General features: G+C 49.3%; 4 protein-coding genes across 8 annotated transcripts; 2 read left to right on the forward strand and 2 right to left on the reverse strand.

Moving 5' to 3' along the window:
• Positions 1–200: 200 nt before the first annotated feature.
• DENND11 (DENN domain containing 11) lies at positions 201–10,127 on the forward strand. Its single transcript, XM_078863835.1, has 9 exons — positions 201–665; positions 1,371–1,470; positions 1,982–2,140; positions 2,664–2,826; positions 3,528–3,663; positions 6,719–6,847; positions 7,573–7,723; positions 8,081–8,140; positions 9,197–10,127. The coding sequence occupies exons 1-9, from the start codon at positions 491–493 to the stop codon at positions 9,390–9,392; spliced, it is 1,269 nt and encodes a 422-aa protein (XP_078719961.1). The 5' UTR covers positions 201–490; the 3' UTR covers positions 9,393–10,127.
• Positions 10,128–10,133: 6 nt separating this feature from the next.
• Positions 10,134–15,109, reverse strand: PTPMT1 (protein tyrosine phosphatase mitochondrial 1). Its single transcript, XM_078863836.1, has 4 exons — positions 14,855–15,109; positions 13,181–13,261; positions 12,774–12,965; positions 10,134–12,302 (listed from the first exon to the last, which is right to left on the reverse strand). The coding sequence occupies exons 1-4, from the start codon at positions 15,038–15,040 to the stop codon at positions 12,144–12,146; spliced, it is 618 nt and encodes a 205-aa protein (XP_078719962.1). The 5' UTR covers positions 15,041–15,109; the 3' UTR covers positions 10,134–12,143.
• Positions 15,110–20,930: 5,821 nt separating this feature from the next.
• On the reverse strand, positions 20,931–30,709 carry TRAF6 (TNF receptor associated factor 6). 2 transcript variants are annotated; one of them, XM_078863837.1, is made up of 7 exons: positions 30,562–30,709; positions 28,110–28,433; positions 26,199–26,349; positions 25,680–25,838; positions 24,979–25,050; positions 24,357–24,434; positions 20,931–23,221 (listed from the first exon to the last, which is right to left on the reverse strand). In XM_078863837.1, the coding sequence occupies exons 1-7, from the start codon at positions 30,699–30,701 to the stop codon at positions 22,178–22,180; spliced, it is 1,968 nt and encodes a 655-aa protein (XP_078719963.1). In that variant the 5' UTR covers positions 30,702–30,709; the 3' UTR covers positions 20,931–22,177. The 2 variants fall into 2 exon arrangements, with proteins under 2 accessions (XP_078719963.1, XP_078719964.1); XM_078863838.1 differs by having other exon boundaries at positions 30,347–30,686.
• Positions 30,710–31,949: 1,240 nt separating this feature from the next.
• Positions 31,950–59,105, forward strand: LOC144936609 (tetratricopeptide repeat protein 17-like). 4 transcript variants are annotated; one of them, XM_078863839.1, is made up of 26 exons: positions 31,950–32,153; positions 33,172–33,261; positions 33,969–34,138; positions 34,306–34,417; positions 35,308–35,442; positions 36,087–36,196; positions 36,636–36,783; positions 37,762–37,901; positions 38,150–38,310; positions 38,933–39,045; positions 39,726–39,872; positions 40,462–40,568; positions 40,994–41,213; positions 42,854–42,919; positions 43,386–43,610; positions 44,132–44,318; positions 44,884–44,985; positions 45,516–46,033; positions 49,941–50,121; positions 50,441–50,512; positions 51,012–51,132; positions 51,958–52,117; positions 52,957–53,040; positions 54,055–54,174; positions 55,731–55,874; positions 58,394–59,105. In XM_078863839.1, exons 1-26 carry the CDS (start codon positions 31,974–31,976, stop codon positions 58,514–58,516), a joined length of 3,936 nt encoding a protein of 1,311 aa, XP_078719965.1. In that variant the 5' UTR covers positions 31,950–31,973; the 3' UTR covers positions 58,517–59,105. The 4 variants fall into 4 exon arrangements, 3 of the variants coding, with proteins under 3 accessions (XP_078719965.1, XP_078719966.1, XP_078719967.1); XR_013637437.1 differs by lacking the exons at positions 55,731–55,874; positions 58,394–59,105 and having other exon boundaries at positions 51,958–52,089; positions 54,055–54,171; XM_078863840.1 differs by lacking the exons at positions 40,462–40,568; positions 40,994–41,213.
• Positions 59,106–70,314: the final 11,209 nt, after the last annotated feature.

Here is a 70,314-nt window from a genome sequence, read left to right on the forward strand (position 1 = left end):
ACTGCGAGAAGGGCTGCGTGCAGAACGAGAGAGAGCGAGAGAGAGAGAGAGCGAGAGAGTGAGCGAGAGGTGGGGGTTTACATAAAGCAAAGTTTAAAAATAAAAAAAATGTTTACGAAATGATGAACGAAGCAAAGTGCCGACTACACCGAGCATCTTCTTGTTTCCACTGATCGTAAAAAAAAGGAGCGAAGGGAAGAAGTGAAGGAGTGATGGGAAGGAGTGAAGGGAGAGAGTGAAGGGAATGAATGAAGGGAAGGAGTGAAGGAGTCCCGTGAAGGCGATTAGCGGAGTCGCCCGGAGTGAGCGAGGTGACTCGGGGCCCCGTGCCGAGTGAACGAATTCGATTTCTGGGCGCGGCACTTCCCCGGGGCTCGCTCCGTGAAGAGGTTTCGCCTCTGTTCTGGCAACGCGACTCGGCGCGACGCCCACATCCCAGGGAGTTCCTTACCCTCCCTTCCCCTTCCTTCCCGGAGCCGTGATCACGAAGATGGACGTGGGCACAGAGAGCGAGGGCGCCTTGCTCCTTGCGGAGGAGGAGGAGGGGGACGAGGGGGAGGGGGAGGCGGTAAGGCGGGCGGGCGAGGAGACGCTGCCTGGCCCGGGCGAGGTGGAGGCGGCGCTCGTCACCGCCGCTTTCGTGGCCACGTTTGACGCGCGGACAGGTGCGGGGGGGGGTCACACGGCGGGGACAGGTGCGGGGGGCGGTGCGGGGGGGGGGTCACACGCGTGTCGGTGGTGTCGCCCTGCGGATTGAGACCCGCTGGGTTCGGGCCACGAGGTGGCGCGGAAGGGGGCAGGTATCGATCTGGCGAACAGAGCGGAGTGACGCGAACGTCCAGAAGACTGTAAACGCCTCCTTCCTGGCTTTGCCATACCTCCTCGCTCACTGCCAACCTCATCAGAACGTCAGCCCGTCGATGCGCGTTTCTTCTTAATTGTAAAATTAAAGACAAGCCACAGTAGTGCAATTGTGGCCATGCAACCCAAATAATAGACCATCGAGTAAACTCGTAGAACCCCAGAGAAATACGCAGATATTCCTATAAATAGAGAGTCATAGATACACATATACATACATTAAAGACAACCCAAAGTATAATTGTGGCCGTGCAACCCAAACTATGGACCGCGTACTAAACAAACTGTTGTCCGTGCCCCTTTGACGGAGGATGAACAACAAAACGACACGAACTCTCTCTCCTGTTGTGCCCTATCGCCGTGGCCAGCGGCAGACCTCGACTTTGACTTTGAGCTCCTAACCATATCGCCAAACGCAAGAATAGAATTACATCGATCGGAACGGGGCTTTGTTACGGACTCGTGGGTGGAGTGTGGTGCGGGGTGTGAAGAGTGATTTGTGTCGACAGGGAACGGGCTGGAGTGGTCCGCGCCTCACGATGCAGCCCTGGTCGGTGTTGAGTTCAAGGCCATCGCGAGTGGAGCTCACAACATCACTTCTGACTTCACGTGCGGGTCCCTCACTCCTCACAGTCACTTCTAACTCCCAAGTCACGCACATCACATTTACACCTGCACGGTATCCAGTCTGCACGTCCCCACTGAAAGGCTTTGGGTCGAGGCCCGCTGGTGTAAATGAGCGCGCATTGCTCACAGCCGTGTGTGTCCGGGAGTCTTTGTGCATGTCAGTAAGTGAGGGAGCGGTAGTGCAGCGGTTAGCACATTGTGCTTACCGACCTTGCGACCCAAGTTCAATTCCCGGCTACCGACAATATCGAATATCTGAACCGAATTTGGGCTTTTTCGAGGTTGATTTAGCCTTAAATTAGTATCTGATGTGTGTAAATACACCACTGGGAAGACAAAGGTGGCTAGGCGTGGTCCTGGCCACCCACCTGCTCGTGTGTCATGCCGGCCTTCATTGGCGCTCACTAACAGCACATGCCTCAATATCCTGTTAAAGCCTACAAGGAGGATCTTTGTATTGCTTTGTATGTCCGTGTGTCTGTGGTGTGCGCAGGTATTTCCGAACTGACAGCGCCTTTGGGTTGGCTCACTTCCACAGCCGGCGCGTGGACAGCGGCCCAGAGCGAGGCGTCCGTGTCAAGTCTGTGGGGGCCCTGTCCCCCAGCTACGCCACCCTCGCCTTGCACTCGGCCTTCCTCCAGGAGCAAGTCAGGTGAGCAAACAACCCAGCAGTTGCCCCGCTTGTTCGGGTAATGGCACAGCCGCCTGAGTGCATGCTCATGCCACTGCTGACAGGAGGGTCTTCATTAGAGGGAGTTCTAGAGAACCCAATGAGAGACTCTTTGGTCTACTCTTCCACGCTGGCCAGACGTCTTGGAAGAGGTGGGGGGACTCGGACGCAACCTGCAGTGAGGAACTGAGTCACCCTGCTGCCGGGGGGACAGTGGTGAGTGGCAATCGAGCAAATTGCGCAATTCTTTCTGCCATGGCATAAGATGGAAGTGAACCGGAGACCTCTGGTTTGCAAGTCCACTCCGCACGAACCACTTCACTACTGCTGCGGCAGCTACCTTCATTTCTCGGTGAATATGGGAAGCAGGAAACGCCGACGTGTGTGTTGCTAGAGACATGCTCTATTTGTGTGCGGCAAGCCCGTGACTGATTTTTCTAAAATAAAGCCCGTACTTGATTATGGCTGATGGTGATGCTGATAATGTTCGTGATGTGTGGAACAGGAGGCAGCTTGACGAGCCAGGGCAATACGAAGCCCTCTCAGAGTTCTATGAGCAATACCGAGCAGTGCTGCCCCTCACCACCGAGCTCCCCACCACCCAGCCCCCCTCAAGCCAGCTCCCCTCAACCCGCACGCCACTCTCCTGGGATCGTCCTCTACTGCAGGTCCAACATGAACACCTCAGCCAGCCCCTTTCTTTAGACCAACTCAAGCTTGAGACGTCACCATGGCCAAAACCGTTGATGATGCCACCACCACCACAACCTCCACCCTACCACTGCGTTCTCCCCTCTGCCACATCCCACAGCTGCTGCTGCTACTGCACAGTAGAGAAGCACATTGACCTCCACGATCCTCCCTGGCCATCTCCCTCACCACCATCTGCCCTTATTTCTTCTCTTCCCCTTGGTCGCTCAACTAGTGGAGACTGGCCCTCTTCCCGAGTCCTGCATGCGCGTCCTACCCAGTGCAGCCGTTTTTATCTGTATATGACATCACCTCTACATGATGCTACTCAGTGCGGTCGTTTCCGCCTGATCATATCTACACCACTCAGCCTGCTCCAATGCTTATCCTGTCTCACCATTAAACTCCCAGCATCCTTCTCAGGCAGCTGAGCTCAAATGCCGACAATTTCTCTTGAAGCTGCCAAGTTAGCCCAGCTCCCTTGAGCACTCCTGCCTCAAATATCCTTCTGTTTACACTCACTCATCTCCTCTTTACAGCCCTGAGCCTGCCCTTGTGAGTGCCGATGTTAGTGCTGGGGTACAGGACAGTGTGCAAATGTGAGTGTCGGTGCGAGTGCTGGCGAGTGGCGCAAGTGAGATACGAGTGTTGTGCGTGGTGGTGTTTGCACTGCGTGCAGGGCCACCATGCAGGGTGCCTCTCCCGGCTTGTGAGCTGCTTCGGGCCGAGCGTGTTCTGCCTCTGGAAGTTGGTTCTCCTGCGCAAGAGGATGCTGCTCTACTCGCCGCCCCCGGTGGGCGGCGCGTGCCTCCACGGTGGGCGGCGCCTACCCTCCCCAAACGCACCACAAACGCCTTGCCCATTACAACTGGGGGTGTGTTAACAGTGATTACACTGTGTAACAAATGTTTATTTTTGTTCCTGGGTAGTGTTATTTCCATATTGCTTATGCCTCAAAAGTACAGAAAATGGCTATTATTCCCCACAAACTTTGATTTTGTGACCAGGACAGTAATATTTTGAAATTTACATATTTCCCAAAACATTACAGATAGATTCAGTGCTGAATAAACTTCTAGAATATTCTAGAAATTTCCATTAATATAAATAGTAGTATAACTACAGGGGCCTTAAGCCCACCAGTTCAGTTTAGTTCCAGCTGCCTAAGTGGATACATATCTGCATTTTGCTGAGATGGCATCAAGAGGCTGCAAGCATCCGGCAGACGCTTTTTTCTGTCTGCGACCAATTTATCAAGACGAGCGAAAAAGTACTCTGTGGAAGCATCTGCTAAGATGTGCGAGGCCTACAAGGCATATTTAGGCATGTCTTTCGGGGATCAAGACAAACCCTGGGCACCTCATTTCACCTGCGAGCAATGCAAAAAAACTCTGGAAGGTAAGATGGACAATTGTTGCTCGGAATTGTTATAAAATTTGTTACAATTTTTTACTATAAAATGTTTTACAATTTTCAATGTTATTGAAAAAATATATCATATATGATAAATGTGCGAGAATCTCTTACACATTAGTCATGGGTGAAATAAATGTATTTTGTAGGATGGTACAGAGGGGAAAAGATAGCCATGAAGTTCGCTATCCCAAGAATTTGGCGGGAACCCACTGACCACTCAATTAACTGCTACTTCTGCATGGTGGACCCTTCCAAACGTCGGAATGGCAAGAATGCACCTGCAATCACGTATTCGGACCTTCCTTCATCCATACTGTGGGTACGGGGAGCTCATGCCACACTGCCATGAGCTCCCCATACCCACTCCTCCGGAGAGCAGCCATCTTTAGAAGAGAGCAGCAAGTCAGAGAGCAAGGAAGACGTTATAGATCCAGATGACAATTTCAGAGGTGGAGCTGAGGAGAGAAACCCATACTACCCCAACCAAAATACCTCAATGCCGAGCTTTTGACGTATAAGCTCAAGCAGTGGAACTTGTTGGATGAAAGTGTGCAAGTCGCAGATCAGAGGAAGCATCACCAACCTTTTTGCAGCTTCTTCACCCATCAAGATGGGCTCTGCTTCTGCCACAATGTGATCAGTCTGTTCGAGGCAATCGGAATCGCCTGTAACCTGAATGAGTGGCGCCTCTTCATTGACAGCTCATCCAGGAGCCTCAAAGCCGTGCTGCTACATAATGGTAACAAGTACCTGTCTCTTCCCCTGGCTCACTCGGTGCACCTCAAAGAGGATTACAACAGCATCAAGACCTTGCTGGATGCCTTGAAGTATGATGAGTATGGCTGCGAGGTCATCGGAGACTTCAAAATTATGGGTCTCCAAGGCGGTTTTACCAAGTTTCCCTGCTATCTTTACCTTTGGGACAGCAGGGACACCAAGGCGCACTACTACAGACAGGACTGACCACAGTGGACCGAGTTCTCTGTGGGGTGGAGCAACGTCAAGTGGGAGCCACTGGTGGACCCCCGGGAGGTGCTGATGCCACCACTGCACATGAAATTGCGCCTTATGAAACAATTTGTCAGAGCTGTAGATAAGGTGTCGGCAGCCTTCAAGTACCTTCAAGACTTCTTCTCTTCGCTGTCTGAGGCAAAGATCAAAGCCAGTGTTTTCATCGGACCACAGATAAAGAAGATCCTGGAGTGCAATGAATTCCACAAGAAGCGCACTAGTAAGGAGAAAGCGGCTTGGAACAGCTTTGTCACAGTGGTTCGTGGCTTCCTGAGCAATCACAAGGTCAAAAACTATGTGGAGCTGGTTGAGAAGGGTGAACAACGGCACATGTAGGATGTCCCTCAAAGTCCATATCCTTGATGCTCATCTTGATGAATTCAAGGAGAACATGGGAGCGTACTCGGAGGAGCAAAGCGAGCGCTTCCACTAGGACAGTATAACGAGAAAATGATGGGAGACTACATTTGGGGTCGGATTCGTGAACGTGATTTACAGAATAATCGCAAAATCTCCAAAATCTACTTCTAAATCTTTTGTAGTAATTTTTGTATTACTTTCGTATAAATTCATGTAAATTTGTATTCATGTTGTTTTTTTATACTTTATGTGAACGAAAATACACACATTTGCCCGTTTTCTCATTGAAAATAGGTAAATTTCCAAATATCACTGTCCTGGTCACAAAAACAAAGTTTGTGGGGAATAATAGCCATTTTCTATACTTTTTAGGCATAAGCAATTAGGAAATAACACTTACTACCCATTTATTTTGCATTACTAGTAACGGCATGAAAAATCATCTGAAAAACGTGGAAGAGTAGACCAAATACCCTGGAGCTCCCTCTAGCGGAGGCGCGTGCGCGAGCTGTGACACGACACAGATTTTAAGATTTTTTTCGGATTCAAAATGCAGGATGCCTCGGGAGTCCCGGCATGAGCTCGCTCCGTGGTGCACACACACGTACCGTTTGAAGTGCAGCTGAATTTTTTTTATTATTTAGCACGTTTGGAATTCACCCCATTATCATAGCGCAAGGCTTCAAGCAGTAAGGCGCTGTTGTGTTTCACAGACACAGGCTGCATTTAGTTCCACAGAAGGGGCAATGTTGCCATGGGTAATGCCAATATTTAGCAGTGTCATTTTGAGAATTTGGCAATTTGGACCATGACGCCGACACACAGCGGCCTATTAATTTCTAATGGCATCACATCCACTGAGAGGCAGACGGCGCATGTTGTATGGTTAATATCCCCACAGTATAACGCAGCAATATAATCAAGGCGGCCTGCCGGCTTCAAACCTCGAACCACTACAACGAGCACCGAACGCGCTACCGCTGGGCCGCACCGCCGCTCAGAACGACGCGAACAAGAACGCCAACAATCGCTGGCTAAGTCGCAGCCGCGAGCGCTCCATAAGTCGCGGTGTGTGCTCCGCAGTGCTCTGCTGCTGCTGCCTGGGGAGCCACGGCCAGGCTGGGCTAGGCGCCGTGCCGCCCCTCAAGCCGCTCTTCTACGTCAGCGTGGCCGACATCGGTTCGCTGGAGTCGGAGGTCACCTACATCGCGTGTGAGTGAACGCACGCGCACAACAGCGTCCACATGGGGGGATGGGGGGTATTTCCCGAGCTCTGCTCGTTTAGTCCCCGCGGCTACACTCTCAGTTGCCATCCCTTGGTGGGATAAAAGATTCAGAAGTGAAACCACGAGCAGGGTTGAGCCTGGTTAATGCTGAGTGGAAGACTGCTTGGGAAAAGCAGGTGCTGTAGGGTCGGGGCTGGCTGCGAGGTGGCCAAGAGATGGAAGGACGGCAATGGATTCTTGAATTTATCTGTGGGGAGCTTTGAGTGTCGCCCCCTCCAATGTGCCAGGTGTTTTCTTCGGGTTCGCCAGTTTTCTCCCGTAATAAGCCAAACTCTCATTAAAGGAAATGGCCAAACATCCCATAAGAGCTTGGTTTCAAACAGAGCCTGGTCTATTTAGAGATCAAGTGTTCACCCCCTCGCACGTGTGGGTTTTCTCCAGGTACTTTGACTTCATGCTACACTGATTCATGGAGTTTTTCAAACATCCTTATATAGGGTGACAGAGCATGGGCAATTGTTAGGATATGTTCCCACTCATTTGTGGTTTCCTGCGCATCTGTGCAAAGATTGCAGATTAAAATTCCTACAGTATTTTGAGCCAATTTGTATAAACGATGTGTAAAATAAAATAATTACTCTGAATGCACCAGATGTGTCCTGGGTGGATCGTGAGTTGTGCTTGCAAACGCTTGGCTGCTACTCTCGACAGGCACGACAGAGAAGGTGTTTGAAGACAAGACGGCACTGTACGACGTGTACGTTGACCGGCAGAGCCTCCGCTCGCACCACAGTCACCTGCAGGGCCTGCTAGCGCCTACACGTGCCGACCAAAGCCGCTACCAACAGCTGGTGACGCAGAGGTGCGCGCACCACAGCACGCATCACGAGCATCACCACCACGAGCCTCACTGTCACGACCATCACTGCCGGTCACTACAAGGCTCCGTGCACAGAGGCCACGTGGAGTCTACCCTTGGGACAACCAATGCTGACTTAATTACCAATTACAAGGTAGTACTCATTTGAATGACTCCCAACCAGGATTTGAGCTTGCCACTTTCCGATTGCGAGCTGCCCGCTCTACAGCTGGGCCACCTGGCCGGCGGCTAAATTCAAGCAGCATACATCATCGTCACGAGACGGTGGCCTCATGGCAGGGCACGGTTGTTTACCCTTAAGTGCGCTTGGCTGTGTGGGGTGCGCGTGCGTTCATCCAGGGAGGTGGTCTCGACAGGCCGGGATGGAAGCCAGAACCTCGACAACGGATTCCTTCTAACGTACGTCGGTGTCATCACGAGAGCCAAGTGGAATCCTTCATCCCTTCACACTTGATGCGTCTCCTCGAGAAACCCGCCGTGCCCTGCTGTGGCACGTGTCTGTATTGCACGTGAACGAGTGGAGGTTTTATTTGCGGGTTACACAGACACGCGGATCTGGTGCCACCCAGTGGCTAAATCTGAAAAGAAAAATATCCCACAAGAACCGAGGTCTTTACCCCCGAGTGTTACCAACATCAAACTGGGCCACTCCCACCTTCACCCACATCATTAACACCAGACATTTGTCCGAGCCGACTTTTGTTGTGGGGCTTTAAATGAAGGAACATTTACATATGGTTGTGCAGTATTTCGGATTTCTTCTACAATGTGGTTTTCATTCGTAATTTATATTTGCTGCACCGTTTCACCGTTTGATGCTGTTGCTCGTCATTGTGGTGAGCCCAGGTCACTCTTGCAAATGAGTCTCACCTGGCTAGACAAGCACAAGAAACTCGACTGCAGTTGCAAAACGTATGGCTGCATAAGGGGGTCTTTAAAGAGCAGTTTCATGGTAACCTTGTGCTTGTGAGACTGTCACAGGCTACATTCGGCGTGGGTGGCTGCACTGCACAGCAATTCACATCAAGTGTGGGCGTTCTCTTTATCGGAGCGGTGGTGCAGTGGTTTGCTCGGTGTGCTATGTATGTTGAACTTCTTTCGCACCGTACGTAGCCAACCGCGCTAATCGTAGGTGTGAAAACGGAGATGTTTGAGGACAAGACGGCACTGTACTATGTACTATGAACCTGGCGACCCGAGTTCGATTTCTACTCACGGCCAACACCGTTTACGATTATCTGAACGAATTTCAACCTGTCCTTGGGCCTCCCTTAGATCGACTAAGCCTTAATTGAATACCTGGTGCGGTGTGGAAAACAAAGACGGCCGGGCGTGGTGCTGGCCACCCACCTCCCTGTGCGTCAGGCCGACCTTCATAGGTGCTGCTCGCTAACAGTACTTGACCCAACAATCTATTAAGGCAACATGGGGAATCTTTGGTGTCGTGCTGAGCAGATTCTTCCGGGAGCTGAATGCACGCGTGCTGGGCTCGCTGGTGCGCCTGGCGGTCAGCGGTGTCCGCGAAGTCACCGAGTCGGACGTGTGCCACATGGGCCTCGACCCCGTGGCCGACCAACTCTTCTTGGCCGATCTCATCGACCTCTACGCCATCAATGTCACCATCTCCGCCGACAACCCCTGCTGCCCCTAGGTCTGCACGTGCTGCACCAGACAACGGATGTCGTATAGGTTCGATTCCCAATTCGTCTTTGTGTGGAGTTTGAATGTTCTCCCCTTGCTCTGCATGGGTTTCCTCTGCATTCAGTTTCCTCCCATCACAAAAAAACATACAATGTAACTATTGGACAAATGTATAATGCTGAAAAATTACCTGCAAGTTATCCCATTGAGATTGTGCATAGCAACATCACCCCCTACTTCAAAAACTTGTCAGAATGCTCCTGAAAGTATTGAGACTCAGTGAGGCATAAATACAAAATAGGCTCAAGCATGTGCAGTTGGGGTCTCCACACGCAACCAACGGTTGTGTGGCCCAACCGGTGAGGTCCCTGCCTAGCACAAGATTTTCATGATTAACACAGCAGCTGAGCACAGGCACAGTGGCCTCGCAAACTCAGCTGCTCAGCCCCCCCCGCCCCAGTCCCTGCTCTGCTCTGGCGGCCGGGGGGGATGAGTGACGGGACGAATCGCTCCATTCCAGATGTCCACGTGGCCTCGACATCGCAGGTGGCATCTGTCTGCACGTTGAGAGTGTGGAGGGGAAGGCTCTTCAGGATCCCTCGCTCTGCGGGGTATGGGCCGGGAGGCAGGAAAGGCAGGTCCAAGGCCCTGGATGCCTTGCCAACGAGATGTTTCATCGTAAGAGATTACCTGGGTGAAATATTTTATTTAATGAAAAATCAAAGGCAGCTAGAGTGTTTCAAAGGCAGCTTACAGAGTTTCTACTTTTCACTTGCTGCTTATTGTAGAGAGATTCACAATAAAATATAATTTACATTTTAACACATGCACCCAGCTCATTACCCCGACGCAGAGATTGGCAGTGCTCTACCCCCTGTGTATTACTCCCAATGAACTCACTGCTGCCCCGAGGACGAACCACCAAGATGTTTTCTGATGCGGCAGTTGTCGCGACATACAAGATAAGGGGCGGCTCTGCACACCGCTACACCGTTCCATGCACTTGCGAGCGCTGGTTCAGATTCAGCACGAGTTTTGTATTGAAATATTTCAGATTTACAGTTTTCTCGGAAGTTATCGGATAGTTCTGGATTATGTTAAGATATGTATTTACGTGTCACAATGGTGATATCACTTGATGCCACGTGCCACCAGTTTTAGCAGGAAAACAGCGGAAGTGACGCAGTGATACCGGCATCGTCACTTTCCTTTCGGAATAATCCGAATCGACGTTTTTATTTAGATCGTCTCAAGTATCACACCTTGGCCTGATCCTGAGATATTTTTGATTAATCTGAAAATCAGCTCACGACTGGTTTGGATGCTCTGGCTGAGCATGCACACTGTGCAGCTGGCAGAGGCTTGCGGCACTCGGGCAACCGTAATCACCAAGTGTTGTGCTCGACTGACAGCTCCCGTGTCGTAATTACCCGCCCTGCCACTGCTCGAACACGCATTAGCACCTAACCAATTTGCACTCTCTAAACCACGACCTTGCTCAAACAATTAAATCTTTAAATATTCATAGATTTATTTTCTTGATACAAATTGTACATTTTATTTCACGGAAACCCTTGTTTAGATAAAGTATTTGGTGACACCGCATTAGCAGTGGTGCACAAGCACAAATAACAACACTTTACCACCTTCTCTGTACAGAATATTAACAGTTTTATACAGCAAGGTGGCCTCACACGTGCCGTTTCCTGACACGGACTTGACCAGAATCATGCTGTTGCATCAATCATGACCTGAAAGGGAATGGAGCTGAATTCACACCAGCTGCATGGTTTGTCACCTTTTCCCCGTGTCGTGTTTCGAAACACTGAGTCGTGCAACCACCGTCCTACCACTTGCTGCACATGAGTTTCAGAAATGACGTCATTCCCTGTAATTTCCCAAAATAAAACGCTGCACGACCTCATAATCCTCTCAATTAGAACTGCTTCTTTTCCAAGGAATAAACGTGCTACTGCTGTTGCTTGCGAATGCCTTGTGGATCAATATGGACGCGGATGTTTGCCAATTGCCAGTGGTATGTCCAGACATTTGGATGGTACATGGACCAGTACAACGGTGGCTGAAAGTACAAGCATTGGTCCTCGCTGTCATACGGATTTGGGGCGGTCATGTGGCCCAGTGGTAGCGCGTTCGCAACTTGGTTATTATGCGGGTGCATTTACGTGCCATCTGCGTTGCTCACAGCGGACATTAAGATCCCACGACATCCTTTAAAACGAGCAGGAAATTATATGGCAACATCGCCCCCTACTGTGAGACTGTGCCTGTGAAACAGTAGTGCCTTCATTCGTGATTGCCCTGCACTATGATTGTTATATTTGTTATCTACAGACAAAATACTTCAAGAAAATCCATTGGTCGCATTAGCCATCCTGGGTCGTATGGGTAATGCATTTATGGACCAGTGACACAAGGACAATGCGTCACCTCCCCATACCTGTCAACCCATACAGTTTACCCATATTCTTGAACAGGGAAATTTTGTTTTCAGGTCCATACGGCGTACAGCCATTTCAATAAGTGCAAAACAAAGTCTATTTGTGTTTCTTCCTTGTGATGGGACTTTGTAGGATGAGCGTTGAGATTTATAAGGGCACAGGGTGACCAATAAGGTCTGAATTGGTCTGTAATAAGATAGGCACTGATAAGGGGTTGACAGGTATGCCTCCCTAAAAAGACATACATACATTACCACAAAGGATTCAGCCAATGGGAGGGGAAGGCCAGAGCAGGTTGCCGGCTAGCCGGGGGGTGCGGTAGTCCGAGCGCTGGCAGGGTCGTCCGCTCGCACCTCTGCCGCAAACCGGGCCAGGGCCTCCCGCTGGGTTGGCCGGATGAGAACGTGCTGCCGCAGAGAGCGGAGGTGGTTGCAGGCCTCCTGCACATCCCAGCCATGCACCTGCGCACAGCCCGCACGGACATCACCTGCCGCTTCACCGCTCTACTACTCGTCATTGTGGCACCCCAGCTCACGCTTGCAAACAAAGACAATCCGAGTCTCGAGTTCTCTCCTGGTTAAACAAAGTCAACTCGGCCCCCTCGGCGCACGGCACTCAAGAGTGTACGTCGCAGGAGGAATTAACTTTACAACGCACCTCATCAGTAACTTTATTAAGCCATTAACACGTGAGAATGCGAGGAGTGGGGGGTGCAGTGGTGACACATGCCTCAAGAGCGAGGAGGACCTGGGTTATATTCCAAACACGGTCGCCTTTTTGTGTTGCATCTGTTTATTCGGCCCCTGTTCTGCATGGCTGCATGGGATTTCCTCCAGGTGATCTGGTTTCCACCAACAGCTAAAACACGTACAGTGTAAGTGTTGTTGGCCAAACATCCCAAAGCTTAAGAAGAGGTGCGGTGGGCCACGTGCCTGGATGAGGTAAGCTGCCACCATGGTGGCGCTGCGCGAGCGCCCGGCCTTGCAGTGCACGTAGACCGAGTGGCCGAGCGCCGCGTATTTCAGGGCGAAGGCCACGCCGGCGTGCAGCTGCTGTGGCGAGGGCACCCCCGTGAAGTCCACGGTGCTCAGCGTCAGCTGCTCCACGCCGGCGTCTCGCCACTCCTGCAGGCGCACACACAGGGCCCGGGTGCCCGGAGGAGGAGGAGCTGCTTGCTTGCGTGGAAGGGACGGTCATTCATCAACAATTTTATTCGTGACCATGCACGTAATCATTCAAAAATACCAGAGTAGGTGGCACGTGACTGGCATCTACATCGATGGTGAAATGTCTACTGGATGTGGTGTGCCGGTGTTGGGCTTGAGTCGTCCTTAGAGACCTCGAGCGAGTTGCACAGGAACCTCGTTTCGTACGGCTCGTTCATGGTGATGACGCCGCGCACGTTCTCCTGCTTCACCAGCTGTGAGCAGAGACGCAGGCAGCGTGAGCGGAGACACGGGGAGCGTGAGGGGAGGGACACGGGGAGACACGGGGAGGGACACGGGGAGCGTGAGGGGAGACACGGGGAGCGTGAGGGGAGACACGGAGAGACGCAAGCAGCGTGAGCAGAGACACGGAGAGACACGGGGAGCGTGATGGGAGACACGGGGAGTGTGAGGGGAGACACGGGGAGCGTGAGGGGAGACACGGGAAGCGTGAGGGGAGACACGGGGAGCGTGAGGGGAGACACGGGGAGCGTGAGGGGAGACACGGAGAGACGCAAGCAGCGTGAGCAGAGACACGGAGAGACACGGGGAGCGTGATGGGAGACACGGGGAGTGTGAGGGAAGACACGGGGAGCGTGAGGGGAGACACGGGAAGCGTGAGGGGAGACACGGGGAGCGTGAGGGGAGACACGGGGAGCGTGAGGGGAGACACGGAGAGACGCAAGCAGCGTGAGCAGAGACACGGAGAGACACGGGGAGCGTGAGGGGAGACACGGGGAGCGTGAGGGGAGACACGGAGAGACGCAAGCAGCGTGAGCAGAGACACGGGGAGCGTGAGGGGAGACACGGGGAGCGTGAGGGGAGTCACGGGGAGCGTGAGGGGAGACACGGGGAGCGTGAGGGGAGACACGGAGAGACACGGGGAGCGTGAGGGGAGACACGGGGAACGTGAGGGGAGACACGGAGAGACGCAAGCAGCGTGAGCAGAGACACGGAGAGACACGGGGAGCGTGAGGGGAGGGACACGGGGAGACACGGGGAGCGTGAGGGGAGACACGGAAAGACACGAGGAGCGTGAGGGGAGACACGGGGAGCGTGAGGGGAGACACGGAGAGACACGAGGAGCGTGAGGGGAGACACGGGGAGCGTGAGCAGAGACACGGAGAGACACGGGGAGCGTGAGGGGAGGGACACGGGGAGACACGGGGAGCGTGAGGGGAGACACGGAAAGACACGAGGAGCGTGAGGGGAGACACGGGGAGCGTGAGGGGAGACACGGAGAGACACGAGGAGCGTGAGGGGAGACACGGGGAGCGTGAGCAGAGACACGGAGAGACACGGGGAGCGTGAGGGGAGGGACACGGGGAGCGTGAGGGGAGACACGGGGAGCGTGAGGGGAGACACGGAGAGACACGAGGAGCGTGAGGGGAGACACGGGGAGCGTGAGCAGAGACACGGAGAGACACGGGGAGCGTGAGGGGAGGGACACGGGGAGCGTGAGGGGAGACACGGGGAGCGTGAGGGGAGGGACACGGGCCCATGCTATAACCGCAACGACGGCACCCTCACGAGGCATGGTGAGTTCCTGTTCCGAAAAATGCATTGAAGACGTGATACCTCCCGTTTACAGCCACCGAGTCAGTAATACATATCTCGCATTCCTATGGCGGGAGCAAGTCTGTCCACAAGCCGATCATTGCTAACTTCCCCACAAATGTTTACTCATTGGCACTAACTGCATCAAACCCGGCGGGATAATGGGCCGAGTCGCTGGCTCCACTGCCGAGGCACCCGGCCAGACAGCCACGAGCAGAAAGGTGCCCAAAAAGGGACGCGGGGGACCTCGCCTGCTCGGTCAAGCCGCGCAGGGGCAGCGCGCCCAGCACCACGGTCGCATCCACGCGGTCGAACCAGCGGCGGCGGCGCGGGCCCAGCACGCGGCACGCGAGCGCCGTGTAGAGCAGCGTGGGGTAGAAGAGCGCGCGGGCCGCGGCCCGGCAAAGGAACTCCTCGGCGAAGGGCGGCAGCAGCATCGCAAACGCGGCCTCGCACACGAGGCGCCGGGGTCGCGCTCGAGAGGCCCCGCCCGCGCGCTCGAGAGGCCCCGCCCGCGCGCTCGAGAGGCCCCGCCCGCGCGCTCGAGAGGCCCCGCCCGCGCGCTCGAGAGGCCCCGCCCGCGCGCTCGAGAGGCCCCGCCCGCGCGCTCGAGAGGCCCCGCCCGCGCGCTCGAGTGGCCCCGCCCGCGCGCTCGAGAGGCCCCGCCCGCGCGCTCGAGAGGCCCCGCCCGCGCGCTCGAGAGGCCCCGCCCGCGCGCTCGAGAGGCCCCGCCCGCGCGCTCGAGGCCCCGCCCGCGCGCTCGAGAGGCCCCGCCCGCGCGCTCGAGAGGCCCCGCCCGCGCGCTCGAGAGGCCCCGCCCGCGCGCTCGAGGCCCCGCCCGCTGGCTCTGATTGCGGATTTCACCGCTCCATGGACAGACGCCCTCGCAAACGCGTTCACGCCATTTGGCTGCCGCTGCTGTTCTTCCCGACCACCTGCCATCATCCCTTCCGGCCATGACGTGTCCTGCCCAAAACCATTGTGCTGCTTGCTGTCTTGCATCTACCACCTGTGTAAGTTATCCAAATCATCCGTTGCTGTTGATGGGCGTGTTACATTTGGGTGGACGTGGCTTTATTTTTTTAACACAATATTTTGAGGCCTTTTTGTTAAGTTCTAACTTCTTTGGAGTTCATTCCCATTGGACGTTTGAATGACCATATCACTAGAAAGCTGAGAGACGGTTTCCATTTTTACCATTATCTACATTTCATTCTCAATTACATTTTCAGAAAATATCTTGTTACTATGCATAACTTTATGGAAAGCGTATCACCTTTCTAATATGTTGGTACTTCACGAGGGTTCGTGGATCACACATTTTATGAAACTCCATGGGCATCAAGGTGCCATACCCTGGGCTTGCCAGAATGCGGTACACGCCACCTGTTCCATCTGTATGGGGGAGTGTTGCCTCCTCGCACGCGTGGCTCTTCTGTGGGTGCTGTGGTTGCTGTGGTGTCCTCCCAGATGTATAAACGCTCATTTATACTGGTAGGAACGAAGTGGACCAGACCACCAATAGATTAATGTGTCCGTCCGTCCGTCCGTGTATCAACATCGCCCCCTACTGCAAACACTTGGCATGACCCTGTCCGACAAGATGGCCGCCTGCTCCCCCTGCGATCTGTGAATTAAACAAGATGGCCGTCGCTTCCGGCGCCTCACGGCGAAACTTTTTGATCGACTGACTATGGGCGAACTCATTTATTCTGGTGGGTGAACAGTGGCGGGGAGGGGTGGAGGAGGAATTGATGATAAAAACAAATTTACACCATCGTTACAGCTGCCGCGACGAGAGATGTGGTAGGAGAAGCGGCGACCGCTGCCTTGCAGGTGAGAGGTGCGTGTGTGTGCGCGTGTGTGCGCGTGCGTGCGTGTGTGTAATGTGTATGTGTGTGCGTGTGTGTGTGCGTGTGTATGCGCGTGTGTGTGTGTGCGTGTGTGTTTGCGTGCGTGTGTGTGCGTGTGTATGCGCGTGTGTGTGCGTGTCTGTGTGTGCGTGTGTGCGTGTGTGTATATGTGTGACTGTGTGCGTGTGTGTGCGTGCGTGTGTGCGTGTCCGGCCCACTCGAGCGGCGTGATGAATGGACGCTATTGGGCTTCGGATCGTTATTCACGGCGAACTGGAAGCTTAGCAACACAACTTCATTACGTGTGCGTGCGTGCATGTGTGTGTACGTGTGTGTGTGTGTGCGTGCGGTGTGTGTGCGTGTGGGTGTGTGTGCGTGTGTACGTGTATGTGCGTGTGTGCGCGTATGTGCGTGTGTGTGTGCGCGTGTGTGTGCGGTCGATATCCCTGTACCGGTATTAGTATTATTCCTACAAGCCCACCCCGCAGGGTCCTGTTTTACTACTATAATGAGCCAAGAATGTCTGTCCCGCGCGTGACGTCACTCCACGTGGGCCAGCCCCCCTCATTAATAATCATGAACAGGTGACGTCCTCCACATGGACCCCCCCCCCCGCCATTAATAATCATGAGCAGTGGCGGCTCCTGCAAAATCTCTCAGGGGGGGCAAATGTCTGGATGATTGATAAGGATAAGGTCCACCCATGCAATGGATAAATTAACAGCTTAAGCATGTAAAGGCAACTACACTTCTTTAATATTAATGAAAAATAAAGTGACTCTTACAATACATCTTGTTTGTTTCTATACTCACTATTAAAACAAACCACTCAAGTTTCTTTTATTAAAGATTCCACTAGGTGGCGACAAATTATATTGTTGGATGAAACGTGCTTACGTATGATGACGTAAGCACGTATGATGACGTAAGCACGTTAGGGCGAGCCCTCCCAGAAGCCATAGAGAATGCATTGCAGCGCCCCCGTTCGAAAAAAAACATCTTTGAATGTAAGTCTATGGGACCACTCGGGGCGATTCTCAGCTGGAGGGAAATCGCCCAAAAAGAGGCGGTACTCCACAGAACGTAGCATGACGCTGATTGGACTATATCCAGCGGCACAGTGACGGCTAGCGTGACTCTGTGGTTGAATGACATTGGTGGTGCGTCGCCCAATCGCCCTAATGAAGAAACCGCCCCTGATCATGAGCAGGTGACGTCACTCCACATGTAGCACCCCCCCCCCTCATTAATAATCATGAGCAGGTGACGTCACTCCATATCGAACAGCCCCCTCATTAATCACGAAGAGATGTCTTCCAAATAGGCACCCCCTCCATTAATAATTAGCGGGTGATGTCTCTCCACATGGGGGGGGGGGGGCGCCTCCTCCCCCCTCCTCAGCGTCAACTTACAACCCTCACGACAAAGGCAGAACCCTCACGTCACGCGACCCCCGTAACGCTATTTAGCATTGGGAGAATTGACATCTGCTGCTGTCAATTCTCCCAATGGTAAACGGATATTGTTCAGGGCCGGCTTCGCCCTGATCTCAGAGAGAATAAGATTGCTCCGATTTTAACTAGATAATTTAAACAAGCCTCTCCTGAAATCAAACTTAACATTGACGGAAAAAATGCAACATCTGATTGGGAACATGTAGATAACATAACAGCCTCTTCAGTCACCTCAATGTCAGCTAAATGCAAAGATAACCTCATTTCCAAGTTCAACCTCCTTTCCAAGAAGAAGCCAGATCCACACGTTGAAAAGAAAGAAATTGACAAGATTGTTATTAATCAGAGTAACAGTCTAATTCCCGACAGCCTAAAACCGATTCTAGCTAAAGGGCTGAATTTCGCAGTCACCCCAAAACACATCCCAGTTGATGATATCATTGCCCAGTTGACGTAGCCCTAAGTTTGGGACACATCACTGCAGACGTGGCAATATCGGAAATCGCGGCAATCCTCAAAAACGCCAAGACACCTATTAACAACATCAGTATTGATGAGCGCTTTGAGCTTTCCCAATTAAAAAAGAGAGATGACATCGTCATCCTCTCAGCCGACAAGCGCAATGCCACAGTCATTATGGACAAAACCACATACAACAAAATTCAGGACCTATTTAATGATGGTAGCTATACAAAAATGAAAATAGATCCCACCAACAGTCTCGTTACGAAAACCAACAATATCACCGATTCGACATGTTTAATCAAACCAACCAAGCAGTTCTCCTTAAAACCCTCTGCTGCTAAACCACCCAGATTATATCGCTTACCAAAATCCATAAAGAGGGTACGCCCCTTCGTCCTATCGTCTCCACCATTGACTCACCCACCTACAAACTGGCCCGATTTGTCTGAGACCTTACAACCATTCACTGGTAAGACCACCTCAGCTGTCCTTAGCTCACTTGGTATCATTAATTAAGGACATCTCACTATCTCCAGGTGATTTGCTCGTTAGTTTCGATGTAGCCTCTTTGTTTACCAAAGTTCCTGTGCCTGACACCATTGCAAACATTGAAGACTTGGTCCAACAAGGACTGAATGCTGATGTACCGGCCCTGGTTAGACACTGCCTCACCAACACTTACTTAACCTGGAATGGAACTTTCTACAAACAAGTTGAAGGTACCCAAATGGGTTCTCCCTTATCTCCAGTTGTAGCCAATGTTTTCATGGAAAATTTTGAGACAGATGCCATCCAGGCATCCACTCTACATCCGTCCTTGTGGAAGAGGTACGGAAATAACACGTTCATCATCTGGCCACATGGCCGACCAGCTCTGAACCAATTCCTCAACCACAAATTCCATACACCCAGCCATCAAATTCACCATGGAGATGGAGCTACCATCCTTGGATGTTTTAATCGAAAGGAGACCAAATGGCTCAATGGGACACTGTCTACAGGAAAGCCACCCATACGGACGCATATCTAAAACCCGACTCCCACCACCATCCTTCCCAGAATAATTCCCTCATCAAAACTCTACACCATAGAGCTCGATGCATTTCCGACCATCATCACCTAGCCAGTGAACCGAAACACGTACACCAAGTTCTCAAGATGAATGAATATTCAGACTACACAATCCATAAAGCTGTCACCCCAACCGTTGGGAAAGAACCATCTGAGAACCCAATCAAAACCATCACCTTGCCATACATAGCAGGGGTCACCAAAAAGACCTCCAAAATCATGAGCAAACACAAAATCCAGGCTCGATTTAACACAGTACATAAAATGTGTGTTCTGGTCCCATCTGTGAAGGATGTGATCCCTGACATGCAATACTCCGGCATCTACAAACTAAGCTGTGTCTGCGGCAGTAGTTACATTGGGGAAACTAAGCGACATGTCTCGGACCGTGTTCGTGAACATAAGGCAGATCTGAAACATGGCAGGACCAATACCTCGGCCGTGGCTGATCATTGTTTTAATGCGGTGGGCTCACACGAAATGATTTATCTAAGACGAAGGTACTTTGCAAACCCACTGGCTATCAATAAAGATTCGTTTATGAAGCCATCCACATATGCAGACAGACACAACTTCAATCGAGAAGATGGTTATAAACTGAGCAATCATTGGAGGGACGTTATCAACCAGTTTAAGTCATAACTGGCTGTGATGTTCCCATCCTACCACCTTCCGATGTTAGTTATTTTCGGCTCTCTGATTTGACATTAACAGGTTCAATTTACCACACTAGCACAGCCACCTCGCTTGCCGAGCTCGACGTTGCTGCTGTGCGATCTTCCATTAACATGCTAAGCTCTCACATTAACATCGCCACCACAGCGCCCTCGTGGAGGCCGCTCTCCGATCTTACATTAACACGCTAATTTCTCACATTAACATCACTAGCCCTGTCCACTTCGTTTAAGACCCTTGGGCTATATTTATTTTAAACCTTTAAAACAGTCTGCCGCAGCAACTTTCCCCCTTTTTTTCCTCCTGATGACGATCGCTTGTGTTGTGATCGAAACGTCGTAGTTTTTTGTTATTTTTTCTTTGAACCTAACTATGTGACTTTACCGAAAGACCCAACGAATAAGGTTTTGGCCTCTACATAATATTTTTTATATTATCAATCTTACAGAACTTTAGCATTACACTCATTACCAATAAATTATAGATGCATTAGCACATACATAAATACCGCACTTCACTTCATGGTAATTACAATGGTAGATATCTGGTTGCATGTTAAAATCCTGGTTGGGGGTTGACTCAGCTCATCATCCCTCCGGGGTTGTTGAAATGAGTAGCAACTTTGTGGGATAGTCAATAGTGGTTGTCCGATGGATACACCTGCCCCCACCAGAGGAATGCAGATTTTCCACCACTGGCTCTGCAGGGCTGTAAACATGAAATGAGCACCAATGCCTCGATTTATATTTGATCAGCAGGAATTTACTCTTGATTTTTGTAACAATGCTTTATTTCAGATTCACGAAATATCGATGCGAAACTAGCACGAGGTTGCAGTGATATAGAAGCTACACTCGCACGCTTCAGTGTGTCATCCAAACATTAATTTGGCACTGCATTTGGCGGAGAATGTAATCTCGTTACATGAAACATGGGAGCACACGACAGGAACTCTTCACTCTTTAATATCCACCGCCCCAGCGTAATGGAACACACAAGTCACCCCGGAGACGAGAGCTTCACTGCATCCTCACAATAAAACACATCACTTCCCGCAGCTTGGGCGTAGCCTCTATATGATCTCGTGCCACGAGCCAGGAGATGTGACACCATTCGCAATGCAGCCCGATTATATCGATACCTCACAGTTCAAACAGTACATTATTACAATTTAGTTATAAAAAGCAGGGAAGACATGCTTTTGATTATAAAGGCTGCTCTCACAGGCTGTAGGCACATGGGTATGTTAACAAACGAATATCTGGCACGAACAGAAAATGACAATCAAAATTAATATCTTGGAGAGCCCGCATATGTCATCTGCATATGGAGGTGGTGACTGAGCGGCATAAGTCGTAATCCAGTTGGCTCCAGCTAAAATCACGAGTTGGACTGCCGGGGAACTGTGCATATTTATTTTGCAGACAGTGACATTCATAGGCCGAGAAAAATCTTTGTGGGAAGTGTTTGCAGATATATAATTTATTTTATTGGGTCAGATCACGTACATAGAATGTGTGTTGTATCTGTTTGCAGATACTCTGATTTAGAATAGATATTTACATTTATTGGTGCATGGTGGTCCGTGGGGTTGTTAGTGACTCACAAACCACAGGTTCGGAACCACTGCTTTGGTGGATACATTTATAACTCGGGGTGACCAATTACAAGAATATTTGGGTGGCATGGTAACACTTGAGAACAGCAAGAAGGTCCTGGGGGTTCGATTCCTGACACGGGTGCCTTTCTGTGGAGAATTTGTTTGTTCTGCCCCTTTTTTGCATGGGTTTCCTCTTGGTTCTCTGGCTTACTCTCACAGCCTAAAAAAGCCCAATGTAACTGGTGTTGGTCATATGCTGAAAAATGACCTGCAAATTACTCAATTGGGATGACACATGACAACATCGCACCCTCCTGTAAAAACTTGACAAGACCCTCTTGAAAAAGTGTCTTGAGACTCAGTGAGATTTCCTGTGTAAAAAAAAACGTAATAATTATAACAAAAAAAAGAATAATTACGACTGACATCCTGGTTGTGTTAAACTCTCCACTCTGCTCATCCCATGGAATGTGGAACATTCTCGGGCTGATTTGGGGGCCGTGGGGGGTCCTCGAGCAGTAGGCCTTGCTGCTGCAACCCTCCCGGACCCAGCGTCGTCATCACCTCACAGCGCACCACTAGGCAGTCATCGCGCAGGTAAGAGCGGTGGTGCAGGGTGTTGATATCCATGAAATTCATGTAGCCAAAACCCTTGGGATTGCGGTGCACGGAGGGGCGCTGGAAGGCACTCAGCTGCGGATCGGCATCCATCATTTCTGTCACGTGCACGCTGTCGCGCTCACACTGGTCCACCACCGAGATGCGGATGCGACCGTTGAAGGGCCATGGCAGGCGGTGGTCATAGTCGCCTTGCAGCAGGTGAACAAACAAGGCCAGATGAGGTTGGCGCCCGGCGAGCAGCACGCCGGGAGAAGCCGCGCCCGCCGGAACCTCGCGGCCGCTCAGCACCTGCAGGCGAAGGCACAGGCGGTAGCCGGGGACTCCCGTGTAGAATCCCGAGCTGTGCATGACAGCCGGAGCGTCTGGGTGCATCCCATCGGAGGCAAAGCCGGAGGCGAGGCCCCCAGGGAGGAGTCGTGAGAACCTCTCCACGCGCCACGTGAAGATGCCCGCGCACAGGCGCGACTCGGACTCGGCCACGCGAGCCTCCAGCGAGCGCACGAGGCGCGTGGCCTCGGCAAGCAAGCCCTGCTGGTTGTCCGTCTTGGCGCTCAGCTCCCGGATCTGGTGCAGCTGCAGGATGACGCGCTCTTCTAACGTCCGCGTGATTTCGCGCAGCCGGTCCAGCTCCTGAGCGCAGTCGCATGCGGCGCGGTCGCGCAAACCCTGGCTCCGACTGGCGCCGGCAGTCTGGACGTCCCCGCCGCTCGTGCTGCTGAGCCAAGAGAGGCTGTTAGGCGGAGCAGAGGACCCGGCCGCCGAGGACGGTTGGGCACCCTGGCCAACCTGGATACGCAGGATCTTGAGGCCGTTGGCCAGGAGACGCATGTGCACCTGGGTGTGCTCATGCATGTGAGCGGCCAACAGCGACCGCACCATCTGCAAGAGAGCAACATGCCACACACACACGCACGAGTTCACACGTATAACGAGACGACTTCCGAGACACGACTTGTAGAGGGTTTCTTATTTATTTCTTAATACTTTAACGACAGGGTCACAGAGTAACATAAGCACTGACTGACTTATAGCTTAGCCATCCATACAGCGACATCGGCAACACATAACTATATAGCTGGCTAACTATATAGTGACGACGTCGATGAAGACTGTATAGCTGGTTGGCTATGCAGCGACGACGACGAAGAGATGGCAGCGATGACGGTGATGACAGCCAGGACCCAAACCCCCACGACAACCCCGAACCCCCATTTGCCTTTCCCTTACATTCACCCAGTGTGGCCAAGCCCCACCGCCCTTGGCCACGCCCCTCTTCTGGAACTCTCTCGCGAGTTCCAGGAGCTTCCAGTCCGATCCCCTCTTTGACCTTTGACCCAGTTATGCCCCCCTTGTGGTCGGTTGCATAAGTGTCATTCTATACCGCACCCATACCCGTAGTTAGCACTCTTGGCCACCAGATGGCATACCCCACAATCAGGCAGCATGTTCTATTTCGTTTTAAAATCCAGGGACATCCTATGCGACTTAATTATTATTTTTATTAGAATACTTATCTACTAAGGAAAGCCTCGCTGAGTGTCAAGGTTCTTTTTCAGGAGGGTGCTGTTAAGTTTTCACATTAGGGGGCGATGTTGCTGCTGCTGTGCGTAATCCCATTTGAGTAATTTGCAGGTAAACTTTCAGCATTGGGATCTTTTGTAAAAAAAGCTACATTGTACGTGATATAGCTATGGGAGGAAACCAGTGAACCCAGATGAAACCCATGCAGAACAAGAGATAACATACAAATTTCACACACTATCACTTACCACCACTCATACATGCACACACTCTGCGGAACAGGGAGAGGACATACAAATTCCACATGTAAAGGCAACCGAGTCGCTAATCCCTTCTTGCTGTGAGGCAGAAGTGTTACCACTACACCTCCCTGCTACCACTTAATGCACTATTTATCTCTGCAGCTTTGTACTGAAGAGCTACCTGATTTATGCCTGGAATTCTCGAGAAAAGATATGACTCTGCACAGGATATGAAGCCCCAAAATCGTTACCTGAGCCTCACAGCCGAGTGGGCTGAAGGTGCAGGGCACCTGGGCTTGCTGACAGTCGACCTCCAGATGCGGCCCCAGCTGTTGTAAAGACAAACGTAGCATGATCACAGAATGTTACATCGCCAAAAACTCATGTCAGGGAATCACCACCACCCATAATCAATCTACTGCTGGATTAAGGCATCCTCAAGCCACTGCTGCTTCTCATGATTCTGCTTTTTTATATTGTTGCACATTTTTATTGACGCTGACATATCTACTGCAATAGTTGCGTAGGAGGTTATTGCTATGCCCATTACACCTTCAGGACGCAACGTCTTCAGAATGTAGCTACTACGCGCGCTTACAATAATTAATCTACTTTATTTATACTGCGTCATTCATGCAATGCGCATTGTAAAATGCTGTCGAAGTCGTAATGTGCAGTATTTGCACAGAGGTGCGGGAATTTACATGCAAGTGTGAAGGTAGCCAGAACCAGCAATACCTGAAGAAAATCCACGTGTGCGAGGTTGTAACGCTTAATCCTCATCCAGGTGGAACAGAGAAAAATGTATCTATTGGTTCGACTACCATATTCTGGACAAGCCAGGAGATGGCAGTGATGGAACAGATGACTCACCTGTTCCCGGATCAGCTCCTGTTGGCAGTGTTTGCAATTCACCACGACGAGTGGACACATCTGTTCATGGTTCTGCAGAAAAGCAAAGCAAACAGAAAACACACAGCAATGTGTTAGTCACTGACAGAAGCACATATTTTAGATTATTTAACTCGTTGCTAAATATTCATGCTCTTTTAATTATATAAATGTTTACATTTTATAGACAAATATTATAATGGGAATAGATAATATGCTTTTTGACCCACCCCGAGAATGTGCCACATTCATTGGGTTGAGCAGGGTGGAGAGTTTAACACCACCAGGCTCTCACTTGTCATTAGTTTACTATTACACTTTTTTTACCTAGGGAAGCCTCACCGAGTCTTAAGACTGTTTTCAGGAGGGTCCTGCCAAGTATTTGGAGTAGGGGGCAATGTTGAAATGTTTCATCCCAACGGAGTCATTTGCAGGTAATTTCTCAGCAATGGTAATTTGGCCAGTTCCAGTTACACTGTGTGGTGTTTTTTAGGTGTGGGAGGAAACCAGAGAACCCGAAGGAAGCCCATGCAGAACACACAGAGAACATACAAACTCCACACAGCAAGGCGCCCGAGTCGGAAATCGAACCCAAGTCCTTCTTGCTGTGAGGCGCAAGTGCTACCACTCCAAGACCCTCCTGCCCAGAATATAATCGGAATATATCGCAGCCACAGTCTAACCTTTGAGTCCTGGTATGCCATCTTCTCACAGCAGTGGAGACAAGTGACGATGCGTCTCATGCACTCCTGCTCCTCGTGCTTTGCCAGGTCCCGCCGGCACACAGGCATCTCACAGCGCACACACGGCACCTGCGCGTACTCACAACGCAACTGGTGTTCCTGCACACATGAACACACGAAGGGCATTATACAACATTCAGTCAAAGTGTAAGTGATGTCTTGGTCAAATAAGCAGTGCATCGATGAGGTGGCTTGGTGGTAGAGTGAATTCACGTTCTGGTTGGGGGTTGACTCAACCCATCATACCTCCATTCAGGGTGAAGAAAAAAGTACCAGTTTGTGTGAAAGTCAACAGTGGTTCTTTGGAAAGACTTGCCTCCACCATCATAACGTGGAATATCCATTACTGGCTCGTGGCTGTAAACAGGAGCGGAATACTGCCTAAATGTAAATTTGAGCTTGAATTATGCCATGGGAATGATTCGGGATGCGGTGTAGGAAATGGCTGGGGCTTCTCACCTGTAGGGCACGCAGCTCGCCGCGGTGACCACACGGCTTGTTGGGACATCGCACGGTGAGCGACAGGATCTCGCGCTTGGCAAAGTTATCGGGGAAGAGTTGTCCCTCATGGAGCACGGCGTTATCCACGGGGCACTTGGGACCGGCGTCCCTAAGTCAGTAACATGGAACGCATATTTGAACCTGAAGTTGTAAAAATGTTAAAGCACACACTCAAAAAATAGTCTACACAGTTTAGACAATTATTACAGACGCAGCCAGACAAAGATGCATCGTGTACAGGGGGGGATGCACGGATATCCCTGGCTCTGACTGTTTTATCCCTGCGACCGCACTTTCACTTGCCATCCCAGGCGGTGGGGGAGGGGTTGGGGGGGATAATGCGCAATGCCAGGGTTAAGCCTGGTTCGTGGGGGGCTGCTTGGGAATCACAGGTCCTGTAGGGGCGGGAGGCTGGCTGCGAGATAGCCAGGAGATAGCAGCATGGCAATAGATTATTTAATATATTTGTGCGGTGCTTTGGGCGTGAACCCCTCCTATGCACCAGGTGTTTCATCCGGGCTCTCCGGTTTACTCCCACAAGAAGCCAAACTCTCATTAATGGAAATTGGCCAAACCTAACAATGTAGCAGGACCCGCCTGAAACATTATTGAGACTCAGTGAGGCTTCCCAAGGTAAAACACATGATTATGTAAAAGTGCATGCATAGTGTAATAGCGCCGGCTGCTGTCCAGCAGCGGCAACTGCGGTGGACAAACAGTGCACACGCCGGTGAGCATATACACGGCTGTGTGTCGGCAGGGCGGAGGAACTGGGGCAAGGGTCATGGAAGACCCCATCTGGAAGCCCCTGGAACCTGCTAGTGGGTTCCAGAAGGGAGGCGTGGCCAGTGCGGATCCAGGCCGCGCTGGGAGCATAAAAGCAGCTGAGAGCCGGAGCTCAGGGCTGCCGGTTCTGGGAGTGGACTCGTCTCGTCGTCGCTGTCGTCTTCGCCGCCTTCGTCGCTGCCGTCTTCACTAGATATTACACGGCCGGAGAGTTGTTGGCTGTCTCGGTCAGTGCCATCAGTGTTACACGGTCAGGATTGTGTTTAGGCTCGGCTAGATGACTAGTGAGAGTGCGAGGGCGAACCTGTGAAGTGTGTAGGTGTTAATAAAAAAGGTGCCTCCTGGAAACCCTTGTCTCCGAATCGCTGACATTACACATGTAACATTCGTTGGCAATATCACCTGCTGTTGCTGCTGTGTGTGCAGGTGTCATACATTTCAGCGGCTTGTCACAATCTCGTATTGCATGAAGGTCTCATTGTGTCGGTCAGAAATATTGTTTAACCATTCTTTAACCTGATCAGTATTCCCTGTTGGTGGTATTTCCGTAAAAAAAATTGTAGATAGTCTGTTTGTGAAAATGTGGAAATATTTTGGCGGCAGGATGGTAGTGCAGTGGTAACACTTGTACCTCAAAGTATGAATTGCCTGGGTTCAATTCCCAAATCGGGTGCTTTTCCGTGAAGAGGTTGTATATTTTCCTCCTATTCTGCACGAGTTTCCTCTGGGTTCTCGAGTTTCCTCCCATTACATACAAAGAAACACACGGAATCCGGTATTGGCCAAAACATCCCCAAGCTGAAGAATTACCTGCTAATGTCTCAATTGAGATGACACATCGCATCATCGCTACTTACTGCAACTTGTCAAGACGCTCCTGAAATAGTCTTGAGATTATGTGAGGCTTTCCTGAGTAAACAAGCGTAATAATAATGACATTTTACAGATAACTCTCCCCTCCCATCATCTGTAAAACATCCTGGCTGAAACTGGCAGGGTCTGACATCTTCATGACACTGAGAGCAGCTCTATTGAAGCCATGTGTGTGGGAATGTCCAGTGTGTGTGGGAAGGCCCAGCGCACCTCATGGAGTGCAGGATGCATGCTCTGCAGAAGCGGTGTCCGCAGGGAGTCTGCACGGGCTCCCTCAGTGCCATCAGGCAGATGGGGCACTCGTACTTGCTCTCAAGGGGCGGCTCAAAGTCAGCCTCGTAGCCTTGAGCCTCGGTGACCGAGTCATCGCCAGACACCGAATGGAAGGAGAGACCGCTCTCTGAACAATCGGTTGTGTCTCCTGGTGTGCGCAATCCCCGTGCGCTGCAGCACGCCTCATCGTCCACTTCGCGACCACCACCACAGCTCATTGTGCCACGCGGCCCCACGGCCCGGATGGGGCCTGCACAGAACCTAGTAGTACACGTGGGGGGAAGTTGTGACCAGGCATAAGTACAAAAGATCACAGGAGTGGTGAAAGCAAGTCAATCTCCCATCGCTGACCCCATCACACAGACCCCACTCTACCCTGGTATGCACACACACAACCGGCAGGAAATTTGCACGCAGGCATTGCTCGCACATATAGATACAAGTTCTTCGCATCAGCCCAACTTTGCTGATAAATGTCAAATCTGGCCCACAGTTTGCTGGTATTTCGGAGAGTGAAAATATTAACTCTCCGAAAGGCCGTGTGGCCAATGGGAAGTGTAAATGTTTTTGCGGAGAGATATGTGAAGGTGGATTTCTGACTAGCTTCAGGAGTGACATGTCCCTGTCTCTGTTTTCTTAACATAAACATGTTACCTCCATGAAGTCTAAAAACCTGGCCCGTATACAGTTTGTGATGTTATTTATATTGATAAAAAAAAATTTTACGTAAAGGTCCTGCCCTGCAATTGCTTAAGCCAATTTCGGCGCGAGGGTGTTCACGAGAGGAACATCTGGGGGGGTATTGGGTTTACTCTTCCACAATGACCAGGCGTGTTGGAGGAGGTGGCATAACCCCCCACTCTTCGTCCCATCACACGCGACCGGCCGATCAATGAAGTTGCGGTGACCCCATTTACACTGTTGCTGGGTGCCCAGGGGCGGCGGAGTAAACTTTCCCGATTGTGTTCACAGCCGCGCCGGGAGATGGAATTAAACCGGTGCGACTGGATTGCAAGTCCAGTGTGTGCTGTTACATTACGGCAGCTACCTATAAACATACACAATGCGGCGAAAACACGGTCACGGCAAAATCTCACGAACCACCCAGCGACTTCGACGCGGTCCGGCCTCTCGCCTGGCGCCCGCAGCCGCGACCAGGCGAGCCGGGGCCCTTGCCCCGTGCGGCCTCTGGGCCTCACATGAGCCACTCATCACATTTATATTAATACATCTCCAATGGTGTAACGCATTAATCTAAATATATCTTCCAATGCTCTTTGGTTCTTTCGCTAAAGTTACGTGGAAAGAAAATAAATTAAATAATAGAATACGACGTTTCGATTGCAACACAAGCAGTCGTCATCAGGTAGAACTACATTTGAGAGACAAAACACAGACACGGAGACACACAGACACAAGCAGAGAGAGAGACACACAGAGACACAGAGAGAGAGAGACACACATACAGACAGAGACACACACAACATAGACACACAGACAGACACACAAGCAGAGAGAGACAGACAGACACACAAGCAGAGAGAGACAACACAGACACGGAGACACAACATAGACACACAGAAACTCTGTGTTGTCTCTCTGCTTGTGTGTCTGTGTTGTCTCTCTCTGCTTGTATGTCTGTCTGTGTCTATGTGGTGTGTCTCTGTGTCTCTCTCTGCTTGTGTCTGTGTTGTCTCTCTCTGCTTGTATGTCTGTCTGTGTCTATGTGGTGTGTCTCTGTGTCTCTCTCTGCTTGTGTCTGTGTTGTCTCTCTCTTCTTAGGTTCTTTCGGTAAAGCCACGCAGAAAGTAAAATAAAATAAAAACAAAAATCACGACGTTTCGGAGGCAACACAAGTCTCCGTCATCAGGTGGGACCGTCACAGCCAGATTAGCTGCCTCTCTCTGCTTGTGTGTCTGTGTTGTGTCTCTCTCAAATGTAGTTCTACCTGATGACGGTTGCTTGTGTTGCAATTGAAACGTCGTATTTTATTATTTTATTTGTATTCTTTCTAAGTGACTTTACCGAAAGAACCAAAGAGTAATTCCTGCAGTCACGAAAGCTTCAAATCAAATATCTTCCAATGGTTTAGCGCAATACATGCGGGCGAATGTGTATGTGGCCACGTTGTTTGCAGCACACTGTAAACACGCCGCTCACAGCGCGACACCCACCAGCGTCCAGACCCCGGAGCTCGGATCTCGGCAGTGATCGCACCCCGGTCACTTGGGCCGAGGACGCCGCTACTACTCGGAGTTCGCCGGTGCGCGGACCCCACTGCCGAAAGAGACTGCGACTCGGCCTCCTGAGCTCGGGTCTCGGGTACAGCTGTTCAGTCGTCAGGGTGGTCAGAGCCTGGTGCTCGGACTCAGGAATTTCATTGTCATACCTCGCACCCGGTGGCTCGAACCTCGGACACCTGCACCGGGACCTCAGACCCCGGTTCTCGGCGCCCTTTGAACCGCGACGCTCCCCCTGAAGTCGCCCCCCGAGACTCGACCTCGGCCCCCGGTACCTCGCTTCCTTCATCCGGGGACTCGGCCCCCACGTCACGTGACCTCGGGGAAGCCCCGTGACGTCACGACTAGGTGGGGGGGCGGGGCGCTATCTCCACCCAGGCTCTATCCGCTGCTGAATGGCCGAGAGCCCTTGCGCCCACCCACCCCGCAGGGCGAGACGCGCATCTCCACCCCGCAGGGCGAGCCGCTCGCACCGCCTCGCAGCTGCGGCGGCCGTCCCCGCGGGCGAGATCCCCTCCGAGGCTGCGACTCCCCCACGGTCTCGACCGCCGTCTCCCCTCGCCACGCGTCCTGCACGAGCCCCCCGTGAACAAGAGCCAGGCTCGAGACGTCGCCTGGTTTACGTGTTCATGCGTACGCGCACTTAGAAAGGCACCCGCAATGTTGTACAAAACCAATAAAACATTTCGATTAAGTGAGGGTTTTCACATGTGAATTGTCAGTAATGTGCAAAATGGGTTTCCATTTAATTTCAGAGAAAGTCTGTTATGATGGGTCATCGCCCATACTTTGTTGTATCTCGTAATGAGGAAGGTGTCGAGTTGCTGGCACGCCTCGCCCTTCAGGCGAAGCTCGCAGCACTGACCGACGAACTCTGCCACTTCACGAGACTTTGTCAGCGGACACTGGGACACCGTCGCTCCCTGCTGGCAGCAAGACTGAGTCGCAGTGCACGCGGCATATTGTTCTCTGCTTAGTGCGATAGCAGCTCACTCGCCGCGAGAGGGCTTCCAGGCAGCACGTGTGAAGGAGCAAGTCCCACTGTGGTTTACAACGCGGTCCATTGTTTGGGTTGCATGACCACGATCGCACTATGGCTTGTCTGTAATGTATCGATGGGCAGACTACGTGGGTCGGAGTTTCGGTTGCAATTGACTCATCCTGGTCTCTGGAGTTCTCACCCGGGGAACACAAAACCGACGGGAACACTTGAAAAGCCACGCGTGGGTTGGCAACTCTTGAGATTAAAAACAAATTAATGTACCTAAAAGATCATTCAAATCACTCGGATTCCAATAGTCACCGGGAGATCGATGCCAGACCCGAGAGAGACTCCCGCCCATCCCGGAGAGTTGGCAACGCGCTGCTGCTGCTGCGGCGCCGACGACGTCACCGCGCAGGCGCCGACGACGTCACCGCGCAGGCGCCGACGACGTCACCGCGCAGGCGCCGACGACGTCACCGCGCAGGCGCCGACGACGTCACCGCGCAGGCGCCGACGACGTCACCGCGCAGGCGCCGACGACGTCACCGCGCAGGCGCAGCAGCAGCAGGAGGCGCCATGGCGGGACGCGAGGAGGCCGAGCCGGGCGCCTCGAGCCCGAGCCGGAGTCCGATCTGCGCCCAGGGGTTCATAGGCGCCGCGGCGCTGTGGGTCGCGGCGACGTTATTCGCACTGCCCGGGCCGAGCGCGGCCACCACGCACTGGGTCGTGACGGAGGACGGACGCATTCAGCAGCAGGTGAGAGACAGAGGGGTACAGGTAAGGCCCACTTCCTGTCCCCTGTCCCCGCGTACCTCTGTTAACACGGGTTCCTGCCTCCACCTGCTCTCTCTCCCTGTCTCCATGTACATGTCTCCACCTACCCCGTCTCCTCCACCTACCCCGTCTCCTCCACCTACCCCGTCTCCTTCACCTACCCCGTCTCCTCCACCTACCCCGTCTCCTCCACCTACCCCGTCTCCTTCACCTACCCGTCTCCTCCACGTATCCCGTCTCCTCCACGTACCCCGTCTCTTCCACCTACCCCGTCTCCTCCACCTACCCCGTCTCCTCCACCTACCCCGTCTCCTCCACGTACCCCGTCTCCTCCACGTACCCCGTCTCCTCCACCTACCCCGTCTCCTCCACGTACCCCCGTCTCCTCCACCTACCCCCGTCTCCTCCACCTACCCCCGTCTCCTCCACCTACCCCGTTTCCTCCACCTACCCCGTCTCCTCCACGTACCCCCGTCTCCTCCACCTACCCCGTCTCCTCGAACCTCGTCTCCTCCTCCTACCCCGTCTCCTCCACCTACCCTGTCTCCTCCACGTACCCCCGTCTCCTCCACCTACCCCCGTCTCCTCCACCTACCCCCGTCTCCTCCACCTACCCCGTCTCCTCCACCTACCCCCGTCTCCTCCACCTACCCCCGTCTCCTCCACCTACCCCCGTCTCCTCCACGTACCCCCGTCTCCTCCACGTACCCCCGTCTCCTCCACCTACCCCGTCTCCTCGAACCTCGTCTCCTCCACCTACCCCGTCTCCTCCACCTACCCCCGTTTCCTCCACCTACCCCCGTTTCCTCCACCTACCCCCGTCTCCTCCACCTACCCCCGTCTCCACCTACCCTGAGCTGTATCGGTGCTGCTCCTAAAGTACAGCAGAACCCCAATAATCCATGTTGATATGTGAGGTCAGTATTGTGTGTCCCATAATCCGCCGTTGTGATGTTTTGGTCTTGATCCGTGTCATATCTCTCGTATGCTGCATGAGCAGGTGGATTCCCAGTTGAACTTGAAGCACCCCCATGATCTCGTGTTGTTCATGCGCCAGGAGGCGCGGCTGGAGGCCCTCAAGGAGCTCGAGGTCAGTGACCGAGTGTAACCTATGAGAACTTGTAGCTTGTAAGAAACATATCTTCATAACCGCGCGGCTCTCAACTCGTGAGAGTGTTCTGGTTGGGGGGCGCACACGGCGGCCAGGATACCCTCATAGTGCCCCACCATCTTCACGGAGTCTCGTTGTAAGCGCTTGCTGTTCTTTTCGATTATTCTGATCACCAAGGTGCACATGCTAGCTCTATCTAGCTTTAGTAATTATACAGTAGTAATCTTACCATTTATATGGTGCTCAATGCTTCGGAAACCCAAAATGCCTTGCGTCACATACATCTCAACCACTCGAAGGGCAGCTGTCCTTGTGCAGCACAAGGCGACTCGGCACCGGCCTGCAAATGTGTATTTGATTGCCAGTAATAACATTTCTTTTTAATATTTCTTATTGCCAAAAATACACGATTCCTCACTGTGTATATGAAATGTAGGTTACTGTACTTATTATTGATATAATGCTTGTTTATCCAGAAAAACTGCAATGAGTCTCAAGACTTTTGCAGGTTGGGTCCTGCCAAGTTTTCACAGAAACGGACGATGTTCCATTCTGTTTCCCAATTGAGTAGTTTTTAGGTACTCTTACAAACTCCACACATTGGTGCCCAAGTCAGAAATGTAACCCACTTTCTCGAATAGTCTATTAGGCTATACAGGGGGTCTTTGTTTTGTGCGTGGGTGCAGCTGGTTCTTATGGAGCATAAAATTCACATCGAGGAGAATGAAGACAAGGACACGCGCCTGGAGGAGCGGCACTATGCTGAGGAGCCGGCCTGCACACATGCCCGCGTCCCCCTCGGTGACCTGGATCTCTATCATGGCACCTACATCGCCCTTGAGACCAAGAACATCCGGTGAGTACCTCGCGACAATCGTGGGATGGTGTCTTCCTGGCGGTGGTGCATTAGCTGCTCATTGCAGAAGTTGGTTCATGTCCAGCAGGGCACCCTGTTTGTACGTCATTATCGCTGCAGTTTTCGTTGTGTGGATGCGCTGCATGAACCACCTTTGTTGTGTGTAGGCCAGAAGATCACATAGATGTAAAGCACAAGCCAAGTGGTGACTTACTGAGTCCGGACTGCATGCGTATCCTGGAGCTCGCCTACAGCATACACGCGTTTCAGCACCTGCGGGTCAGTCTGCTCACACACATGCATTTCCCTCTTGCACAGCTGTAGGGCACAACCAGGTTCACGCATAAAACGCACACGCAAACACACGCTTGCTGCATTTGTACAAATATGGCAATGGTGCAGAGAGTCAAGACCATGATGCGGAGCGTAGCCTTGCAGGAAGCCGGAAATGTGGACACTGACAAAGCACAGCGTGAGACGGTGGGGAGTGTTTTAAACATGGATATGGAGGAGGATGCAGATAGCTACACTGAGAAGAAGAAATCTTAAATGGTATCAACGAACGAAGGTGAGAGAAGACCGTGTTGGACGCATTTTAGGAGAGGATGGATCGTTGAGTGAGGACGTTATAGAAGCACATAAGGAAAATAATGAGAGAAAGGCCAACAATTTGGATGCTGGAGGAGCTGAAGAGGTGAGCAGAGAACAGAAAGACAGAGAAGATGGCAGCCGAGGACCTGCCATGAAGGCAGAGCACCAAATAAGAAGCGAAGCCCTGCAAGTGCTTGCTCACGGTCCTGCTGGCAAAAAGGCCTTCCCTAGAGGCAGCTCGAGGTGGTGGTACTGTATTTGGTCGATACTTTCCATGTTGACCAGACGTGTTGGAAAAGGTGGGCGTATCCACACTTTTATACTGCCTCACCCGACTTAACTGTGGTGAACCCATGCATACTGCTGGATGGACAGAGGTTGTGGGGAGATATGAGAAAATTGCACCATTGTTTTAACTGCCTCGCTGGAAGGTGGATTGCCAGTCTGGTATGCTCACCGTTACATTACAACAACTGCCATATGTGCCAGTAGCTACAAGTAATGGAGTTTTCATGTGCATTCTTTAAAGTGCTTGCTGTTAACATTATGGAGTGATTGTCACGTGTGGTGCTCTGCAGGGTGTGCAGGAGAGAGGAAATCTGAGTGCTCCATTGCTGTCCCCAGAGGATCCTGTATTCCAAGCATTGCCGCTTCCCATGGGGACCGGCAGCCTCGATGAACTGGGGCATCTGATTCACCTGGCGTTGCAGCAGGTGTGTGCCATGTAGGGGCCACGTTCTTTGTCATAGCTCCGCTCTGGCTCAGTTTCTAACGCGACTCGGCTCAGGCTTAAGCCACTCGGCTGCTTCCACAGATGCAGGAGTGATTGACTCAGCCATTGTTCAGCTTGGGCTCAGCTCAGTGGAATCCTGAGCCTCGCTGGGACTGTGCTTAGAGCCGGCTCAAGTTAAACGCAGTGGCTTTGAGCCAGCTGAAGCGAGCCATCGCCAAGCCTGAAATGAGCTGTGACTAAGAATACGGGCCTTGGACATCGAGCATTTTACAGTTGTATGTTCATGGCTCCTGTGTGAGTACTGCATTTCAAATGTTGGCGTTATAGACATTGTATATGAGTGGGTGTGTGAGTGGGCAACAAGTGAAGTGAGCAAGTGGGTAACCTATGGGTGAGTGTTTGATCATGTGAGAGAGTTGGTGTGTGAGTGAGTGGGTGACAAGTGAAGGGAGTTGGTGGGTGAGTGAGTGTCTTCATAGGTGCTTGCTATTATCACTTGCCCCAGTAGTCTGTTCAGGCTATATGGGGAATTGTTGTGGGTGAGTGGGTGGGTGAGTGAATGTGTGGGTGAGAGCGTGACTCACAATTATAACAAGACTATTGTACACACAATGTATGCTCCAGAACAAGACATCCTGGGTGCTTTACAACATGGCCTCTTACTACTGGCGTCTCAAGAACAGTCCCACGCAAGTGGCCGAGTGTGCTATGAGAGCCCTGCACCTGTCCCCCAGGTAATAATCACAATGCTAAACAAACTCTCTCCGGCGATGCTGCCATGTAGGCAGTGCTGCACGAGCATAAATTACAAACAACTCGTCACCTTCCTCAATCAGCACTGTGGCCTGAAAATGAAAAATAAATCAAGCGATGTTTCATGCACTGGCTCGTATAGCAAGTAGAGGTCAGAGAGACAGAGAGGATATTGGTTTTAGACTGCACAGTAGAACTGTATGATAGCTCAGTTTACGATAACTCTCTTTGCAAGTCATAGAAAGATTATAAAATATAATTCTTACTAGTGCCGCATGGTGTATCGTGCTATTATTCATCAGCTTTCTCTGCCAAAACAAAACACTTCACAAGAAGTCTGGTACATTGTGTGGATCCACAGGATGAGGAATTAGATTGTACGTCATTTGGTGCTGACGGGGCCCCCTTGTCCCCGTGCAGGCCACACCATGACGTGGCGCTGGTGAACCTTGCCAGCGTGCTGCACCGTGCCCACTACTCGGCTGATGCCGCCGTGCTGCTGCATGCTGCGCTACCCATCTCCAGCGATCCGGCCACAGTTCACTACACCCTGGGCAACGTCTATGCCGTGAGTAGCAATCCGCTAGCTGTTGTCTTCTCTGTACTAACCAACCATACTCTTTGGTTTTTTCGGTAAAGTCACGTAGGTAAATTTTTTTTTTTAATAAATGAAAACAACTCAATTAAATCACGTTTGGGGCGCAACACAAGCGTCCGTCATCAGGTGGGAAAGCATGGCCTACTGCTGATGCAGACTGCTTGTGTTGCGCCCCAAACGTCGTGATTTAATTGAGTTGTTTTCATTTTTTTTTTACCTACGTGACTTTACCAAAAAAACCAAAGAGTATGAATCCTTGCAGTCACGAAAGCTTCAAATCTAGAACTAACCAACCAGTTGTCTGGGAGCGGTGACATGGCCCAGCAGTAAGGGGCTCTCCGCTTGATGCAGAGGTTGCGCTCATGACACACAAAGTGCTTGCCACAAAATGAACCACAATACCTCGCTGATTTCGTCAAGGAGCATGAACCATCACGCGAACTCCGGTCATCCTCACAACAGTGTTTAGCTAGCCATCGAACAGAGACGGTCACTGCATTGCACGCGTTCAGATGCGCTTTATGCGGCTGTCTGGAATGCTCTTCCTTCCGATATAAGGAAGCCCCTGGAGCTATGCACTTTTACATGTATATTGAAAACTAATTTCTTGAGAACTGTTTTTGGTGTTTGTTGGCATTCCCCCGCACCTCTGATTACCACAGTTGGCTATGTACTGTGCGAAAGAAGTTCAACATACATACATCTGACCGGGTCCTGGGCCTCCTTTAGGTCGACTCAGCCTCAAATGATTTCCTGCTATAATGTGTAAAACAACATCACTCGGGTGACAAAGGTGGCCAGGTGCGATACAGGCCACACCATCCCCTCGTGTGCCATGTTGACCTTTGTAGATGCTCGCGAACAGCACTTGCCCCAACAGCCCGTTTAGGATATCGGGGATCTTTAGCTTAATGCATGACCACGTGTGCATGATGTCACGTGTTGCAGATGCTGGGAGAGTACAACCACTCGGTGCTCTTCTACGAGCAGGCGCTCGTGCTGCGGCCCGAGCTGGAGGCTGCGGGGAGGAGGCGCCACGCTGTGCTTTGCCAGCAGGGACTTGAGCGCAAGCTGGAGGCTCAGCACAGGTGCCTATCCAGTGCTGCTGTACACACACGAGCCCCCTTTCTGCTGTGTACACACACTATGTCCTGGCTGATGTGTACACATACACTACCCTGTGCTTTTGCATACAAACAACCCGTGCAGAACAGGCACGGAACATACAAGCTCCACGTAGAAAGGCGCTCAAGCCGCAAAATCTAACCCAGGCCCTTCTTGCTGTGAGGAACGAGTTTTACAACTGCGCCACCACTCTGCGGCTTCATTATCACAGGTCCCTGCAGCAGACGTTGAGTGAGCTGAAGGAGTACCAGCGGCAGCACGAGCAGTACGTGCACCTGCAGGAGCAAGTGGAGCGGCACAAAGTCCCGGCTGACCAACAGCTGCTTCACACGATCCTGCACGAGGCTCATCTAGCCCGCGACACTCACTCCGGTACCTGTCTGACACTCACTCTGCTACCCACACTCCCTCACTGATCATGTCTATGACACTCACTCTGCTACCCACACTCCCGCACTGATCAAGTCTGTGACACTCACTCTGATACCCACACTCCCTCACTGATCATGTCTGTGACACTCACTCTGATATCCACACTCGTGCACTGATCAAGTCTGTGACACTCACTCTGGTATCCACACTCCTGCACTGATAAAGCCTGTGACACTCACTCCGGTACTACTCAACCAGGTGGCTCAACGGTAGAGCGAGCGGCTCGCAATCGGAAGGTTACGACATCAAATCCTAGATGGGGGTTGATTCAGCTCATCATGTTTCTCTGGTCGTTAAAATTAATACTGCTTACGGGGGTAAGTTAACAGTGGTTACCGTATGGATAGACTCTCTCTCTTACCATGGGAATGTGGAATTATCTGCACTTGCTCTGAGCTGCAAACAAGAGATGAACACCGCCTCAGTGCTCATTTGAGCAAGAAATCACTGACTATTGACTCGTTATTTACGACACTGGGTGCTGCCAAGACCTAGAGAAATCCATCTGTAATGATCTGGTGACATAGTGTTTGCTGTCTTTCTGTTATTGATACGAGTGCAGGTAACAGTCAGGTGTGTCGGTGGAGCCAGCAACAGAAGCTGCTGGTTTGTCAGTGGGATCAGCCGGTGCGGTACACGAAAGGGGAGGGAGAAGATGGCATCGAGCGCGTGCAGGTTGGAGTCTTCTCGTGACTCGCACAATGCCACATTGTTTTGTCACACGTACCCATGGCCAGCACTTCCACCACCAATGCGTCCACATTGCAGCAGGGAGTAATGTTGTTGGGGTGTGGGACGCGCAGCTTGGTGTGATGATTTCAAGTGTTGCTTTTACACATCATCTCTACCATCGTCATCTCTATCAATCTATTTGAGTCATGGATTTGAAATTTACTTGTGAAATATGAGAGATATCAAAATAAATATATGTATTATCATTGAGCGTGATTAATTATTATGACACTTGTTTACCCAGTGGAAGCGTCACCTAGTATCAAGACTCATTTATAGCAGAGTCTTGCTAAGTTTTCTCTGTGGGGAGCGATGATTGCTGTGTAGATTCCCATTGAATCATTTTCAAGTGACTTTTTTAATTTGGCAAATTTGGACCATGATGCCGACACAATTGCGATTGACCTCACATGATTTGTAACGTTAAGCATGAAGCAGACGGTGAATAGTATGTTATGGTTAATACACCGCACCACCACAATAATAACCAGACGGCCTGCCGGATTTAATCCACAAACCTCTGTCACAAGAGGCGAACGCGCTCCCGCTGGGCCATGTCACAGTAAACTTACTGCGTGTCGTGTAGAGTGGAGTCATGATGCACAGTGCGCAACCTGTTTCAGTTTGGGGAAGAGGAGCCAGGAGCTGGCACCACAGCCCTGCCCAGCAGAGCAGATTTTCTGTCTGGTGAGGACCTCGTCTCTTCACGGCCCCACCACCACACAGGACCTCGAGCCAGGAGCCACCACAACCTGCCGGCCAGTGTACAGGTAGGCGACCATGCTTAACGGATATATACTCTGATTTGTTCTTGTACTTGTGCAGGAAACGTTACTTTACTTGGTGGCCAGGCTGTAATTAAGCAGGCTTGGACAGAGCACATCACTGGAAGGGATGGACGATTGGTGAAGAATGTTAAGGGAATGGTAGCGAAGGAGTGGATGCATCCTTGAGGACATCCACATAAGGAGATTGAGCAAGCAGATCAGTTCATGGGCAGGTGCTGGATGGAGTGTTGCATCGCAGGGAAGGCCTTCATCCTTGCAGGGAATTGTTCTTGGCTGATGACGATGATGATAACCGGGCTGAGACTATCAACCGACTACACACAAGAACCTGGGTTAATCGGAGGCTGCTGCCCAGGTTTTAATCTAGGATCTCAGTGGTGCTGGCGCAGTGCTGTCACCCCTGAACCACGCACCTACCTCAAACGTATATTCTCTTCACAATGAACTTCAGATTCCCGTTGGACAGCCTGAGATCGGTTATGTACAAAACAATATATTTTCGGTTGTGCAGATGTGTGTGTGTGTGGTGTGTGTCTGTTAAAGCTCTTTGAGCCTTGTGATGTCCATTCAGGGTTTCCTTTGGCCCCAGAGGAAGCAGTGTCTTCATACTTTTCCCACAACTTCACCTGCTTCAGTTCCACCGATATTTTCTTTTCTTCTGGACACCATGGGAATGAAGTAAGACATCACCATAGACACACAATGGGTAGGACCACATTTATTTCAGAAATTCATAAAGTAACTACTTCATATGTTACATGCTGGCCGGTCAGGTTGCCCAGCAATCTAGTGAGCAGCTCGCAATCACAAGGTTGCGAATTTAAATGCTGGTGGGGAGTTCAGTCCAGAGTCCATCAACTCTGGAATCAATAAATTAGGTACCACTGTGGGGGAGTAAACAGTGTTTGTCCAATTGGGAGACTTTCCCCCACTATTGCAATGTGTAATTCCCACAACTACATTGACCGTAACAGCATATGAGAACCACCTAAATACTCATTTTAGCAGGAAATCACTTTAACTTTGTTGACGTTTTCATATGTTTACAACTGTTTTAAATACCTCATATGCTGAATTCCGCCAATGTGCTTTGTTTTTGGAAGCCTGACTCAGATGTTGGAGGATGTCATGAACTCTCCTGAAAAGCCACGGTGTGCTATGGCACACAGCACACAATCAGCGCAACCGGAAATGCCTGGAGAGACTGCTCACAGAGCATGTTGCCTCAAGCCGGAGCCCAGGCATTTCCAGCCCGGCAGCTCAGAAACCTCCGTCACCCACGGCGGTATAGCCACTGAGAGAAGAGAGCCGTTAATTCAGCAGGTCAGATTCTCGCACAGCTCTCGGCCACCCGTTCTTCCTTTTGCTTGTCCTCGCCAATCCCCTCCCTCACCACTCTCCTCCCTCCCAATGTCCTGTCATAGTCATCCGCTTTTGTGGCTCGTAAAGTTTTTGAAGGGGAGGCTGAGGTGGTAAAAACAAACATCACGTAATTCGAAAGCAATTCAACATTCTCCTCAATGCTTCGAGGGTGACAGGACGGTGGCGCAGTGGTAACACTCGTGCCTCGCAGCAAGGACCTGAGTTTTTCTTCCCGACTCGGGTGCCTTTCTGTGTGGAGTTTGTATGTTCTCCCCTTGTACTGCATGGATTTTCTCTGGGTTCTCCAGTTTCCTCCCATAGCTAAAATAAAAACAAGGTCATTGGTGTTAGCCAAGCATCCCAATGTTGCAGGACCTTTCTGAAAGAGAGTTGAGACTCAGTGAGGCATTGCTGGATAAATACAGGCAATAACAAACTGAAAAGATGGTCATATTTGCAACCGATGCAAACAAAATGGAGGTTTTACAAAGTTTCCACACACAGGTGGTGGTGTTACTTGGCATGTGATGTGCAGTGCGTATGTGACACCACATATTTGCGGTGGCGCTCCGGTTTCCTGGCAGGAGCATTGTACATTTGGCACCATTTTCATAGCACAAGGCTCTCCTTAAGGAAGGCGCTGTTTTTCACAGATAGGTAGAGTTGCCAGTAGTAGGTCTGTCGCCTCGACAGACCTGGTTTCACCTGAGGACGGCTGCTTGCGTTGTGGCCGAAACGTCGTGAGAATTATTTTATTATGTTTTATTTTTATTATTTTATTACTTCCCTTCTACGTGACTTTACCGAAAGAACCAAGAAGATGAATCCCTGCAGTCACAAAAGCTTTAAATCGAAATTTTGTAGTATTGTAGTCGGGGAACTAAGTTGCTATGTGTAATCAGAATTATTATACCCAAAGGTTGCATCAGTTTAAATAAAATTAATCTTGCCAAGAAAATCAGTTTCATTAAGTTGTGAAGCATTTACTTGCCTTTAATCTGCCCAGGTGGCTCGGTGGCAAAGCAAGTGGCTCACAATTGGAAGGACACGAGTTCAAATCCTCTGGGGTCAATAAAATGAGCACCCAAGTTTTCGGAAAGTCAAAAGTGGTTGTCCATAAGAATAAGGAAATTTCACCACTTGCTCAGGGCTTTAAATTGGAGCTTTGAGGCACCAATGCCTCCAAGCTCATTTGAGCGAGAAATTACTCTGACATTTTTTTGGACTTACCTTTTTTAAACTATTCTTATTTTACCAGGTAAAGCCCACTAAGCTATACAGCTTTTTTTAGAATATACCTTGCCACAAATGATAGCTCAACGAAGTGGTTTAGCATGTGGAAATTTAAAGCAGCCAAATAACCTAAACACACATATCTAAATGTGGAGGGAAACACTTCAGGAGCTGGAGAAAAATCCACGCTACAATGGGGAAAACATGCAAACTCCAAATATACAGGCATCAGAGTTGGGATCGAACCCATGACCTACTGCATACCAGGTGAGGGAGTTAACATCTCGTCACTGTGGTGCCCCTATCTGTATTCATCCTGAATAATAATATGGTTATGATTAACATAGCCCTCCTGGTGTTGTGTGCAGTGGTTGGCGAGACTGTCGAGAGCGAAAGATAATGTGACTTGGGCTTTGTCCCTCGCCATTGACAAGGTGAGTTTATGCTTGAGCCACTGTAGGTGAAATTACTCACATTTGGTATCCACACTTCCCACATACTGCAGTAGTTTCACAGTAAGGGGTGATGTTGTTATGCTATTTGAAGCAATTGAAACATTTGCATGTACATTTAAAATTTAGCAAATTTGGACCCTGATGCCGGAAAGCAATGGCCGACTATTTTGAAATGACGGTACGGGATTTTTAATGTACGCTGTGTCGCAAATGGTACATATTTTGACAGTTAATACACCCAAAGTATTAACCAGGGCGGCTGCTGAAACCGGACCACAAATCTCCGCAACAAGTGGAAAACGCACTGCCGCTGGCCTATGTTTCCGCTGCACTACGCTACCAGGATGTGAACACATGTGGAAATTAAAACCATACTTCATAGAATTGGTAACAGTGCATGACCCCCATGAAGGGAGTGTAAATCTGTGCATGGCGGGGCTCGCAGTGCGTAGAGCCCCGGTGGGTCTTCCACGTGCTCGCTGGGCTGCACTGGCGTGGAGAGGGGAAGGCGGTACGAGCAGCCGCGTGCTTGCAGGCCGCAGTGCGTTTGGCTCCCCAGGGCGCGCGGCACGTGCCGCTTACGGACCACGCAGCCCTCGCGCTGCACCTGAGCCAGCTGACGGAAGCCGCCCTCCTTCTAAACCACTCGCTCAACCACACTGCCGACCAGGTGAGCCTCACCACCGCAAAACCACGCCGCCATTCGCTGCTAAGTGGTGAAAACGTCATCGCAGTGCCTGTGCCAGGCTAATTGCACTTTAAGGCTGTCACGTCAAGTGTGGAAGGCTCTCTGGCAGGTCATGGGACAGACCCAGGCGCTATGGTTTGAGAGGACTAGCAAATACACCAACCGTCGCCCCCACTGTGCCACCTCACTGTGTTTTAGCTGCCCAGCCCTCGACTCAATTTTTTGTTCGTTGCTCCACCGCTCTTCATTGTTTTTGGAGGGTGACTGCCTGCAACTGCCCAGTAGCGTTCTTCATGAACCTCCTCCACAGAGGCAGATCTTGGAGGACACTTGGGAAGAAAGCTGCTGAGCTCGCCACACACACATGCATATGGAAATCACGGCATGTACTGGACCTGTATTTACTCAAACAATGATTGGCTAAGACACGCAAGGTTGCTTTGAAATAAAACTGTCTCGATTTCTAAATTTGATTACTAAAGTTGTCGTGTTTGGGTGTGAAGGCCGCGGCTTTTCTGGTGCTGGGCAACGTGTTGCTGGATGATCGGAAGGCAAGTGGAGCGGTGGAAGCGTTTGACCGAGCACTGCAGCTGAACCAGCACTGTGACCTCTGCGGACAGGGCCTGCTCCGAGCCCGTTGCCTGCAGCTATACCCAACCCTGTACAAGATCACCACGCTGTCACGAACCGGTAAAACCCCAACTCTGACCCAGTGAGCCTCTCGCTCTAGCTCAACCATATATAATTATCAGAGTAAATTAGCTGATAATACATCACCTTCCTCTATCTGTCCCTGCATATATAAGAAATAAAAATATATTTTATACATCCCATCAACTACATGGCCAGAGAGTATGTTTATTCAGCAGCATTGGATTACTACAAGTAAATTCTTCACCAGTTATGACATTGAGTGTGTCATCGGCAAAGTCGGTCTTATCAGAGTACTTATGAACAACCACGATTAGTTATGAGTCCTAGTTCGACGGAAAACTATAGAATACACAACACAATAATTACTTTCATTGGAGAGAATATCGATCACAAATAAAATAAGCAGATAATCTACCTCCTTCCCATATTTATTCCGATAAGATCACCATGCCGTCATGTACTGGCAACACCCCGACTGACTCGGCGGGCCCCCTCCCTCCATCTAACTCTGGAGCACGTGTTGTCTACATACCGTCGCGTTGTCTAGTGTGTGGGGATTGGCGAGCGCGTAGTAAGTGTCGAGTGTGCCGACTGTTTCCAGGGAATTGCAGTGAGCAGCAAGAGGTCCCTGCAACACGCGGCACGCAAGACATAGGGGCGGCACTTCCTTCTTCCCTCGTTCAGCATGGAAGGACAGAACAAGGTTTGTCTTCTGTTAACAATCCCGTTACATGTTTCACAAACATCTTAACGGTAATCAGTCTGAGTGTTGTTCAAAATTATACAGAACTACGTAACACATTGTTATTGTATAGCTTCACCAGTGGTACGAGTTATCAGCAGCACATGTCTGTGTTGTAATCACTATGGACAATTGCAGTTGTCTCTGCATCGTTTAACTATTGGACAGCCCTGCCTATATGTGGGTGTTCAATATAAACTTAAATGTTTTAACCAGATACTACTCACCACTAGTCACCTGACACACAACTCCCTACCCCCCTCAGACTCGCTCCTTACCAGATACCATGACCTGACACTCGCTGCACCGACACTCGCCACACCTTCATTGAGTGTTTTCTGTATTGGGAAGTGTGACTGGTGCATTTGTTGAGTGATTGAAGAATTGGGTGAGTGAGTGGTGAACTGTATGTAGAATGTGAATGAGTGGTGGCTGTATGGTGTGAATGAGTGGTGGCTGTATTGTTTGAGCCAGCTTGTAATGTGTTGTAGGTGCTGGAAGCCAAAATGGCACAGGGGAGGAGGTCCACTTGAAGGAGGAGCAAAAGCCAGAATCAGAGGAGGCGGATGAGGTGGGGAAACTCAAAGAAGATGAGCCACAGCAAGATCTTGAGGCCGAAATGATATCGGACAATTGGAAAACAAGCTTAGATATGCAGCCAAGTCAGAAAGAGAGGCTCTTCAAAGTGGAAGGGAAGGAGGGAATAAACTCAGGGCCGGAACTCACTCGGAAGGAGACACAAGGCTTGGAAGAAGAGGCAAAGTCCTCCACACTGGACTCGGCTGACGGAAGTACAGAGCAGCGCGGCACTGACGACTCCACGGTGGAGGAGCCGCGGTCGGCACTGGGCGACGTCTTGTCCACTGTGTGGTCAGAGAGCGGTTGGTTCGAGGGAGCGCTCGAGGTCAAAGGGCAGCGGGTGGACTTGCAGGGGCTACGCATGGTTGCTGGCGACTCACAGGCTGGGCCCTGCTTTGGGGACTGTCGCGATGGAGATGAAGATGAGTGGGTAAGCACCTTACAACAGTGATATTTGACTTTTGCCAGTGCAGTTCTCAAGCCTTGTAACGCTTTTCCTTTGCTAATAAGATACTCAGAATAATTAGATATATTAAGTCTGTCTTGAAAAACTCACCTCTTTAAAAACTTACCTTTACTCCCCGAATTCTGGCCATTTACTCCGGTACTGTTTATTTCCTGCTTGTCATACGTGGCGTATTGGTATCCACGGATGAAATGTGGCTTACAAATGAAAATTATAATTATAAAGTTACGATGTTAAATGTATAACGTGCACCATTTTTGTTTGCTCCCAGAGAGAGAATATGATTCAGAGGTGTGGGAAACCACAGATAAGTGGGAAGGCAGCCTGAATCAACACCAATAAGTTTTAAAGCTCTGTGGTCCTAGTTGAACACGTAGGAGGCTTTCGCGACCAATATCATCCATAATAGAGGTTTTTTGGGTTAGATCGCGTAAATATATAAATGTGTCGTTAAACCCGCCACCACCCGATACAGTCAACTAGTAAGGGTTACATCATGGGACCTCCTTTGCCAGTACCAAAATATGAGAATAGGTTTTCCCCTTTTTCGTCACTAGTACAGCACACCGGTGTGTTGGAGAGCCAAGCCACAACATTTACAATCTGAGTACGACGTTTCGCCAGCAATTACAACTAGCTTCATCAGGCAACAGCCAGATTTGTGGAGAAGTCCTCCTGTTTCTTGCGCAAAGTGGGGGGGGGGGATTAATGAGTAAACGTACATTATGCACGTGCATTATGTGAGCCCTTTGATCTGTTCCTTCCTGTCCATTGTGTGTAAATAGCCGTACCAACGGTTCCGTATTTTCCCTCATATAACCCGCGGGGTAGACCACTTTTTACAAACAAAACAAGACCCTGTGGGGTATATGGAGGTGCGGGCTATCACGAAGAGATTTTACACGTGTGATATGTCATAACTCGTTTAATTTTTTTCATGGTAGGACTATCCACTATGCAACACTTACCTTTGACTAAAGCACTGCTGAATAAACCACTAATACTAAAATTGCACATGTTATCACGTTTTAAATTATTCAAATTGTTCGTACAATGTTTACATTGCTCAATGGGAAGGGCCTTAATAAGCATCTACCAGACACGGAATCATAATTGCCGAGTCCCTTAGGCCGCTGCTATTGGCTGAGCACTATACAGTCACGACCATGAGCTTTGTTTCAAACTTCCAATGGCTTTTTTGCCAGGAGGCAATGGCGTTACCGTAGTGCCGCTATTGTCTGCACAGTGCGCAATCTACCAGTGCTGAAACTGTACAGGGGTAACTACTGGTCCAGTAGCTGTAAAAATGATGAGGTCGAATGCTGGTAAGCCTAACAGTACGCTTACTTACTTATCTACCAGTTATGTGTTACTTATTTCTAGATTGAAGCTTTCGTGACTGCAAGGATTCATATTCTTAGGTTTTTTCGGTAAAGTCACGTAGGTAAAACATTAAAATTAATAAAAGTAAAATAAAATAAAATCACGACCTTTCGGAGGCAACACAAGCTTCCGTCTTCAGGTGGAACCGTCACAGCCACGACAGCTGTATCAAGGTGAGCCTTTGTTATGTAGAGGTACGGTTTGTGACTCAACCTGGCCTACCTAACAATAGTGTGAAAAGGAGAAACAACTAAACATGGTAAACCTGTGATAGTTGTCTCTCAAATAAGATTGGCCAAATAAGTGTAGTTAAATCTTTTTTGCATGGTTAATCATTGGAAAGATGTGATTAACTATGCAAAAAAGATTTAACTACACTTATTTGGCCAATCTTATTTGAGAGACAACTTTCACAAGTTTACCATGTTTAGTTGTTTCTCCTTTTCACACTATTGTTAGGTAGGCCAGGTTGAGTCACAAACCGTACCTCTCCATAACAAAGGCTCACCCTCTTAAGCCTCACCTTACCATATGAATAAAAGTGTGCTGTACTTGGCCCTTCCCCCCCTCTCCAACCATTATATAAACGGAGTGGTAGCTCCTGCAATCTCTCATTTACTTGATACAGCTGTCGTGGCTGTGACGGTTCCACCTGAAGACGGAAGCTTGTGTTGCCTCCGAAACGTCGTGATTTTATTTTATTTTACTTTTATTAATTTTAATGTTTTACCTACGTGACTTTACCGAAAAAACCTAAGAATATGTTACTTATTTATTGGATATTTACTTTTGTTACTTATTTACTGTTTTAAGTTCACTCGTTTCCAATTAGTTTGTTTTCTTTGTGCACGTTATGATTTTAATGTTAACAATTAATAGTGGAATGTATTACAAATGTAAACTTTGTATTAATATGATGGAATTAAGCTGCGGTAACGACCTTAAAGATATGAATGCATGTGGGGTATATGGAGGTGCGGGCTATCTGAAATTTGTTTTAAACAAAACGCTATTTTATGCGGGGTATATGCGTATGCGGGCTATATACGGGAAAATACAGTAATCCCTATTGAAGTATGGTGGCCTGTATAGGCATGCATTTAAACAATGTATTATTTGGTAATTCGCTTCCACGCAGCACTAAGTCGGTAGTTATGCGAACGGTTTAAATTATTTTTATTTATTTTTATTTCGATAGATTTTCTAATTAGTCTTTGCCAGTAGTAGCTAGTTTTGCACAGTACTTCAACATAAAAATCAATTGAGTGTCCTTGTTGGCACGTGTGTTCTGCTACTGCTAACAGTTGTTTTTGGGAGTATTTGATATTTATTTTGTTTGGTCCTCTCTTGGCATCTTGGGCCAACTCCATTAACAATGAAACTGGAGTCCCCGGAGAAAACTCACGTGTGATCACTTAACCTGACCTTGGTCTAACCTTTGCCCTGCAGTTGTGTAGATGCCTGTACATGTGACTGATAACGTCTGCATCTCAAGCTGGACGTGCAATTTTGCCACCTCCTTTTTATGAAGCACACGCCCCACAGCAGTATTTATTTGTGTAGTGCTACAAAGCCCATCTCTCTACCCTACACAACTACTGTTCTGGTGTATTGGAGAGTAAATCCACAACATTTACAATTCGAGATTGTCTGTCACCTGATGATGCTAGTTGTAATTACTGGCGAAACGTCGTACTCGAATTGTAAATGTTGTTGGTGTACTCTCCATCACACCGGTGTGCTGTACTAGTAACGAATTGGCATGTTTTGTTTACGTGACAAACCTTACTAATTGGCTGTGTCAGGTGGTGGCGGATGTAATGACACATTTATATTTACACGATCTAACCAAAAAAAACCTCTCATTTGCATTAAACTAACACACCCTAGCAGCGGTGCTTCTGATAGGTTTCTTTTTAATTACAGATAAACAGGAATGTTTTATGTATGCGTGGGAGAATGGCTTATCCGGTAATGCAAGACTTGCTCCGTTCTTCATTGACGGCCACGCATCTTTGCCTTGCGCCATTGAATCGTGATCATCGGTTCCTTCCATTGTTATTTGTTGGAGGATAAAATGAAGTCTGGCATTGGCCTGTAAACACACCATACTGGTGGTAAAGGGAGCGGGGTTTCAGCACGATATTGTACAGTGATACGCTGTCCACATACCAATGGATCTGTTAGGGAAGCTCGGAGGGATCTTCTACAACATCTGACTTGCATACCAGACCTAGTTCCTTTGGATCTTCATCTCTTTGACTCTGCACAGTCATAGCTGAAGCACAAACCAAACGACTTCTCTGCTGCTGCCATTAGATAGCAACTGGGTTTCTGGCACACATTTGATCAGAGGGAGGCTGCATTGTGAATGCTAACATGTTCTCTGAATAATAACTTTAGCCTCTTATTGAGACACCTTTGTGATCACTTTAAGGCAACGTTGGTGACTCGACGTGGATGTTGCTTGGCTGTTGTTGTTGTGCAGATAACGGTGCAAGTAAAGCAGTCGCGGAAACAGAAGGAGGCCTGGGGAGACTTTGGTCTCATTCCCAAGAGAGAGGGAGGTCCCATGGAAGAGGCAGAGAGAGAGCAGTGGGTGTTTTCTCCAGCACAGAAGGAATCTGAACCCCAGCTCAGTGGCCCCGTAAAAACCTCTGCACTTCCAGGTGAAACGCGGTGTCCCTTTTGACTGATGATGATGCATTTATACCACATCACCTTCATTTGGTCGCAAAAAACTTTCTCACTGAGGCTCATGTAAACATAGTTGTGGACCTGAATTTCTTAAGTGACTTGAGGTGGCTTTTACCTAACACTTTGGAAAATGTTGCAAGGTAAGATGGGCCATTAAATTATGTGGTCACCCTGTGACTGATCAACTACAACGGCTGTTACTCCTCTGCCGTTCTCTGTCCATTTATCATGACCATTTGATGGAAGATGTTTGTAGAAATGGAATTGTAAATGTGTTGTCTCTGGAATCAGCTCTCCAGAAAGGACATTGCATCCCTCAGAATGGTGATAAAGGGCATCCAATCAGCAAAGAGCAGCAACCAGGTACTGAAAGAGGACGTGCTTAATTATTACCATTGTGATTACGCTTGTTTACCAATCAGTCTCGTTTTTAGAAAGGTCCTGCTAAGTGTTTCACAGGAAGGGGGCGATGATTGCCGTGTTTATGAATGAAGTAATTTGCTAGTGTTTTATAAAAAACATGACGCCGGCACATAGTGGTCTATTCCTCTTTAAAGGACATCATGGGATCTTTAACGTCCACTGTGAGTGAAGCAGATGGCGTGTAGTATTTCATGGTTAATAAGCACGACAGTATTTACCATGGTAGCTCACCGAATCCAAAACCGCAAACTCCTTTAACAAGCGGTGAACGTGCTATCACTGGGCCATGTGACCTCCCCATTCATGTTAATGGTTGGCTATGTACAGTGCTAAAGAAGTACATAAGTATAGAATGCGAAGTGTGATTGAGAATTTCTCTGAAACCGTTTCCACAGCTGCCTTTATGTGTTTGCGTGCTGTCGCAATGGTGTGTGTGCAGAAGCAGCCAAGAAGTTTGCGAACCTAGGCTGGCCCAGCACCAAGGAATGCATCCGAGTTCGACGTCTCAACCCCAACATCCACCCTTCCACTTGGGTTCCCCTCACTCTCAAGAACATCCGGTGAATTGATCCTGCTCTGGTTTTATATGCTGACACCATACTTTTACCCTGCGATGTCCGATTTATTTTAAAAGCAGTTGCTAACCAATTGGTGAGAGGGCTCATTGAACCTTATGGCGGAACCCCGGGGTCCCGAATAAACGGAAGTCAAAAGCGGGAATCATGAATTCATTATTTTCGCCAACTCCGTCCCACCGCGCACATAAACGCCGCAACCCACCTGGCGCGGATCATTCTGTTGTCATGTCGTCCAAGTGCAGCGAGGACGAATGCGCATAAGAAACAAAACTTTTAAACTTTGATTAGCTCATCGTATAGAGCTCATCGAGAGGAATAGATTGCCATATTGTTCGCCTTCAACAGACATAAAATGACGTCGCAACGCAGTTTATGCGAGAGCCGGGGGCTTACGAGACCCCGGGGTCCCGCCATAAGGTTCAATTGGTGAGAGGGTCAATACGTCAAGTGGCTAGCAATAAACAGTAATAAGGGTTGACACATGTCTTGAATAGAGCATGGTTATAAGAGATAATGGAACAGAATCCCAAAGTGCGAGGAAAGAAACCGAAAGAGGAGCGTTGTTACCTGCAGTGTGGCGAGTGGGTGATTGAGTGAATAAGTGTGTTGTTGTGTCCTATAGTACAGTGGTTCAACACAGTGCAGATGAGATGAAACAGTCCAGTAGAGAGTCTTTATGGCGACTGGCTGCTGGTGAGCGAGTGACTATTCAACGGCTCAACAGACTCGATGACAAACGTGTCGCAGAGAAGCGTTTGGTATTGTGCAGGGTGCGGCTAACGAGCAGTGGGTGTGTGGCGCTTGCAGCGTGGCGGAACACATCGACCTGACGTCGCCGCTGCAGGAGCCATTCTCGAAGCCGGTGTGCAACCCGGCCCTGCCGGCCAGCATGCACACGCTGGACCACCTGGCCGGCGTAGGCGCTCGCGGCTCCCTCATGTACGGAGGAGAGAAGCGTCTGCGAGGGGTAACCACACACGCACACCCACAACATGAGCATTACTCTGTAGGGAGGTTTACAGTGGTTGTCCTTAGGATATACTCATCCCCACCATAGTGTGGAATTTCCACGACTGGCTAAGGCCTATAAACAGGATATGCTAATTTGTGTAGGAAACCACTTTTATTTTATATTCTTGGTTCTTTCGGTAAAGTCACGTAGAAGGGAAATAATAAAAATAAAACATAATAGGCTAAAATTCTAACGACGTTTCGGCCACAACACAAGCAGCCGTCCTCAGGTGAAGAACAGGGCTGTCGGAAAGACAGCGTCCTAATGAACTGCTTGCGTTGTGGCCGAAACGTCGTGAGAATTTTAATAATATATATATTTTTTTATTTTATTTTTTTACCGAAGTGACTTTACCGAAAAAACTAAGAGCATGAATCCTTGCAGTCACGAAAGCTTCAAATCTAAAATTAATACCCGGTCACACGACCGTACATGTTCTGCATTAGCCCAGGTTGTCAGTAGCCCCTGTAGTATCGGTCGTGTATTCTTCTGGCCATAGTGTCACCCAACACTGTTTCTCATCCATCAACCACATTTGGAAACTCATGGAGTTGAAATTTCCGAAAACAAATGGTGTCTAGATCTAGGCGAGAAAGTCATGATGGCCAAACCCACTGATGCCACCAGCATCCGTATCAGACAGCTGTACTCAAATGTCACAAATGAGCTTAAACACAATGATAGCTTCAAACACACGTGTATGTAACAATTACATTGAGGCTTTGCTGCTCACTTGTGTGGAGTGGATAGACCGTGATGCTGTGATGTGTGGTGCTTTGCTGTGTTTCCCCCAGGAGCTGGAGAGACTGGCCAAGGCCTCACTAGGGGAACGACGCCTGGAGCACGTGGCCACCCGAATCGCCAGAGCGATGGAGAAGGTCTTCATACTCAGAACACTATCTCAAATTTGACTTACAAGCCTTAGAGACACTCTTTCCGGCCAAGTAGCTCACTATCGGAAGATTTAGAGTGAAAATATTGGTTGGTGGTTGACCTGGCCCATCATTACTGTGGGAAAGTATATAGTGGTTGTCCTATGGACTCCCCCCTGCCATAAAACTAGGAATTACTACCACTGGCTCAGGACTGCAAACAGGAACTGAGCACTGCCTAAATGCGTATTTGAGTAGGAAATCACTCTGGCTTTTTGACTTGCCTTTTAGGTCACGGCTTGCAAATCTGCATCACCCACACCCGCCAGGTGTCAGAGGTTCAAATGAACCTTTGTAATCTTTGGTTTTTTTTAGCCTTCGTTCTCGTTTTCGTCCCATGTCTCGCAACTCTACAGGACCTCGTGCCTCCATCTGCACATTATTTCAGCGCTTGCGACTTTCTCACCCTAGCTGATGCAGACTAAAATCCATACCTTCGTCACAACCCAACTCGCCTTCTGGAACTCTGTCCTCTCCCGCCTCCCCACATCCCTTGTCCCCTAAATTCCTCATCTCCAAGCTCCAGATGATCCAAAATGCAGCTGCCAGGCTTCTCGTCCGCACCTGTAAATGAGACCACATCTCCCCAATATTACAATCCCTCTACTGGCTGCCAATCCCAGATCAATTTAAGGTCGCATTCACAATTATCAAGACCCTCCATGGACCCTCTCCTCTCATCTTACTCTACTCCCCTGCATATGCTCTTCTTTTCCCCTCTCATCTCACTCTCCTCTCCTCCATGCATACTCATACCTTTCCCCTCTCATCTCACTCTACTCCCCTCCACTCACTGTGCTCAAACTCCCTTTATGTGCTCTCAACTCCAGCATTAAACACGAGAGAACTTGGTTCAATCTCGTGCGAGAGCTGAACACTATTGTATGTGTGTATGTTGAACTTCTTTCGCACCGTACATAGCCAACCGTGCTGTGTGCTGGCTATGTGCTCTGCCCACAGAATGACACATCATGGGTGTTGGCCAACCTCGCTGCCCTCTACTGGAGGATCCAAGGCCAGGGGCGACGTGCGATTGATTGCCTGAGACATGGCCTGCACCACGCCCCTCACCACATGAAGGTGCCAGACACCGCCAGGGCTTCTGTGCACCATGTCTGGTGGTTGTTATGGGTTTTTTTCTATTTCAATGTTTCAGAGAAAATCCTTTGAGTTAGAGAAACATATAATTTGCAAGGTAGTCCAGGGTGTCAAGTGACATACAGTAACATGTAATGATGCGTATACACACATACAAATATAAAGATTCCCCTTTTAGCCTTGACCAAACTGTTGGGGCAAGTGCTATTATCGAGCACCTATGAAGGCCATCACTCGAGGGGGTGGGTGGCCAGCACCACGCCCGACTGCCTTTGTCTCGCGCAGTGATTTTTATACACCGCACTAGCTACTCATGTGAGGCTCAGTCAACCTAGGGGAGGCCCAGGACCTGTTCAGATCGTCATCGCTAGTGTTGGCCTTGAATGGAAATCAAACTCTGGTCGCCGGGTTTGTAGCGCCGCGTGCTAAACACTGTTCCACCGTTCCCCCACCCACACATAGCAAACATATACATTTTAAATCTCTAACTTAATCAGCACACATGTATACACGTATACACGCAGACCTCGCTTAGTGCTCAAGATGTGTTCCTGGAGAAGTGAGTGCGAATTGAATCAACATGAAAAGGGGTCCTTTTACTATTATATATATGGAGATGCATTCATGATGTTATTTCTTGCTTATGAGCAATACATGAGGGCTTCATTGGGATATCGGTAAAAACACTAATAAAAATACAGATGGTAAACATGATTTAATAAATAAAAGCTAATATTTTGTTATATCAATATTATGTACTGTACTCACCAGTGCATTCTACTCACAACCCACAGCCACCTAACACTCACCTGCCTCAACCCGCCATATCACTTGGATTTTGACATCCAAAGTGATACTTTTCCTGACACTTTGGTCACATTTCCAGCACTAACACTTGCAGGCCTTTTTCCAGACACATTGGGTCTTTAATGGTCACAAAAACAAAATAAATGAGGCAGAGACCAAGGTGGTGGAGTAAGCATACGTCAGTGGGCACATGTCTTTTTTAAAATACTGGCGAGCGTTGCTCTGTTCGGAGCATTTCTTGCTCTCATTGGCTTTGTGAAAGTAAACAAAGATGGCAGTGGGTGTGTTTCCTCGGCCAGTGCTGCATGTTCTGACTCAAAAGCGCTTTTAAGATTTTTGGATGTTCTTAATTTTTTCATTAAAAATGTCACCAGGACAAAGAGCACTTTAATTAATCAGCACTGTACGGGGTAGCGCTTAGCAAGGTCTCCCTGTATACTGAAAATCACTCCCAAACTCGTCAACATGTAGATAATTAAATTATGCACAGCACTGGTTTATGTAGATTCTACTCTTGCTGCACCAGTTGCAGATGTTGTGCCAGTTTGTTTTAATTAAAGATGTAAATCAGTTAAATGTTGAGGTTGGTGGTGCATTTCGTGTGTCTTGAGAGATAATTCCATGTTGACACAGCTTTGAGGCAGAGTGTGCCTGTTGGGTTTGCCTGTTGGAAATAATCGTTGTCAAGTGGCTTGCGGTGTTGACCTGCCTATGCGGCGCGTGTGTTGTAGGACGTGGCTCTGGTTAGTCTCGCGAACGTGCTCCTACAGGCCAGGCTGGGGAAGGAGGCTCAGCTCGTGGCTGGCATGGCAGTGCACATCTCTCCCAGAAATCCTACCGCACACTGCACGCTGGGCAATGCCTACCTCGCCACGGTGAGCACCGTGCCACCGCTCACACCTAATTCACATCGCAACAGAAGCCAAGTCGGTGGTAGAGTGAGCAGCTCGCAATCAGAAGGTTCTGAGAAAATCCTGTTGACTCGGAGCATTGACCCAGGGTTAATGAAATTCATATCACTGTGTGAGGAAATCAACAGTGGTTGTCCCGGGAACAAACTTACCCTTGCGATAAAAATGTGGAATGTCCACTACTGGCTCAGGGCTGTAAATAAGAAATGAGCACCACCATAATACTCATTTGAACAGGAAATTGCCTTGAGGAACACACACACGCAAAAATAGATGAATGGTGGTAGGGATACCATGGGTGCCAACAGGTAAGACAAGTCACTTGTATTCTTATTTTTGCAGCAATATTCTGAGATACCTTGTTAGCTAGTTTACTGTGACCATCGTACAGTGGTTGTTAGGCCACTTAATGATCTGGCAAAATTTATGTAGCAAGAGACCCCCCCACCACCCGACACAGCCAAACAAATTGTCACATGCACAAGCGTTAATGAGCAAACCGTTATTGTTTTAGCTTCCCAGATAGTTGAACAATGATTGTCTAAACTTCATTTAGAAATAACATACTGCATTTCAGTTGAAATTGTCAGATTACATCAGAACAATGTCTAGCAACAGCACCGGATCAGCTTCTAAAACAGGTGTCATGATCTTCCAGGAATAATCAGAATTGCACTGTATTCGCAGAAACTTTGCTCGATCATTGTTTGGCCTCATCTAAAAATTAATTATGAATCATTATATTGGCTGCGTAAATATACGTGTCCAATTTATAATAAGCAAAGGTGAAATTCGTGTAAAATCTGTTGAGTTCCATAAACAGTCATGGTTGTGTCTGTGTTTGCGCTGGGTTTATTTGCACACGTGGAGGTCTGTGTGTGCATGGGTCTGTGTTTTTAAATATCAAATATTCCCACAACTGTCACTGCAGGATATTGTAACTTTTTTAATGGAGCTTCCAATTCCCTTGAACTTTTTGTGTTTAGTTTGTTGTCCTTCCCCCGCAACTCCGGTGAGCATGGTTGTCTATGTATGGTGCAAAATAAGTTCAACATTCATAATTGGTTAAGGAATTGTCATCTGCGTAAATGTACACGGCCTAATTTTATTTATTTAAATCTTGACTTAAAGCTTTTGTGACTGCAGGAATTCATATTCTTTGGGTATTTCGGTAAAGCCACGTAGATATAAATAGTAATAAAATAATAACAATATCACGACGTTTCGATCGCAACACAAGCAATCGTCATCAGGTGAAAAATATAGCGGGAGAGCTGCTGAGAATATATGGTGGGAGCGCTGCTAAGGCCGGGAGTTATAAAGGTTTGAGATGGGTGTAGCCCAAGGGTCAGTGGGCAGGGGTCGAGATGAAATTTGCATGTAAATGGAAGATCAGAGAAATCTTGACAAACGAAGCTGTGGGGGTGGTCATTGTATTGTGAGACATTAGCATATTCTAGATTTGAAGCTTTCGTGACTGCAAGGATTCATACTCTTAGGTTTTTTCGGTAAAGTCACGTAGGTAAAAAATAAAATTAAAAGTTAATAATGGAAATAAAATAATAAATCACGACGTTTCGGAGGCAACACAAGTCTCCGTCATCAGGTGGGACCGTCACAGCTAAAATTACTGCATCAAGGGATGCAGTAATTTTAGCTGCATCAAGGGATGCAGTAATTTTAGCTGTGACGGTCCCACCTGATGACGGAGACTTGTGTTGCCTCCGAAACGTCGTGATTTATTATTTTATTTTATTTCCATTATTAACTTTAAATTTTATTTTTTACCTATGTGACTTTACCGAAAAAACCTAAAAGTATAGACATTAGCATGTCAATGTAAGAAATTTTCTTGTCAATGTAAGAAATTTTCTTGTCAATGTAAGCTCGGAGAGAGCTCGGAGAGAGCCATCGCCACATGGAGGTGGAAAAGGATGGCAAGCCGCCATTTAATAATTGCTTGTGTTGCGATCAAAACGTCGTGATATTGTTATAATTTTTATTATGTTATTATTTGTTCTATCTATGTGGCTTTACCAAAAGACCCAAAGAATATTTATTTAATGATTGTGTTTACATTCCAGTTTCTGTGGTGTTACAGTTTTCAATTATTAGGATATGTTTTGCCTTTGTTATATGTTAAATAATAATTGTCCATAGGATTCTGCCATGGTGCAACGGTCGGGCCAAACACTGGACTAGCGATCCAGATGTCGCCAGTTCGACTCGATCTCCGTGCGTAACAGTTGCAATGGGGGCAATTTTCTTAAATCCCCCCCACCTCTGTCCATCTAACAATACAAATGGGTACTCATTCGACTGGCAGGTTACGTGTGGTGGGGTAAAGTGTGGGTACGCCCGCCTGTTCCCACCTGGCCAGCGTGGTCTTTCTGCCAGCAGTGATATGCATGATGAACAAAATGCAGGGCTGCATCTTTAATGTTTTAACTACAACGGGCACCTGCATGGTTGTGTGTGCATAGGAGGACAGACAAAAGGCCCTGCAGTGCTACGGGTCAGCACTGGCCCTACAGCCAGAATACCCTACCGCCCTGGAGCGTCTGCGAGCCGTGCAATGCAACATCCTTGTCTATGAAAACCAGTAGGCTTGGGACCTCACCTGGGATGGGCACTTACCTATGTTCTCAACTTTGCCCTCACCTAGTATTGGAATCAAATGTGGAGAGTTTGAAACTGCACAACATGGCGTCTTGGGTTTTTTTGTCAAATTTGTGTCCAAAACATAAATCAGATGTGTATTAATCGTATGGTAATTACATTAAAAGATGGAATCCCTCTACACACTTGACACATGCCCTGTATGGACAGATGTTGGCTGCACATGCAACAGAGCGTGTGGTAATCGATCCCTGCGTGTCTTGACGTGGGTGATCTGCAATGCCTGTGGTGAGTCGAGGCAAAATTCAAACCTCACGGGGTGATCGTTTTCAGTTTTTACTTGAGCAGAAAATGGCCAATTCTTAAAAAAATATTAATTTAATCTAAACGCCGTGAGGTTTATGTTCTGTGTCAATTATAAACCATCGTGAGGGTCACAAGAATGCAGATGGTTGCATATTTGACAACACTTGTGGGGAGCTTGGTGAATCTCAATATTGAGAATATTTGTGGTACTCGGTGTCCTTCAGACCTTGTATTTGTACCACGTGGAGATTAAACACTTTGACTAATTCAGCTGATTTCTCATTGTGGATGTGTGGGAACGGGCTATGCATGACAGGTAAATCCTCATACTCTGCAACGAGGCTTGCCGAGTTCTGATACTAGTGTTGCCACGCGTGGCGAGAACCCCCAGCTGCCCTTGGGCCACTGAGGGGACGATGAAATGTACAGCCAGCCGAAGACATGCCAACCACAACAAACCCCGACTTGCCTATGGGCCTGAAGACTGAAATTCCTCCTCCCTGTCTCCTCCTACTCCCCGTGTCTCTTCATGTCTTTCTCCAAGTCTCTCTTGTTTCTTTCTCGCCATGTCTCTATTTGTCCCATCTCTCCTTCTTGCAGATCTGTGCAGTCATCTACAATTTTAGTTATTTCTCTAATTGTTATATACATTCATTATAAACAATACACTTCTGGAATGCAGGCCCAGTTCAACTATACTTCACCACACCACTCATTGGTAGGTAGGGAAGACCCAGGACAGGTTCAGATTCAGGTAATCACCACGGATGTTGGAAGTGAGGTGGAAATTGAATTATTAGTCAATAAGAGACGGAGACAAATGTCATATTTGTCATTGTTTTATTCACAATGCGACGTAAAATATGACAATTTAAACGTTGTAATTAGGTTTTTAAGTGTTTATTATTTTTGTACGTGATTTGCTTCACATAAGCCTGCCTCGTGTGTAGTGTGTGTTCAATTCCCACTCATTGCCAATATCGGTGGATATCTGAACTAGTCCTGGATACCTCTCCTAGATCGACAGCCTTAAATGGGTACCAGATGCGATGTAAACATCAGCATTGGGAAGACCAAGGCGGCCAGGCGTGGTGCTTGTCTCACCATTCCCTCATAAGTGATAATCACTAACAGCACTCGTCCTAGCAGCCTATGTGGGTGACACAGGGCATCTTTGTCTTTATATTTGTGTGTGTAGGGGAGTCAGGGTTAACAATGAAGAGATTTCTTGTTTAGTCATTTAATTAACTTCCTTTGCTGAACACGCATTATACATAGATGGGAGAAACAGGACGAGAGATACACAGAGACCCAGATAGAAAGAGACGGATTGAGGTACACACCAATCATAGGCTCACAAGAGCCAGACGAGGGCTCCCATAGGGTTCGGTGTTAATCACCCAGGCTCACAGAGCCAGGCTAAAGCTCTCCCACACAACATGACCCAGAAAGTGCTTAAGAATTTAATCAGAGACACGGATATTAATACATGCCTTCACTAACCATACTTCACCAAAAATCACCATTACTTTTACTTACATTACCAGTGATGAACACTATGGGAGCCTCAGAATGAACACGGACACACACAAAGACAAACTGACACAAACCCATAGATTCACAAAAGTCCATAGACTCAAAGAGGCCCATACACTCACACAGAAACCCTCCCACACAGCTCTAGGTCACGGGGAGAGAGATAAGGGAAAAGAGGGTTCATAAGTGCCATGTCGTCTCTACACACACACGCTAAAGCTACTGTATCACGGTTATTAACACAATAATTGTCAACTAAAGTATAATTAAGGACCTTACGTTTAAGATAAAATATTTGATTATACAAGTATTTGTATTTGGTTTAAGATGTAGTTATCGTGAGTAAATTTAACACTTTGAGTAGCTAGTGTTGCGTTTGTGAGTTTAATGTTTTCATTTGTGGTACCAGAAGTTAATGTATCGACCATTTCAACCAATCATCAATAACGTGAGTACATCCTTGTATCCTGTATACACATTAACGCGCATAAACACAGACTTCACAGAGTTACCCCATAGCCTCGCGCAAACACGAAGAGACCCACAGATTCACAGCCTCTTGGACACACGAAGAGTCGTACAGACTCGAGCAGATGTGACCGTGATCCAAGATCACAGCAGGGTGGTTGTTGAATATTCGCGTCTCCGCGAATTCTCGCGTCGCCGACTGCGTCGCGTTCGTCTCTGGCGCCTGGGGGCTCCCACAGCTCCAGGAGACGGCAACGGCCGCAATAACTCCCATTGATCTATTATCCCACATTAGCCATATGTTCGCCTTTCTTGAATGGCCAGGTATCGCAATATTTGGTATCGTCCCCGAGTCGCTATCAGGAATGAAAATGAGCTTCATAGCTCATCGGATTCTTCCAGTAAAGATTCTGATTCTGAATCAATTGTGCTTCATTAACGAGACTCTTACTCGCAATATCAAGCCGTCATACAGCATGAAATCGCCCAAAACAATGCATTTGAATATTGAACAATGTTATTAACAACTGACGCCCTAACCCAATTTACAATGCCATAAGCAAATACAGGAATATCGCCTTCTGCACAAAGAGATGCGTTCCTAAGAAAACGTGAATATTTACAATGAAGTGTCAAAAAATGCAGATGATTATAACTTAACAATATATTATTTCAACTACTGCTACAAACTACTACTACAATACATCATTAGATAAACCATGACCGAGAAACCCGTCACAACTCAGAGTCTTAATCCTCCGCTCCTCCCACAGATGCCCACAGAGCCCCGCCCCTCGCGTGCGGGGGAGGGGGGAGGGGCTGCGGGGGTGAGGAAGTCACGTGCCCCCAAGTGCGCGCGCTGCCGAAACCACGGTTACGTGATGGAACTCAAGGTGACGATGAGGCTGATTATTGTGTAGGGTTGAGTCTGCAATGAGGATTGCTCTATTCTGTAATTCATATTCATGTTTTTGCTGCTACTACTGATGATGACGACATGAAGATGGTCTATGCTATTGGTATTGATGGTGTTGCTCTTACTATTGTACTAAAGTACTCCTGGCAAGGAGACTTGGGCGGCTGGTGTACTTGAACTGCTTTATTTTGTTGTCACCGCTCGTGCACCACAGATGTTATAACATTTATATGCTTAATACAATGTACAAAGTAATATATAGTATCGTAATTGTATAGCGAATATACAGCAGTGTGATATACATTAGGGTGGATAGAATAATACATTGTGTAATATTACAATGTATAAGGTGGTTTATAGCAATACAGTATATAATTTAATGTTGGGTTTGTCTATGGCAGTATATAGTACGGTGTGGACTCGTGTGATGTAAGAGAATAAAGTTTAGATGGAAGCATATTATATTTTTTACGACATAGAATTGTAATGTATTACTTACTGTTAGTAATTCAGCTTATTGTAGAGTATATTTAGTATACTGATGATACTATGTAGTTTATACTTTAGTTGTTTACGTGGTGGTTTTAGTTACTGCAGCTACATACTATTAACACTCCTTCCCTTTATTAATGCTACCCCTACCCCCTATCTTTGATGCTGCTAATCCTGCATAATGCACGGGTATAAGTAGTACCAATCATATACCTGCATTTCCCATATCCCCTCCCTTTGATGCTGCTAATCCTGCATAATGCACAGGCATAAGCAGTGCTAATCACATACCTGCATTTCCCATAAATATGCTGAATTCCTCTTGATATGCAAATTATTTTGTCAAGGCGCCCTTTCCCCCCCTTCCAACCCAGCTTAAATATATGCTCCAAGCATGGTGCTGTTTCATTCAGACGCTGTCACCTCGACAGACCTGGTTTTCACCTGAGGACGGCTGCTTGCGTTGTGGCCGAAACGTCGTGAGAATTATTTTATTATGTTTTATTTTTATTATTTTATTACTTCCCTTTTACGTGACTTTACCGAAAGAACCAAGAAGAAGGGTGTGAATCCCGTGGATGCATGTGGCAGCGAACAATATGCTGCCAGCACCCAGGGGATGTGCAAATCCTAGTCCATTTGCTGGGCGTTCACCAAATAACAACATCCCCAAAATTGTGCGGTTAAAGCGTCCAACCATACCATCCGTTTGCGGGTGGTACGGGGAAATCCGCACCTTCTTGACCCCTAACGTGTCGTACACCCCCTGAAAAAGCTTGAAGGAGAAGTTGCGCCCCTGGTCTGTCAACAGGTGCTCAGAAGCCCCCTTGTCAGCCACGTACCCCTTAACAAAGGCATCGGTTATAGACGCCGCTATCTGATCGACCAATGTTCCATGCGAAGGGCCAGTGGGTAAAGTATTCTATACCCGCTAGTAGGTATTTATTACCCCGAGCAGTGGCTGGAAAGGGGCCTAATATATCGAGGGCAACGAGCTCGTTAACCCCAGAGACTTTTATCGACTGCAGGGGGGTGCGTATCACGGCAGTCACAGGCTTCCTGCGCGTACAGCCCAAGCAGCCCGACACCCAACGACGGTGATCGGCGGACATGTCCGGCCACAAATAGTGAAGGCGTAGCGCTGCTTCCGTCTCATGGCTGCCCAAATGGACATGAACGTCTGCGCATAGCTGACTCCAAAACCCTGCGGCCGACAGTCACGTCCCAGTGCATCAACAGGCCATTCAACATAACGAAAAAACTTCCCACCACAGTGGCACTAAGGCAGATTCTGCCTGCTGCATTCGCCCAGGGTCAGCCCTATGATGACGACGAGCCCGCCTGGTCCGAGTCCCCGACGGGAATCGGGGCTACGACCTCGGGCGCCGACGCAGCTGCAGGCTTACAGCGCCCGGGACCTGTCGCCACAGGCGCATGCAACGGGAGCCGGAAACCGGGACAATGCATCGGCATTAGTGTGTCTCAGCCCTTTGCGGTGCACCACTCAGTATGAATATTCCTGCAGTCGTTCAAGCTACCGAGCCATCTGACCCGCCGGTTGGTCAATGCGAAGCAAATACTCTAACGCCGCATGATCTGTCCGAACAGTAAACGCGCGGCCGTACAGATAGGGGCAAAATTGTTGAACAAAGTGGACAACGGTGAGCAGCTCACGACGGGTAACACAATATCGCTGTTTGGCCGGTGACAAGACACGACTCCCATAGGCGATCACAACCTCCCTACCCTCCTGAACCTCGGAAAGAATAGCCCCGACCCCCACGCGCTAGCATCCATATCTAACACAAAGGGAAGCGAACAAATGAGGTATGCTAGGGGTGGCGCTTCTGTTAGATGCTGGCGCAGCGTCAAGAACACGTCAGTCTCCTCCTGGCCCGAAGGGAACGTCTGTCCCTTTGCCGTGAGTGCATTGAAGGGCTTAACAATGGTGGCAAAATTATCGACAAAGCGGCAGTAGTACGACATGAACCTCACAAATCTGTGGACCACGGTCACGGACATGGGAGTGGGCCAATCACCTACGCACGCCGTTCTGTCCGGATTCATTGCGACCACGGATGCATTGACGTGACCCAAGTACATAACGGAGGACTGAACCAGATGACATTTGGAGGGTTTAAATTTAAGGTTCGCGTCGTGAATTTTCGAAAATCCATGTCGCAATTGGGCCAAGTGTTCCTTGAATGTGCGACCAAAGACAATAACATCGTCTAAATAGATGAAGCAGGACTCCCACTTTAACACCACAAGTACTAACAACATCAACCGTTGTAACATGGCAGGAGCTGTCCGCAAACCCATAGGGAGACAGTTGGATTGAAAAAGACCTTAGGGCGTCTTGCACGCAGTTTTTGGTCTAGATTCATCCAGTGGTAGCTGCCAAAATCCCATCAAAAGGTCTAGGGGTGGAGAAAAATGTAGCCCCTGTGAGCGGATCCAATGAGTCATCAATGTGTGGGAGCAGGTAAGCATCTGCCAAGGTGACTTTGTTCAGGCATCTGAAGTCTACTCAAAACCGCAGGGTGCTGTCCAATTTCTTGACCAGAACAGCCGATGCCCCCCACGGACTCATAGATAGCGAAATAATGTCCGCCTCCAACATCTCCTGCATTGCTCGCTGTACATGCTCTTTTTTCCGTAGGACTAATCCTATCGGCGTTCTGTCTTATGGGTAACGCATCACCCATATCAATGTGGTGTTCTATCAGCGTAGTGCAAATGACATCGTAGGGACCCTTGCTGAACACATCGCCGAAGTCGTAGAACAAGGTCCTAAGCTCTCCCAACTCCTTCTCTGACAGAACAGTGGTCTGCTCCAGGATGTCGTCTCTCCAAGACACATATTCTACGTCGACCAACAGTTCTCCCAAATCCACGTTATGAACACTCTGTGCATCGGAACATGAACCCATAGGACTGACATGTGCAAAAAACGCCCCTTCCTATACCATTGTGGGGGTATCAGCCGTGTTAAGAACTTGTAAAAAAGTGGCTGATTGCTGCGCACGAGCGTGTCAGATGCTGCCAAACAGTGGCGAGCAGCCACCAACGGCACCGTGGACACTACGAACGGCGAATTCCACCGGGAAGTGACGAGCGGGGTGTGATATCGCAAAGGCACCAAGACCTGAGCACCCAGCGGGATCAAGACCGTGGTTCGCACAAGCCCCTGAACCCGTGAAACTTGCTTTCCCCCTCCACCCGGACACAAAAATACAACCGACCCCCGACAGAGTTTCTATACAGCCTTCCTCGGTCAGGCACAGGGGTATGCGACTCAGAAAATCCATACCCAGCAAACAGGGAACCGTGAACATGCTGGAGACCAGTACCAGTCCCCGTGTCTCCAGCTCCCCAATGTGGACCGGCACTACCACTTGCCCTACGATCCCCATACTTTCCCCATTTGTGGCTATATACGTCGCCTGAACTGGCTACTGATGATGCTGTCCCTCTGGCAAAAAGTCAAAGATGCGCAGGGATATGATGGTGGCTGAGACACCCGGGTCGACCAACACGCGCATGTTAACCCCTGCGACCGAACCTACCAACACTGATGTCACGGCCATGGCCGCCACTACCCTTCTCGCGAGACGACACCACTTAGTGACTGTGTCTGGCCACGGGGCCAGACCGGCTACGGGAACTAGTGACACGCCTTCCAACAAATGAGATGCGTGAAGAGGTGAATATGGGGTGGATGGTTCTGTCCAGGTGTCTGAGGTGTGCTCACTCGCCTGAGTTTGGGCGGCTGCTGGTGAAGCCCGCTGATTTGAGCTGGTCATATTCTTAGGTTTTTTCGGTAAAGTTACGTAGGTAAAAAATTAAAATTAATAAAAGTAAAAAATATAAATATATATATGTATTATTTATTATTTTTTTTTTATTTTACTTTTATGAATTTTAAATTTTTACCTACGTGATTTTACCGAAAAAACCTAAGAATATGAATCCTTGCAGTCACGAAAGCGTCAAACCGAGCTGGTCATCCCAGCTGCCACCGTCCTGCTGCGGCATCCGCGAGCGATGTGGCCCTCGTGACCGCAGTGATGGCAGATGACTTCGCGCCTACCCGGGAGCGTTGCTTCCACCTCCTGAGGTGCCCAGCATCATGCTGGCCGCTCTGCTTCTTGAAGTGGCTCTGGCGTCTTGATCGCTCGGGGTTCCGCGTCGTCGTCGAGATGTTCAGTGACACGTGCCACAATCCACGTGGGGCCCGCCATCTCCTCATAGGCCTGAAGATGCCATGCGACCCAAAGTGTTATGCGGGCTTCTTCCCCCACCAACGGCAGTACCACCCCTGTCTTTCATACCATGGTAAGGAGATGCTCCGCCACCAGCGAGTCCAGGGACGGCTCGTCGAGCTACGTGAATGTTGCTTCTTCCAGCAACAGCAGTTCGGTCTTAAAGACTAGGAGCGATTTGGACGCGTCCCACTACCAATTCAGAATTTTTTCCGAGCCCCGGATGGGGGTCACACATCTTCGCCATCTCGATTGTCTACTGTCTGTGGGGATCCCCTTTTTGCGGCCAGGATCGGCTTCCAGGGCCTGTCCACTTCAGTGCCCGGACCGCTGTCTCGAAACGGCAAACAAAGTCGTGCCAATCCCCAGTTTTGGACGCGAATTTCTTAATCATGCCCAAATGGCAGCCGCATCCCCATCCGCATTCCCTGGGTCATGCCATTTGGGGCATACCTGGTTTTCTGGTCCCGGTTTGTTCTGTTGCCCCTTGCTCGGCCGTCTGCTGGGACCCGCATGCTCCCAGTTTCCTGTTGCTGCTGTCGGCAGGGGCGTGGAGGATTAGATAGGGCTTGCTCCCTGTTCCTGCGTGGGAAGCACTGTGGGTGGTGTCAGTTGTGGTTTGTCCGCCGCTGGCTGCTGCGGTGTCCTGGATTGGGAAGGCTGCATGAGGCTTCCGCCGCCTTGCTGGGGTGGTGATGCAGCTGGAGGTCCCCCCGGGCTGTCCCCCATCGGACCCCAGCCGGCGAAGCAGCGCTGTTACTGCTTCAAGCACCTGATCCATCCTCTGATCTCTGGATGATAGTCTGCTGCGGCGGTGAGTCTGCCCCACCAGGTTGGTGGACGAAGGTGCCCATGTCGGTCGGATGGCTGCCTCGGACCCTGTCGATGAGCCGGTGGACGAATCCCAACTTGGCGGGTCCGTTTCTGAGCAGTGCTCGTCCTGGGTGCTGAGAATGTCTTCTCTTTCCCGATCCGCTCTCCGCACCAATCCAATCAGCATTAACCACTAACCCATTGTATTGCGTATCGTGCACATCAGTGCTCAAACCCCAATCTCTATTCCCTGCCCGAGCGTGCCATGTGTGCGTGACGTGAGTGACCCCTGACCTCCAACCCTTCCCTGGTGCATCCCCTGTATGCGTGATTGATGTGTGTGGCATGTGTGATGTTGAGTGCAGAAGGTATGCGTGTTGTTTGTGTGGTCCGAGTGTGTGAGGATGGGTGAGACATCCTCTACACTACTAATGATGCAGTAGACATGTCTCTGTTATCAGCTAGTGTTTTTGTATGATTGCGATATTTATATTGCTGATGTTGCTACGATTAGTGATTACGTTGCTCCTATTGGTGATGTTGCTGATTATCATGTTGCTACTATTAGTATTATTGTTGGTGTTATTGTTTATTTTATTAGGGACACAAGCGCTTCTGCATGTGGAGAGATTGCTCTTGCCAGAAGTGCACCCTCATCGCAGCCAGACAGAGAATCATGGCTGCACAGGTGATTATATGCGTCTCTATCAGTCTTTCTGTGGATCTTTACGACTGTATATGTGTGTGTATATGAATCTTCATGAATGTATCTATGAATATCTGTGCGTTTCTGTATAGCTCTATGAATGTGTCCGAGTAGAAGTGAAGAGTTTCTATGAGTTGTTTCTCTATTAATAATATACTATCGATACATAAGCTCTAAACAGAATCAAAATATTTCCTGGAGGAATCCGATGAGCTATAAAGCTCTTTTTCACAAATATCCGGTAGGGACGGGTCAGAACGTTCCAACAACAAACATTACAAAACAACGATAGGAGTGCAATGTACAGTAGAACCTCGGAGATCGAACGCACCAGAACTCGAACAAATCGGTGTTCGAACGATATTTCTGACCATTTTTTGCCCCGGAAACCGAACGAAATTCAGAGGTCGAACGGGCAATCGCGACTTGAAAGAACCCGTACGGTTGAGACGCGTATGGCCAGCGTGCATGACGCTTGCCCAAGGGGACTCCCCTTCCAAACAATAACACCACCACTTCTTCCTCCTCACCACCTTCCACTCAAGCCATCAACTCTCCTTACTACAGATAAAGTGAAGTTCAATGTTTATTTATTTCATTTATTCCAGATATTTATTCATTTATTTATTGTGTTTCTTATTTTTTTGTATGATTTTATGCATGTAATTACTGTAAACTTCGTGTAAAAATGCTTTATAATGAGAGATTTCTTGTGTCTGGAACCAATTCATGTCATTTACATTCATTCTTATGGGGAAAATTAATTCCGTGTTCGAACAAATCGGTGTTCGAATAACCTTCTGGAACGAATAAAGTTCGATCTCTGGGGTTCCACTGTATAGGAAAGGTAAAAAAGTCATCTAAAATATGCAAATGAAACTGCTTTTTTATCTTACCAGGTGAAGGCCAGATTTGCTTATTTTAAGAAGGGACCTGGCCACAAGGGAAAGATACACAAAGTGGAAGTTGATCGCAACAACAAAATTATCTAAATACTGTTATCTAAATACATCTTTCTAAAGATCAAAATGTATCTGAACTATATCTCCATGTACATATATGGATGTTGATTATGGTATATTTATGTACATGTGTAATAAGCGGACGCTATCTCCTGCATGATTGGGGGGTTACGCTTTATATAATGTCAGACAGTCCAGGCCTTAGCAGTAGTGGGGTTCTATCTGGGGGAAAGGTTAATGGGCGGAGCTGACATGGAAGCCTCTGGAACGTTCTCGAAGGTTCCTAGAGGGGTGTGGCCAGAGGCGGGGCTTAGCCTCGGAAAAGGGAATATAAGCGGGGAGTAGCGGAAGGTTCGAGGTCGGTGGTTGAAGATCGAAGAGGAGCTCCCTGTCGCTGCTGCCCTGCCATCTCCACCAGCCGCTCATCTGCTGCCCAGCACGCCACCAGCGAGCGGTGCGGTGGAGAGCGGGGTGAGCGCCACGTGGCGCGGGGCAGCGCAGTCACGCCAAGAAAGAAACGACGGCATCCACGTGACGAGAGGAGTCGTGGCTGTGAAGAACCTTTAATAAATAAATGAAGTTCTGCCGTGTCGGAGCCACTTATTACAGTGGTGTCAGATAGTGGACTTTTTCTGGCAGCGCTCTATGGAAGACACGATATCCAAGCACCAGAAAAAGAAGAATCCACCTCCGGTGTCCTCCTCCGACGACGCGGTGACGCAGCTCCTGCCGACCCCCGGTCCCGTGGTCCCGGTTATGGAGCCCACGGCGGGTGCGGATGTCGCACCTGCGGCAGACGGCGCAGCGGAGCTTCCACATCAGCTTCACCCCGACGACCCATGGCGGAGGGTGGAGACACAGCTGAGCGCTTTGACAACAGCGCTTTTCCACCTTGTCGCTCTCGTCACACCGATTGCTGCTGGAGGAGGTCCGGTGGTGGACCGTCCGGGAGCGGACGAGCAGAGGGCCGGCGACGGCGCCTCGGAGGGTGCTCCCTTGGCTGAAACGGTCGCCATTCCAGGCAGGGTGGAGACGGCCACCATTTCGCAGTCCCCGGCGACCACGCGTCTCCCGACCGCCATTTTGGACATCGCAGAGGTGAGCGGTGGGGTGGCTGCCATTTCGACGCTACCGCGCGGCGGGTCGCCGAACATCACGACACCCGCTGCGAAGGAGAGCGCCCATCGGGTTCGACGCCTGCCCCAAGTTCGAGAGTTCGTGGCCATTGGGGGTGACTGGAGTGCTTTCAGGTGGCGCTTCGAGGCTGCCTACAAGTCGGTCCGCTGGTCGGAGGAGGAGGCGTTGATTGCCTTGCCCACCA

Source organism: Lampetra fluviatilis, chromosome 16 (assembly GCF_964198595.1).
Source record: "Lampetra fluviatilis chromosome 16, kcLamFluv1.1, whole genome shotgun sequence".
NCBI lineage: Eukaryota > Metazoa > Chordata > Hyperoartia > Petromyzontiformes > Petromyzontidae > Lampetra > Lampetra fluviatilis.

What these genes read in the sequence shown, in the direction of transcription:
- DENND11 (XM_078863835.1), top strand. Translation starts at nt 491, where the DNA reads ATGGACGTGGGCACAGAGAGCGAGGGCGCCTTGCTCCTTGCGGAGGAG. An exon ending in CACGTTTGACGCGCGGACAG is followed by an intron (nt 666 to 1,370) that starts GTGCGGGGGGGG and finishes TTGTGTCGACAG; the next exon opens with GGAACGGGCTGGAGTGGTCC. An exon ending in AACATCACTTCTGACTTCAC is followed by an intron (nt 1,471 to 1,981) that starts GTGCGGGTCCCT and finishes TGGTGTGCGCAG; the next exon opens with GTATTTCCGAACTGACAGCG.
- PTPMT1 (XM_078863836.1), bottom strand. Translation starts at nt 15,040, where the DNA reads ATGCTGCTGCCGCCCTTCGCCGAGGAGTTCCTTTGCCGGGCCGCGGCC. An exon ending in TGCGCGGCTTGACCGAGCAG is followed by an intron (nt 13,262 to 14,854) that starts GCGAGGTCCCCC and finishes CTCTGCTCACAG; the next exon opens with CTGGTGAAGCAGGAGAACGT. An exon ending in TGGCAGCTTACCTCATCCAG is followed by an intron (nt 12,303 to 12,773) that starts GCACGTGGCCCA and finishes GGCTGTGCGCAG; the next exon opens with GTGCATGGCTGGGATGTGCA.
- TRAF6 (XM_078863837.1), bottom strand. Translation starts at nt 30,701, where the DNA reads ATGAAGGAAGCGAGGTACCGGGGGCCGAGGTCGAGTCTCGGGGGGCGA. An exon ending in AGGAGCTGATCCGGGAACAG is followed by an intron (nt 24,435 to 24,978) that starts GTGAGTCATCTG and finishes TCTTTACAACAG; the next exon opens with CTGGGGCCGCATCTGGAGGT. An exon ending in CACTCGGCTGTGAGGCTCAG is followed by an intron (nt 23,222 to 24,356) that starts GTAACGATTTTG and finishes GCTCTCTTGCAG; the next exon opens with ATGGTGCGGTCGCTGTTGGC.
- LOC144936609 (XM_078863839.1), top strand. Translation starts at nt 31,974, where the DNA reads ATGGCGGGACGCGAGGAGGCCGAGCCGGGCGCCTCGAGCCCGAGCCGG. An exon ending in ACGGACGCATTCAGCAGCAG is followed by an intron (nt 32,154 to 33,171) that starts GTGAGAGACAGA and finishes CTGCATGAGCAG; the next exon opens with GTGGATTCCCAGTTGAACTT. An exon ending in GAGAGAAGCGTCTGCGAGGG is followed by an intron (nt 52,118 to 52,956) that starts GTAACCACACAC and finishes TGTTTCCCCCAG; the next exon opens with GAGCTGGAGAGACTGGCCAA.